Source organism: Hippopotamus amphibius, chromosome 13 (genome assembly GCF_030028045.1).
Source record: "Hippopotamus amphibius kiboko isolate mHipAmp2 chromosome 13, mHipAmp2.hap2, whole genome shotgun sequence".
NCBI classification, from domain to species: Eukaryota; Metazoa; Chordata; class Mammalia; order Artiodactyla; family Hippopotamidae; genus Hippopotamus; species Hippopotamus amphibius.
The window spans coordinates 76,177,072-76,249,160 of record NC_080198.1 but is presented as its reverse complement, the minus strand read 5'-3'; positions in this window follow the sequence as shown (position 1 = coordinate 76,249,160).

The following is a 72,089-nucleotide window of genomic DNA, read 5'->3' as shown; positions in this document are numbered from 1 at the left end:
GGTTTGGGGTGCCGATGGGCAGGCAGGGAGGCTTGGTGTTAAACTGGGAAACCTCTAAATTACAACTGGCAGATTTAGCAAATAAAAATATGGGACATGCAGTTAAGCTTGAATTTTCGTTAAAACAGTTGTTAAAGGAAAAAAACCCCACAGGCCTAATATGGCAGTATTTGTGCTAAAGCTAGTGATACCAAACCTAGATTTAATACCTAACCCAACTGCAGTTTCTACCTTCACCAGAAATGTAATCTTAATCAACCAGTTTGGGATTTTCTGGTCAGCACCAATGTGGTGATCTGTCACATGTGCCCTCTCCATCCCTGAGGAAGAAGGGGCCATCTGCATGATTAAACCCCTGCTGGTCCTTTACCCCCAGTAAAAATGTCCTGGCCTAAAAATAATCCTTTCTTTTCTTTTCCTAATAGCTCCCTTACCCCACACTTCTTCCTATGAAAACCTTCCATTTTGTACAACCCTTTGGAGTGTCCTTCTAGTTGCTAGATGGGATGTTGCCTGATTCTTGAATCGTTAAATAGAGCCAATCAAATTTACTCGGTTGAATTTTGTTTTTTAACACAGTAAATAATTTTTTAGTGTAAGTATTTTATTTACAGCCCTACCCTAAATGTCAGTATGTGAAGGTATCTGCTTAGAGTCAGTTTCTTTGAGAGGAAATTCTTTGCCTGGGGGCAGAAATCTGACTCCTGTATCTATGTGTATATGTGGGCAAGAGGGGTAGAGTTGGGAGGTGATTGCTCTGTATATACAAATTTTCAAGTAATTTACTTATTTTCAGTGCCGTGTCTCACTTTTGCCCTCTGCAGTACCTGACATTTCCAAGTACCATGTGTCACTGTGGTTCTTTGTCCTTGATAGGCTCCCATCTCAACTGGGCCCCTCTTAATGCATCTTATAGGCCAGAGCTTCTGAACCAATGTGCCAGGTGGATTGCACATATTTAGCCACATACAGTAATTATACACTTTTTATCATGACAAAAATTTTAAAGTATTTTTACTCTCCTTTAAAAAATTTACAGCTATTGTTTTTAGTTAACATTTTTGATTTCCTGATTTTAGTAATTGTTTTTTTTTAAGATTTATTTATTACTTATTTATTTACTTATTTATTTTGGGGGCTGCATTGGGTCTTAGTTGCAGCACACAGGATCTTCATTGTGGCATGCAGGATCTTTCATTGTGGCAAGCGGGCTCTTCGTTGTGGTGCGCTGGTTTTATCTTCTCTAGTTGTGGCATGTGGGATCTTAGTTCCCTGACCAGGGATCAAACCCTTGTCCCCTGTATTGGAAAGTGGATTCTTTACCACTGGAGCACCGGGGAAGTCCCAGTAATTGTTATTTTAATGCACAGAACTCTATGCAGAGCACCTATTGTCAGAGAGCAGCAGAATGACCCAGTTTTTCTGTTACTTCTTTGGGGATTTTTTTTTTTTTTGGGTCTTCAGTAATATTCTGTTTTGAGTGTTGAGTATAAAATATTTAGTGCTTCAGCAGAGCACTCTGGTTAGTGTGTTGTACCATGCAGAGCCTCCTGTAAACCAGGCTCAGTTTTTCCCTTCCTCGGTCAGCTGGCCCCAGGGAAATACCTAGGAGTCCATAAGTGGCATTACTGAAGGAAGAAGTGACAGCACAGCAGGAGCTGGCAGGGGCCATATGTTCCTACAGTTTATTTGTGCCTGTAGAGTCTGCTCGTCCAGTCTTGTACATGTCATTTTCACATGCCAACTTTATAGCTTCCTGGATCAGATAACACCCAGTTCATGATGAACAGTCACATCTCCTGTTACTTGGTATCTCAGAGTTAAGTCTCCGTCTCCAACAAGGAGCCCAGCAGCAAGAGAACATCTGTTTTGTAAAAGGAGCATATTTATCTTCTAAAAGTGGGCTGGCACGTCTCCTAAATGCTAGAGGCCTGTCTGTGAATCTTCAATCAGGGCTTGCTGTTGGGTCTTTGCAGCAGTCTGCTTGCTGCAGACCTTTTGATCAACAATAGTTCTTCCAGATCCCCACTTCAATTGCCGGATTATGAAGCTGCTTGTGCTGCAGACTGGGTTAGCTGGAATATCTTATTGTGGTCTGGCTTCTACGTAAGGTTGGCAGCCTTGCAAATTATATATTTAATGAGTTGGTGGAAGAAGCATGTACAGATATTTTCTCCAAAATCCAAAAAGCTCTCTGACATGTTACATCTCTATTTTTGTGATAAGCGAGCGAGGTCCAGTGCCTTGTCTTTCACTTTGTGGGGCGGGGGGGATATTCACATCCTGGTATGTCTTGGACTTTGTACTCCCTAAAACTTCAAAGAGTCGGAAGGACACTGATTTTCCTAGGAATTATCTCTCTGTGTGTCTAGAGCTCCTACTACTACCTGCTCACCCTCTCATGTTCCTGCTCACCAGAGTCTATCAGAATTATGTCATCAATATGGGAGATCAGCATGATGGCCTTTGGAAGGTGAGATGATACAAGTGTTTGCAGACGAAACTATGGCACAAAACCAGGAGCTGAGGAGGAACAATGGTGACCCTAACCTTCTGACCCTGCTGGCTGGAGGAAAGTGTGTGTGTGTGTGTATGTGAGAGAGAGAGAGAGAGAGTGTGAGGGCTCGAGAGAGAGAATTGGAGCATACAGTATCAGAGGCTGTGTTGCTTTGTTCCAGTAAAGAGCCTACCTGTGGATCTACAACCACGATTGAGTCAACACATGATTAGGTTAACAACAATCTAAAGTATTGATTTTTTCTAAAGTCAGTCTGTTTTCTACATGGGCCAAACCGGCCAGTTAAATGGGAATGGAATAAGGTTTATAATCTCAGGATTCTTCACGTGTTCAGCGGGGATATTGATATCTGCAGTCCCCTCAGGAGTACAGAATTGATTTTGACTTACTACTTTGGGAGAAAGGATTTATCCCTGAGACTCTTCATTTTACTGTTTCTGTCGTTATATCCTTTACTTCATAGTTCAGGGTCCCAGTGTTGTGGTTCTGTCAGTAGCTGAGTATATGCCTATTCCAGCTGAGCATTCGGGACTGAGGAAATAACCACAGGCATGTTCTCAGATGCCCCAGGCCTGTGCTGAGATGGAGTTGAGCCAAAGCTCCAGGTATACATCATCCCCTAAGTACATCCTTTCTGACTCTTAGGGAACAGCGGCACTCTGGATCCTCAAGGGTTTATGTCATCTCAGAATCAGTATCCAGTTGTTATTGGAAGGTATGGGTAGTTCCTTTTCTCAACACATAGTAACCTTGTGTGTTAGTCAGGGTTCTCCAGAGAAACAGAACCAATAGGAGATATAGGTATAGATATAGATATATACGAGGAGACATTATGGGAATTGGCCCACATGATTATAGGGTCTGAGATATGCCACAGTCTGCCATCTGCGAGCTGGAGAGCCAGGAAAACCAGTAGTCTATCTCAGTCCATGTCCAGAGGCCAAAGACCCAGGGAGCTGATGGTGTAATGCCCAGTATGAGGCTGAAGGCTTGAGAACCAGGGATACACTGGCATTAAGTCCTGGAGTTTGAAGGCCTGAGAACGAATAGCTCGAATGTCCAAGGGCAGGAGAAGATGGATGTCCCAGCTCCAGAAGAGAGAGGGAGAATTCACCTTGCCTTGGCTTTTTTGTTGTTCTCTTCGGCCTTTCAGCAGACTGGATGATGCCAGCCCTCATTGGTGAGGGCAGATCTTTCTTACTCAGTCTATATGATTCAGATGCTAACCTCTTCTGGAAACATCTTTATGAACACAACTGGAAATAATATTTTACCAGCTATATGGGCATCCCTTAGCCAGTCATGTTTACACATAAAATTAACCAGCACATCCTAACAAATGGCTCTAATCCCTTTGGAGTAGGCTTCTAGGAATCTTCTAAGAAGATTTATATTTGTGTTATTATTGCAAGGTCCCTCCTAAAATATACCTGGTCTCACCTTTATTCAGGGGCTTTGGGAGTGTTTACTGACCCAGGCCTGGAAATTGGATGAGGAGCCTTAAGTCTTTTATGTGGACTCAAGTCAGGCCTCTGTTTACCAGATGTAGGTTTTTATTGATGTTACACAAATCAAGCAGAACCTTAGTAAAACTGCTCATTTATCTCAGTTCTTCATTGACCAGCTCATAGCAAAGATCCTTGCAGGTCAAACCATTTTGATGATCGCTCTGGCTCTGCTGTCTGTTGTGGTCATCTTGCCCATTTTGCTTTTCCTGGTTAAGTGATGCTCTATTGGGTCACTGAAATCCAGGAGACCATTTAAATAGCAGCATCTTTCAATCTAGAAGGACAACCACTACAGAACTACAGAGCTTTTAAGGGAGGGTGGTGCGTCAATCTTCCTCGACTGAATTTTCTTTTTTTTAATATAAATTTATTTATTTATTTTATTGGCTATGTTGGTTTGTTTGTTTTGTTGTTGTTGTTGTTGTTTTTGCTGTGTGCAGGCTTTCTTTTAGTTGCAGTGAGTGGGGGCTACTCTTCGTTGTGGTGCGTGGGCTCCTCATTGCCATGGCTTCTCTTGTTGCGGAGCAAAGGCTCTAGGTCCGTGGGCTTCAGTAGTTGTGCACATGGGCTCAGTAGCTGTGGCTCACGGGCTTAGTTGCTCCGCAACATGTGGGATCTTCCTGGAGCAGGGCTCGAACCTGTGTCCCCTGAATTGGCAGGTGGATTCTTAACCACTGTTCCACCTAGGAAGCCCTCGACTGAATATTGACTAAAGCAATGTGTTTCTAAGTGGTTTGTTATGGGCAGTATACTCTGAGCCCTCTCAGGGGATCTAGTTATGAGATGGTTGTACCTAAGTAGTCTATTCCAACATTTCTCTCTTCTTAAATTTGGGAATTTCTTGCTGAACAGTGTTCTAAGGATTCTTTTTTCTGGCCTACCAAGTTCATCTAGTGAAAGTGTAGCCTTATTTATGAATTCATCCTGGTCTATAATTTTGTTCCTTTCTTTGTGGTCTAGCACTTGTCGACATCCATGGTATTCCCCAGGTTAACCACAATGTAAAATGAAAAAAATTTTTAATTATTTTGTTGTGTAAGCTGTTCACTTTCTGAATTAGACTTTGTACCATCCTCACCATGACATGTTTGGGTTTGATGCTAGCTGACAATCTTGAGGCAATGAAAGATATGAGTGGAACAGGAGAAAACTTGTCATTCTTTTGAAAGGTATCCTGCTCAGATGAAGCCATTAGAGGATCTTAGGTCTGGCAGGTCTCTACTTATCAAACAGGGAAGGAGGAACCACTTCTGCTGACCAGGGTGGCCCCTGGGGACTTAGGGATCTGGGGTACTCAAAGTTATCTGAGTCTACCCAAATATCTCCGTTCAAATTATCAGGCTACAGCTTTCTCCCAAATGATGCCCTAAGTTTTCCAGAAACACTTGATGAGGTTGAGAATTGACATATAGTCACCATAACTTGAGCTCGGAACTTAAAATCCTGCACTGGTTAATTTTCTTTTTTGTTGGCCTCAACAAGGTAGTTAGAAGACATTATTGGCAGTCCCGTGAACGTCACATGCTTATTTTTTTTACCATAATATATTGTAGCAGCTACTCAGTTTGTCAAAGCATTGACTCCAAAATGTGCTTCATTCCAGGTGATCACAGGTGATAATCTAAATAACTATTTTACCAGTGCATATCATGGGTTTCCCTAAGTCCCACCATTTAGTTCTTGTAGGAAACTTTCTCTGCTGAAACCTTTTTAGATCAGATAGCAAATCCTAGATTTCCATCTCTTTGATACTCTGTTGTGGAGATACACAGTTGCAGTGGGCAGAGTGTAGCCTGCTTAATAAAGGGATATACTTATAACATATGGGTTACAGAAGTATTGGAAGGGTTGAAGAAGCAAGTTTCAGGATGAACTTCCAGAAATAATTCCCAAAGCTACAGAATGGAAATGGTTGCCAGTGTAACTGGAGTTCCTGATGAAATGAGGAAGCTGGGAAGCTGTCGCTATGGTTGCTGGCTCCAGAGCCCTCTGCAGCTGGTATGACCCACAGCCGCAGAAGGCATGCTTCACTCTGTAATTCTCTTCGCACTTCCTCAGTTCCGAATTTAAGTTACATGCACACACACACACAGCCTCGATTAGTGGAACGTAAATCATACCGGAACTTCTTTTGCCATTTCATCTAGGAAGTGTAGTTTTATTTTTCCAGTCTCTGTAGTACCCTGGAGGAAGATCCAAGCAGAGGTAGAGAGGGTCAGTCTACTACAATTCTTCAGTGGATTTTTAATTGCTATATACTTTTTTCCCTCCTACTTTTCCTTTTGCTTATTTTGTTCATATCTATATTTAGGTATTAGGTACTCTGGCTATTACTCTGGTTTATACGGGCTGTTTACTAAAGGGAAAGTGTGTGGAGAGAAACAAGGAGCATGATCTAGGGCAGCTGCCGGTATCATCAGTTTGTGAGCGTCGTCTCAACACATTTCTCACGTAGTCTCTGTGTCTTTTCTTAGGGCACTTGTTCTCCTTCACTTGGACAAATAGACAGTGAAGTGCTATATATCTGTGGTTTTCCAAATGGTGAATTTGTCTTTATTTAGTTCTGCTATTAACTGATTCTGGTATCTACTGCAAATATGATTATACTTTTTGCCTCATCCCCACTCTAACTGCTGAGTTTAGGAATCTATGTCTCAGGAAATAAACGTGGCGAATATATAAATGCATTGTCCTTTGGTCGCTTCTATCCTACGATGCTGTGTGGGTAGAAGTGGGCACGTGCAGAACTCACTGAAGCAAGTAAACAATAGTTGCTGAGGCTTCCTGGGCTCTGTCACTTATTTTTTTAGAACCCTGTTACCTGCAGGAACTCTGGAGAGATATAAGTTAGCTTGTGGCATCCTCTCTGGTTTTGACAAATAGCTTTCACAGTTTATGGTTTGGGATTTTGACCATACCTAGTTTTATTAGAGTTTTCTTCTTTTTTGTTGTTTGTTATTTTGTAAGCTTAGCTAGTATAGTGTAGTAAAAACAGCTTTATCATGATATATTTTGCCAGAAATATGGAAATAGGAAAGAGAGTGAAAGGAATATTGTGGATTTTTCTCTCTCTCAAAGTAGTGCAATAACAAAAATGAAGTTCCTTCCTTTTTTTTTTTTTTTTTTTTTTTTTTAATTTTTATTTTGGTCATGCTGCGCGGCTTGTGGGATCTCAGATTGAACCCCGGCCACAGCGATAAAAGTGTGGAATCCTAACCACTAGACCACCAGGGAACTCCCCTCAAGTTCCTTTGTACTCATGTGGCTTTCAACTCCGTTTGCACGTCAGTGGTGCTTAACAGCAACAACATAAAGGGAGTGAATTTGGTAACTCTAAACGGATGATGATCTAGTTTGGGATCTAACTAATGGATAACGCAAATGACAACTTAAACCTCTATGTTGTTTATTAAAGACGTAATAAATATAGTTTTTCCCTGGTATAATTCTCCTGAAGAAACTTCTTATCTGGGGACCCATTGACCATTACCAAATTTTGCCTCTTCTTTGACCAATCTTCCCTTCAAAGCACCCTTGGATGCTTAATAGACTCAACAGTATGTTAAGCATAAATGGCTTCCCCAGGGCTGTGGAGGGAAACGCAAGTATTATGGGTGTTGGGGCCAAAGTAAAGTTAGTAATACCTAAGTCAGAAATGGAAATGTCACTGTGTCCTGGCATGGTTTGCTTTGCATATTTATGATTTTAGTTATTTATACCCTGCTTTGTTTTGAAAAGGATTTCAGGCAACTTACAAAAATATACAAAATAAAAACAAATAAATGGGGAAATTGAGGTAAAGGGAAAATATTTTGGAAAAACAAGATGAAGCAAAGGGTAAAAGAGTTTAACAAATGCTTGCTGCAGGAGTCTGTCTGCTTGCTTAAAGTGGGCCAGCTGTTTGGCTCAGAGCTTTCCAGCAGCCAGTGTGAAGAGGGAAACGTGATTAGTTACAAGATTCACAAACTTTTAAAGATATAAACAAAGTAACTGCTTAGGATACCTGTGTAATATTCCTGGTACTAAAAAACCTGGTTAAAATGTAATGACTTGTTTTCTTAACAACATTTTTAAGGTAAATAAAACAACAAATTTCACAGAGAAAATTTTGTGTAACTTCTTTTAGTAAAATTCATGGCATAACACCAAAAAGTAAAATTTATTCCAGCAGGGGTTAGAATAGAACAGTTCAGGTGCAGCCTCCTACTGGTTTGTAGAATTTGAGTATTCAGATAAATGTATTTCATTGCAAAAATTATGTTTCTTTCAATTTTAATAATTGTTTTAAATTTATATATGATGCATGTGTGTAAAAAATTCAAGTAATATGAATAAACAAATTAAACAAAACAAAACCCACTTCTACTTTCCAGGAGTACTCATTGTTAAAAACTTGAATTTTTTTTAATATATAACAAAATGTATCAATGTACTTGTAGTGTGTACACACACACACCCTTACAGACATATAAGTAGAATTGCATTCTAATGTCCACCACTCATATATCCAGGGCCATCCCTTTTCAGTCATATGCTTTAGTGAAGGGTCTAGCTGCTGGGCTACATGGAGTAATAGAATAATTCCGTTTGGGGAGAGTGCTCTTCATGCTGCCAGGAACAGAAACCAGGGGTAGAAATGTCCTAAAGGGTATCTGCCAGGACAGTTACTCAGGGATGTGCAGTGCAGCAGTCATGCAGGCAGGCTTTGCGTCTCTGCCCACCAACACCCATTGCCTACAACCAGGCAGCAGACATCGCATACCTGCTTCCAGGCCAGAGAAGTATAAGTGAAAACTCAAGTAGAAAAGAAAAGCTATTGTCCTTGGTTGCTGAGAATGCCCTAGTGACAAAGGGCCAGTCAGGTCCAAAAGACCACTGGTCACAGGAAAGAGAGGTTAAAACTCAGCAAAAGGAAATGGACTTAATAGAAATATCAGTTCAGGGAATTAAAATAAATATCACATATGTCCTAAGAGTTATAAAGAAAACTGTCGCAACCAAGAAATATGATTAGGGAATTTATGAAATAAGAGTAGATAGTAACAATAATGTTATATGTCAATTATATCTCAATAAAAAAGACTAGATAGTTATGGCAATAATTAGAGGGCGTGACTGTAAGGACTATGGTATAATTATTAACATTAAAATCTCACTTCACTGCCAGAAGAACACAAAATCAAGTGAAGAAGAAATCAATGAGTTGGAAATGTGAGAAATGACATAAAATGGCACACAACATAAAGGGTTAAAGAAGGGAAAATACACGAGAAAAGTTGAGACATTAAATGATAGCATTAAATATTCCAGCATCTATCAAAATGAATGCCAGGTGGAGAAAATAGAATGGAAATGATTTTGGAAAAGATAGAGAATTTGCAGACAGGATATGGTTACTCAGATAAAGGAAAACCCCAAATCCTGAGCAGGATGTATTCAAAGCACACACACACACAGATACACACACTGTCTCAGCTGTATGATAGAGAGATTTTAGGATGTGAAGAATGAAAAGTCCTAAAACTTTCTGCAAAGAAAATAGATTATTTACAAAGGAATGAGAGTCTGATTGATGTGAGTCTTAGCAACATCAGGTTGTAGAGGTTGATAAAATCAAATGATGAAGAATGGAGATTGGAAACAAAGAAGTTGAAGGTAAAAATAAATAGATATCAAATTCTAAGGGTAAAATATTTTAAAAGGAAACGAAAGAGAAAATAAATGTTAACCAGGTAAACTAGCAGTAACAGTTTACCGAAGGAAGGATAGAAAGGTGGCAATGATTACAGTATACATCACAAGGAAAAGTCAGACCAGAATATCAGCTAAACAATATTGAGGTATGGGAACCAAAACAAAACAAAACTGAATGTTTTCCTGGATAGAAAATATCTTCAGGCAGGAAAGAAAAGGGAAAGGGAAAGAGGGACGGAGAGGACAGACAGACAGATGACTGTAGGGAGCTCATGTCTCAACAAAATCTTGAGGTGGCTCTCCTGTTAGCTCTTCATGGGGAAGGAGCCAAGACGACTGACTCTGATATGATGGCCTTATGCTCTGGCCCTTTACTTTAAACCTGCAGGAAATGAGTCTATACTTAGGCTCTCAATGGTGGTGGTATTTTTAACTTCAAACAGGTGGTAGTTGGGTGTGGTGTTCTTACGTGACCCATGCAGCTGTTAACTTCACCTCTAAACACTTTCCATACAACTTGAGTATCAGCATTTTTTTTTCTTTTGTCCATGCCACAGGGCTTGCAGGATCTTAGTTCCCCTACGAGGGATTGAACCCGGGCCCCTAGCAGTGAGATTGCCGAGTCCTAAGCACTGGATCGCCAGGGAGTTCCCAGTATCAGTGTGTTATAGGAAGTTGAAGAAAACCACAAGTACCCATAGAACTTTGTCCATAATTCAAGACAAAGGGTGTCACTTCACCATTGAGTATAACAGTGTGTTAGCTGGAGTTGTCTCTAAAGCAAACACTAGGGTGATCTGCTTTGAATTTCTCACTTTAAAAATGATTTATCATTTTTTTTTCATATATAGAAAAAAGATAAGAAAGAAGAAAAAGAAAGGAAATGAAGAGAGGAAAGGAAGCTTTGGGAACTATCTCTTTAAGGCTTTGGTTCAAATCTGTACATCTCTATAGATAGTAAATTCCATTTTTTTATCATTGATCTTTATATATGGAGATGACATTCTTGAAGTTATAATATGATGCAAATGCTACTGCAAAATTCAGTAAACAACTGAAACCCCTGTCTATGCTTGCCTCTCTGCTTTCTTTGTCTTAAGAACTGCACAAAATAACGCGAGAGAATACTACACAGAAACCACTCCTTCTTGAGTTGAATGCCATAAAATTAGACAGATAAAACTGTTTTAGTGAAATTTGTCATAAGCTGGCCAAACCTAATTAAATTACATCCCCAATTCAAAATGACACTTGATCATACATGTTTGTGGAGCTCCCACTTGGGTATGCTCATGTTTTATGATCTTTTGTACTTTCAGCAACAAAGAGCTTCAATCTGTCAACATTTCTATCTCGATTTTTTTGCAGTCACTGAAATACACTTGGATTAAAAAGGACGTTTGGTAATCTGTGACTTTCCCATAGCTTTCCCCTCCTGTTAATGGAGTGAGAAATGAAATATGCTTTCTTAACTTCCCTTGGGCTTTAAGTAAGGTTAGACCATGACCAGGCAACTAGCAATGGGAAACAATGAGAAACGAATGGCAAGTTCTTGCAAATCAAGTCCTTTCTTAAGGCCAGATACATACATGCATTGCACTGCACCTAATATAATACAGAAGAAATAAACAAAGACTTGTAACCTTTTTGCCCTTTACTCCTTCCTCTGCTTTCACATCCCAAGCTCTGTATCCCTGGGAGATAGGTGGCTGTCAATGTTAACCTTATTTAGTAGGTGGAAACGTGAAAAGTAATATCAACATAAACTAATTTACTTAACTGTGAGTTCCTTAAGGACAGGGATTGTATCCTATTGGTACTTTGAATCCCCAGACTGAGAACAATGCCTAGCTTATGTTTGTTGCCCAAGAACAACATAATGCCCTTTCTCGTATATTTGTGGCACACACACAGAGTTCTGCCAACCCCTGCTGTGGAAAAGATAAATATAGGGCCATGAATACAGAACGCTGGACCCTCCACAAAACGTATAGCTCTGCCAAGATTGTCTTCTCTCTGGTTGTTCCAGATAGATCTGTTTTAGAAGGTAGATAAGCCCACACTCACTCATCACTGGGGGTGTCGAAACATCTTCATTTTTAAGTAGTACAAGAAACCAGAGAGGTTTGTTTGGGAACAGTTAGTAATATGGGACTAAAAAAGTATCCAATTGGGACATTTTGTTCTTGTTATTTTATCTTTAACATTCTTTATTTTGGGAATTAATGAACCAAGCAAGTTTTTCAATACAATTAATGGTCCATGAGAGGCAATGTAATGAGTGAAAAAAGCTGGAAGTCATCTAATCAACTAATATTTACTGGATTGTCTATTATGTGTCAACTCTTGGCTAAGCTTTGGCTATCCCAGAGTGAGTGAGACAGATACGATCCGTGTTCTCATTGAGTTGACATTTTAGAGGAGGCGATAAACAAAAAACTAACCAACCAACCAAAGAAGCAAGTAAACAATTATGCTTCTTAGGAAAGAAACAAGGTGCTGAGATAGGGCTAGGCATTGGTTTGTGGGGTGCAGGGGTAACTGACCTCAGAGAGGGCGCCAATTAGGCAACATAGGCTGAGGTCAGCAGGAGAGCCCAGACCCGGGAGGGCAATATTCTAGACCAGTAAACCACAGAAGCAAAAGCGTTGAGTTGGGAAAGAATTTGCCTCTTAGATCCAGGTTGAATATAAATGCATTCATCTCTGAGCATAAATGGGCACATTTTTTTTTTCATCTATGACTCTTAGTTTCACAGTTATAAAATCAAAATAATAATGCCCATGCTGAAAGTCAGTGTGAAAGTTAAAGCTCTCATGGCAAAGCGCCGAAGACATTGTAGACCTTAAGAAAATGTTGCTTCCCTTTTCTGCCAGCATTTTATAGCTTTAGATAAATTACTTACAGAAGTCACAGCACCAACAGCAACAACAAAATGTTACCACTTCCCAAGGATAAGTGTCCTTTTGTTCCAAGTACCACTTACTGTAAAAATAAAACTTTCGGAAGCTTTAAACAGGATTCAGCAGTACCCTAACGACTGTGATGGTCACAGATAACCATACCTCCTTTTTAATCCCAGTGTATTTCAGTGACTGCAAAAACATCAAGATTGAAATGTAACAGATTGAAGCTCTTACTTAGTGAGTTTTCAGTAATAGATTAGTGTGTATTTAATCGCCTTTTCAGCATGAGTTAATTTAATCTCCTTTACATTAAACAGACTCTTAAGACTTTGAAAGGCTGCTGTATCACACCAGGATTATTTTACTATCTATAGACATTTTGCATTTTAAGAAGCCCTACAAAAATGTGTCTGTTTAGATGACCTTTCATAACTCATTCCAGTTGGGTTTTGTCAGCCAATTGTAATGCTTGTTTTCTTAACAGGCAAGTAACCTTCCCTTTCTTGGGGCAGGAACGCTTGATATATTAAATGGTTAGAGCACTTTAAGTCCTTAGCAAACTCTGTTCACTAAAATACGTCCCTCTGAGACCATACCACAGCCATAAAATGAGCCACAATTAAATAATCCCAGGGATTAGTATTTTTTTAATAAATGTTTTTAACTTTTTATGGTTTATTTATTATTCATTTTTGGCTGCATTAGGTCTTTGTTGCTGCTTGCGGCTTTCTCTAGTTGTGGCGAGAGGGGGCTACTCTTTGTTGCAGTGTGCAGGGCTTCTCATTGTGGTGGCATCTCCTGTTGTGGAGCATGGGCTCTAGGCACGCGGGCTTCTGTAGTTGCAGCATGTGGGTTCAGTAGCTGTGGCTTATGGGCTCTGGAGCGCAGGTGCTCGGTAGTTGTGACGCACAGGCTTAGTTGCTCCGTGGCATGTGGGATCTTCCCGGACCAGGGCTCGAACCCGTGTCCCCCGCGTTGGCAGGCGGATTCTTAACCATTACGCCACCAGGGAAGTCCCAGGGATTAGCATCTGATCTGTATAACCTCTGTGTTCTGATGAAGAATAAGTGGCTGTACATAAACCCTTTCTGGAACATCCCCCACCTGCACTCCCTTCGGGTAGCATAAACCACAACCTGTGTTGGTGGCTGTCGTGATTGCATAAAGGTCTGAGGATGGAAGCCAGGTTTAAATTCACAGTGGCCTAGATCCTTGGGCATTTACTCTAGGTTATACCAGCTATCTGAGATGTGGGGAAAGACATGCTTTTTCCCAGATATGGTCCGCCTGCCTTGAATGTGAATAGCAGGTGACTTCTTTTGTCCTGCTGCTCCTGAGACCTCTAGTTAGCAAGGTTGAGGTTGCTAGGAAGAGCTAATGGAGGGAGAGGTTTCTATGCATCCCAGGTTTTCAGAGAGGTGGAAAGAGCCATATGGCACTTATGGTGGTGCTGATGAGGGAAAAAGAGAAAACTAAGTTTGCCTGAGGGGGAGGCATGGAAACACAACAGAAAACCAAAGTGCAGCATGGGTGAAAGGAAGCAAAGTAAAATTACTTATTGTAGACAAAGCCAGCGTGAGTCATCTGGGTCAAAAATTAAAAAAAAAAAATTGCCATTTTAAGAGAATGGGAAGAGGATTTTTTAATAGTCTAAATCATTCCCAGGAATTTAGACATTTTTTTCTGAGAATGAGACAGTGAAAGGAGGTTTCTGTGGGTTGAGTTAAAGATAATTTCTTCTACTGGATACCCCTGAGGAATCATAATGACTAACTGAAACGAATCTTACCTTTGCCTTTGCTCAGCCAAATTCATGTCTCCATTGTCTCTTTACCAGTGGCCTAGAATGCCTTCCATCTCTCCATTATTTAAATACCAGTTTCCTTTTAAAATCATATCTTCTCTGTTAAGTTTCTTTTTCTGACCCTGTTCTCAATAAGTGCTCCCTTCTCTGACTTTTCTAAGCCACTCTTTTATTAAGGAGCTGAAAATCCTAGCTGAGCCCAGAAAGGGAAATAGAGTGAGACTGTGGAATTGGCAGATTGATGATCCTTTTGGGATCTATATGCAAGAAATGTTCATCTTCTTTGTGGGGAGGGGCATGGGTAGGAGGAGACAAGTGTTTTGTGGAACTTGGGTAGTGAGGACATGATGCCAGTGTAAGGGATGAGGTTGAATTTTTCCTCTCCTAGCTTTTAGGGTAGATTTTGAGCTCCAGGGGAGGTAAAGGCTGGAGTGGTGAAGGCTGGAGAGGTGGAGGCTGGAGGAATCCTAGTTATAAAAGACTCAGAGAAGCATTGAATAGAAACAGTGTTGCTTTAGGGCCCATGAGAGCACTAGCATAGATTTGGTGAGAGGAACATCCCCAACCCTACCCGCTACCTCCTTCCCCAGCCATAAAGCCCAGTGTTGCATTGTTACCTTAAGATACAGGAAGCCACTGATGTGGAACTGTTGAGCGTGCCAGATTGTGTCCCCACAGGTGGTTCCAGGAGCAGAAGCAATGGCGGGCTACCTAGATGAAGAAGCCAGAAAAGAGGGGCACAAACAGAGTGATCACAGGAAAATGCAAACTCCCAAACAAGACTGTTAGAAATATATAGGGGGATTCTGAGATGGAGAAGAAGGAGATGAGGGAGGGGCTTAATTTCTGCATGAGCAATTGCAGGTCAAGAATCCTAACAATTTGGCACAAATATCAATATGATTTTATTCCTGCTCATAGCCTAGTAGAGTTCCTTCCAGCTCTTTCATTTATAGTGGTCCTAGGTAATACATTTCTTAAAAAGCGACTGGTTATAATCAAAAGTAGCCAGGGTGCATTTCTTTAGAAACATTGTAATAATGCTCAGGTTTTCACCAGAAGTTTATCCAGACTAATTAGTGTATTTGTTTGCCAGGGCTGCCCTTACAAAGTAGCACAAATTGGGTGGCTTAACAGAAACTTACTGTCTCATAGTTCTGGAGGCTCAAAGACCAAGATCAAGGTGTTGGCATGGTTGGTTCCTCCTAAGGGCTGTAAGGAAGACTCTATTCCATGTTTCTCTCTAGCTTCTGGTGGTTTGCTGGCAGTCTTTGGCATACTTTGGTTTGTGGAACTCTGCTCTCATCTTCACATGATGTTCGTGTGTGTGTGTGTGTGTCTGTCTGTCCAAATTTCCCTCTTTATAAGTATACTAGTCATATTGGAGTAGAGACCCACTCTAGTACATTGAGGTGTATAGTCCGTATGCCAGTATGATCTCATCCTAACTAATTACACAGACAGTGACCCAATTTCCAAATAAGGCCTCATACCGAGGGACTGGGAATCAGGACTTCAACATGAGAACTTTGTGGGGGACACAGTTCAATCCATAACAGTTGGACATGTTTAAGACGTATAGATGAATTAGAATTCTTGGTCTGAGAATCTGGGGCTAGTGGTAGGGGTAGTCTTTGAAGGTGAAGTGCTCTAGGACGATTAAGGTATTATCTCTTTATCTCTGCTCTAGGTATTTTTTTAACTAATGATGAGGAGAAAGAGTGATCACGAAGTGAACAGATGCTCCCCGGTTATAGCCACCATTTTTTTTTTTTTTAATGAGAGCACATGGTTTGTAACAGACAAGCTGATGACTGATAACATGTGCAAAACTGGAGCTAATCTGGAGCTTCTGACTATTGAATTTGTGGTAGGCTCTTCAAGCGAAAGGATTGGTTGTGATCCGTGTTATGATTGGTGAGCCACACCCCTGGGTTTGTGAACATGTTATATTTCATGGCAAAAGGGATTTTTCTGATGTAATTAGGATTAGGGACCTTAAAATAGGGAGATTATCCTGCATTATCCAGGTGACCCAGCAGAGAATTTACTGTGGCTGAAAGCAGTAGAGATAAACCAGAGGGTGAGGCCAGAGAAATTCAGATAATGAGAAGGACTCAACTGCTATAGCTGACTTTGAAGATGAAGGGAGCTAAGGAAGGTGGGTGGCCTCTAGACGCTGAAAGGGACCCCCAGCTGGCAGATGGCAAAAACATGAGGCCTCAGTCCTAGACATAGGGCCTAGATCCTGCTAAGAAACCTGATTGAACTTGGAAGGGGACTTTTCCTAGAGCTACCTAGAAACCAGCTAGTCAACACTTTGATTTTGACCTTGTGAAACCAGAACAGAGCCAACCCAGACTTCTGACCTATTATCTGTGAGATAAGATATTTGTGTTGTTTTTAGCTCCTAAATTCATGGTGATTTGTTATAGCAGCAACAGAAAACTAATACACTAGGTGTTAGCTTGGGTTTCTCTGCCTTTAAGGTCAAGATAAGATTGGCTTCAGTCTCCTTTCCAGTGTCCTCACCAAGATTTCTGCAAGGCCTCGGGTCGTGTAGGATAATGTATACTGTCATGATCTTCTCTGGCTCAGACCTCCTGTTTGAGATTCTTGTAAAATTCTTGTGCAGTTGAGTTTTCTCACTTGCCTTCTCCTGTTGTCAGGAAAAGAACATGCTAGTCTGGTCTGCTGGAAAATGAGCGACATTAGTACAATCCAGATGGCCTCAGCTGAGGCAGCCAGGGTCATTCTGTATCAGCCAACAGCTGGCTTCTCCCCAGGTAACTCGTGAGCAAGCCTAGGAAAGGTCGGTAGAACTGCCTCATCGCCCATTTGTGCAAACTGTGACCACTCATTATATGTCACTGAGGTTTTGTGATTATTTGTTACACATTATTATTGTGGTTTTATTAGATAACTCACATTGACTTGAGGGAATTTTTCTCCCTTAATAGTACATCCCTTTTTACTCTTTCTCCTCCTCCTATGCCTGAGCCTCACCATTTTTAGTCTCATTTTAGTATGTTTTATCTCTCCGTTTTTCTATCTGCCATTTATTCCTATTGATATGAATTTCTTAGTTTTAAAATAATAGCTTCTTTCAACAGCCAGTTTATCAGAGGCAAAACGCTTTGTGTGGAAGCATTCTGGGGAGTTAGACAAGAGGACTCTTCCAAAAAGAGTGAATCGTAGCAGGAGGGTAAATTCTGTGGATGTTCTGAGCAATGTCCCTGGGAGTCTGGGTGACCAGAGAATTGTCAGGGTATCAGAACAGTCTCCAAAAAGGGAAGACTCATCTCTCTGGTCATGGTCTCTCAGATTAGAGAACATAATTCAAGTTCAAAGGTATTTAAGGGGCCTTACACTTGTCTTTCTGACATCCAGCCCCAAATTACCTTGTATTGTTATCTTAAATATATATGTCACATATCCTTAAGATTGTTAACCTTTTGAATGTAGGCTTTGTTTTACATATGTTTTTGAAATCATGACATGTTGTTCACTGTGCCCTGCATATAGTGGGCCCTAAGGCAGTGTATATTACTATTGCTGATGAAGAAAAATAAGAGGCTAAAGGAAGAAGAGAGATGATGCGAGGACTATCTCTAATTAGTTTCACCCTCTCTTAATTTTTAAAAATCTTAGTCTGTGAAGATACTTTCTAGATTTAAAAAGGAATAAATTCAAATAAAAATTTTTAAAAATACTTCTTCAAAGAGGGAAAGTAAGTGTGGAATGTACAAGTCAAAATGAATAGTGGATTATAAACTGGAGACTTGGAAATTATCAGAGTCGAGAAGTGCAGATACAACAGCCACCTACTGACTATTAAGTTGGTGAAGGTTATAATTCATCAAAATAAGCACTGTCTCCATATGCCTGAGACAGGAAGCTTATAGACAGGCAGCTGCTGATGTGAGAAATCATTGCTTAATGTTCAATTTGCTTTTAATAACTCCTTGGCAGAATCCTACTAGCAATTATACACAAAGCAAAATATGTTGCAACAACATGTGTGAAAGTATTGAGTCTGAATTTCATTTTATTTAGAACACTCATCCTTTGCCTTATACTTGAAATTTCCATTGATTCCTATATTCATTTAGAATTTATGTCATTTCCACAGACTGTTAGTAAAGATTAGCTATAGATTCAGAGAGTCTTTTAAAAATGACTCTTTTTCTTAATTCAAAAATAATATATACTTACAGTAGTAGTCCACATAGTCTGTTTTAAATTCTTAAATTTGGTGTTTGCCATTTTTAGATGATCAGCATAACACCCTGACCTTAATAAAATGGCAATATAATGGCCTTTCAAACAAACAAACAAACAAAACATTTGATTCAGAGTCCACATAGCTGTTGAGGCGTACATCTGAACCTAAAGATAAAGAAGAGGGATGCACACTTGCCTTTAAACTCTCCATCTTGTCATCTTAACTCCTTGTGCTCATGGATGCTTCCAGGATACCAAGCATGGAAGATTCAGCATGACTGCAAATTGGTTGTAGCTCTTCCCGTTGAGGGGTAGAGTCCAGTTCCTCTCTCCGGGAATTCTGGCTAGCTTTAGGGACTTGCTTAACTGATAGAACATGGTGGAGAACACTTTCTGGGACTTTTGAGGCTAGGTCCTAACAAGCCTTGCAACTTTTATGCAGGCCTCCCAGAGCACTCTCTGGAAGCTCTGCGCTGCCTGCCACCTAAGAAGTCTGCCCAACCTGAGTCTGTCATGCTGCAGAAGTACAGCTGACAGTCCCAGCTAGCCCTGCTTCCAGCCATAGCTTCCAGGATGTCAGACGTGAGTGAAGCTGTCTTGCACTCTCCAAAGCAGTGCGTATTAGCTGGCTGACGTCCACTGACTGGCTTCAGTCGATGCTATAAGGAACAGAACCCTCACGTGGCTTCAGTTGTCTTAAGTTCTTGGTCCATAAAATTGACAGTCATATGGAAGTGTTTGTATTTGTAAGTCACCAAGTTTGGGAAAATGTGTCAGTTATCTATTGCCGAATAGCAAATCATCCCCATACTTAGTGACTTAAAATGATAGCAACCATTATCTTTCAGTGTCTGTCTGGGTCAGGAAGTTGACAGGGCACAGCAGGACTGGCTTTTCTCTGCTCCTCCAAGTCTGAACTGGGAATCCTTGAAAGCTAGGAGTGACTTGATGGCTGAGGGCTTGAGTCATATGGAAACTTCCACTTCTGGGGGTTGATTTTGACTGTTAGCCAGGACCTCAGCTGGTCTATTGACTGGAACGCCATGTAGCTTTGTGGTCTTTCCGTAAGGTTTCTTCACATGGGCTACTTTGAGCTTCCTCAGAGCTTGGTGCCAGGTTCCAAATGAGTTAGGGGAATGCCCTGTTGCCTCTATGACTTAGTTTTGGAAGTCACGTGTGTTCTTTTTGATGTAGCCATAAGCCATCTAGATTAAGGGGAGGGAAGATAAATCTTAGGTGACCAAGCCACCAGGGTATTTTCCCTGGGACTAAGCGGTTTCCTGGGGACACAGGGCTTTCAGTGCTAAAACCAGAAAAGTTCCAGGCAAACCAGGAGGAGTTGGTCACCCTACTGAACCCCCTGTTCTGGAGGAGTGTCAGAGTCACGCTTTATTAAAAGTGGGGGACAGTGTTGGGGCCATCCCTGAAACATAAATTCCCCCACAGGTGTTTTACTTATTCCAGAATGTATAGCTGGAACACCGATTGATGTTGCAAGGGCAGTGAGCAAGTCATAGGAATATAAATTCTGTGAGAATGGAGAGTTTTCTTTTTTTCTTTATCACCGAGTTTCAGGATCTGGAGCAGGGGTTGGCACAGAGTTGTTGATCATAAGTATTTATGGAATGACTGAATGAATAAATGTTAACTCTTATCACATTCCATTACACAAAATCCAGGTAATATCTGAGTTGACCACACTTTTCTTGCTTGCTAGTAACCAGAGGAGGAATTGTTTAAAATGAAATGACAGCTGTCCAGGGCAGTAGAAAGTAGAACGCTAATCCAAACCAATGAACTTAGAGAATATCACTTCACTCTGTGAGACCAACCTCTGCATTCTCTCCTGTAGGTGCACTTCACAGGCAGAATCTTGCATGACTGCAGTAGGGACAGGGAAAAGAGGGTGCTCAGGGCTCCTTGTATTTGCCTGGCATCTAGGGTGTTCCTGTCGTGAGGGTCCTTTTGATTAAAAGTCATACCCCTCCTCTCATTTAAGCAAGTAGTGGTTAGGAATACTCCTTCTGCTTCAGAAAGTCCATAAGGTGGAGAAGGGAGAATAGGGGAAATTCTAAAGCAAGAACCTAAGGCTTTGGTAGAGGAATAAGAGTTAGGAAAAATCAGGGGAGGAGGTCCATGCTTTAATCGGATTCCTTTAAAGGACGTAACATAAACCAATGTAGAGAACGAAGGGGAACAAAATCATTGGGAGACCATTTTGGCGGCTGGCTATACTCTGTGTTCATTTTCTCATCTTTCATATCAGGGAATTTATTAGTACTTTCCAGAGTTTAAACATGGGGTTACATTATTTAACGACTCCAATTTTTAATGATTTTTAAATAGCATGTTTCTAACAGGGAGACATTGATCTTAAAGAATGAAGTCCTTTTATGGGAAAAAAATGGGAAATGAGATGGGTTGATAGGATCAAGACAGAGAATAGAAGAGCTCAAAAGTCAGACCAAAAGAATTTTTTTCCATACTGCAAAAGAGTGACTTTTTCTATTTTTGCTTTGACATGTCAGTGCTTTAAATTGTTTCCGCACGTTCTCCATAATTCCATAAGTTTCTTAATCCTAAAGTTTGTAGAATAGACTTTAAAAGGTAAGAAGCCTACTTCTGTTTAACATTCTTCACACTGATGCTAAAATGAGAGATTAGATATTAATTTGTATTTACAAAATAAGATTAATTTCCATAGAGAAATTCTATAATACATGGCAACATTCCGTAAAAGCCATAAACTTTTACCAAGAGAACTTGTTCTGGTATTGAAAAATTCTGGTATAGGTTATTGACAAATGGCAGAAGAGATTCTACCTTAGTTACCAAAATGAATTAAACACATTTGAAAATAAATCTCTTTAATAGTTTCATGCTATTTAAAAACTATTTAAAATTTGGAGTTATAATGTAGCCTTGTGTTTCAACTTTGGAGAATATTAATAAATTCTATGTTATGAAAGATGAGGAAATGAACACAAGGTGTAGCCAGCTGTCAACATGGCCTCCAATGGTTCTCACCTCCTGGCGTTTGCACCCTTGTGTAGTCCCCCCTGTCACTGAATAAGGGTGACCAGTGTGACTCGTAAAATGTGAGATAATGAATGTTATTTTCAGCACTTGAGTTTTGAGAATTTATTACATAGCAATAGATTACTGATTCACACATACTGAGTCCCACTGTCTCTTTCATCTGTTTCCAAATATTTGCTATTACTAATTTTAATATTAATATTTTAACATCATCAGGATTTATAATCTTGTATTTTATTTTATGACCATAATATCTATTTTTTTTAGTCCTATCTCTATATTTCAGTGGAAATATAAAAATTTCAGAGCTCATGAACAGTCCTTTTACTATGGATTTCTCCCTTCCGAGTACTTAAGTTTTGAATTGTACTTAGTTGGCTGGATTTCATAAAGAATTGTTTTTTTAAATAGGTCATACATATTCTGTTTCTACCTGTAAGTAGCTTGAAGCCAGACTAATATTTTCTAACTTGCTTATGAGTTGCTTTTTTTGTTCAGATAACCATACTTTTTTTTTTTTTAACTTTCAGATATTTTTGTTTTTAATCAAGTCTTTTAATGAATATCAGACTTATGGAGAGGAAGAGAAGGCAAGAAGGCAAAGCTTGGGAGGGCAGATGTTTGAAGTCCTTCTCATTGCCATTTTTTTTTTTTTTTAATTTCATTTATTTATTTATTATTTTTGGGGGGGTACACCAAGTTCCATCATCTGTTTTTATACACATATCCCCGTATTCCCTCCCTCTCTTGACTCCCCCCCCCCACCCTCCCTCGAGTCCCCCCCACCCTCCCCGTCCCAGTCCTCTAAGGCATCTTCCATCCTCGAGTTGAACTCCCTTTGTTATACAACAACTTCCCACTGGCTATCTATTTTACAGTTGATAGTATATATATGTCTGTGTTACTCTCTCACTTCGTCTCAGCTTCCCCTTCACCCCCCGCCCCATACTTTCTTTTTTAATGCATGAAATTTAGTAACTTCACCAAACATATATCAGTGGTAAGCATTATCAGTTTTTCCTTGGACATGGTGTCTCTATTTCTTCTATTATGTGCTTGAATATTTTTCTGTTCCATATTTTCTGTTTCTTCTTCAGGAGTTTAGGGATACTAAATCAGTTTATGTGCAAGGCAACTTAGAAGAGTGTTAAAAGCAGGGCCTCTAGAGTCAGACTAGGGTTCAAACAATAGATTGGCCATTTATTAGCTTGCTGATCTTATATTAATATTTTAACCAGTTTTTGGTGTGTGTATCAGTGTTTAAATCTGAAAATGAAGATACTGATATTAACTATCTTTTGATGATTTTGTAAAGATTACATAGTTAATGCATATTAGGCATTTATAAGAAAGGTAAGCAAGGATATCCTTGTGTTTACTCCATTTGATGTTCATTGCGCATCGAGTATCTATAAATTTCTTTGTTTCATTAAATTTTTGATATTTTCAGCCCTTGTTTATGCAAATATTTTTTTTTATTTCGTCTCTCCTTTTCTTCTGGGATTCCATTTACACATATCTTAGATCATTTAATACTTAACAGGTTCCTGAGTCTCTGTTCTGTCTTGATGATATATTTTCTTACTATTCTTCATATTTGATAATTACTATTGATCTATATTCAAGTTTTTTTTACTGTATCCTCTGTTAGCTCTTTTTTCTAGACTTGGATTAAGTCCCTCCTGTGTAATTTGTAATTCAGATATTGTACATTTCAGTTCTTAAAATTTACAATTTTTTAGCTTTAACTTCTGTGTCTCTGCTGAGATTTCCTATCATTTCATTCACTGTGAGTATATTTTGTTTTAGTGCATTAAGAATAGTTACAATTCAACATCTGTTTCATTTCAGGGTTGATCTTGTTTGATTTTCTTTTCTGTTGAAATGCCTTTCTTCTTTCTTTTTTTCTTTTTCCTTTTTTTTTTTTTTTTTTCTGTCAAGCAATTTTGGATTGTATTCCAGACAGTATAACTATTAAATTGTGGGGATTTGGGATTCTGCTATTTTCTTTTTCCAGTGAATGTTGTTTCTTTTGTTTCATCAGACTATTATCTTAACTGGAATTATATATGCACTCTGTTTCTTTGGTGGAAACTCCAAATTTTTGCCTTTCACAGTTTTTGCCTTTTGTTGATCTACTTTGAATTGGTGCAACACATGCATGGTTCAGGGGCCAGTAAAAGATGGGAGTAGACAGCATTTGGAATCCAATCTCTAAATGGCTCTTTGTGTTCAAGAGTTCTCCCACTTTCTTCAGCGTTCGTGACTGTAGTTCTCTTGTTCCCTGGCCAGGAAAACCTAAACTCTTTCCACTGACACCTGTCCTGTTGTGACATGCCAATACTCCTTAACTTCTTGCTAACAGCCACAAAAATGGGAATTTTCTTGGTATAGCTCTTCTCTTCTCCTTCAGGTGTTTACACAACACAAGAATCTGTCTACTGTTCATTCTCCAGTGCCTTCAGACAATTGCTTGTTGTAGCGTGTCTGGATTTTACAGTTATTTTCTGTAGGAATGGCCTGGTAGGGTCTTTTTCTATCAATGACAGAATCAGAAATTCCTCCTTATTTTAAAAAAATTTGTTCTTCTGTTTTAACTGGGCTTTGAGTCAAATAGTAGTAGATTTAGGTATTTTTTTTGCTCAACCATCTCTAATTAGAAGTTCTTCCAATTTGGTTTCTTTTAGTAAAAGACAAAAACATATCTGGTTTACAGTTCTCTCTTTCTCTTTGTAAATCTCCTTATAGCAAACCCTAGCACTAAAAGACAGGGTTGTTTTTGTTGAATCTGTATTTGAAAGCACAGTCTTTCCATTATCAAGTATTTCAAAGCATATCTCCAGGAACCAGTGAGAAGTTATATAATCAAGGAGAACTAGGTTACTCGTCAACTGGGTGACATTGGGTAAGTTGTTTAATTAAACTGTGTGCCTCAGTTTGTCTGTGAATTTGGGACAAAATATCTATCAAAAGGATGGTGTCGAGGATTAAATGAGGTGGTAAATATAAAATTTCTAGAAAAGAGTAGGTAAGAAAAAATGTTGATTGTTTTTCTTTTGAACTCCTCGTTTCACATTTTGCTCATTCCTAAATTATATCTGGGCCCTCTTAATTAATTATAATATTTCCCTATTTTTTTATGATCTATACCATTTATTTATAATTTTCTATGATTATTTGAGATTTTAGTTTATGTTTCTCATTATGTTTTAAGCTCTTCAAGGGACAGATTTTACTTAGTTGTGTATCTTTGTAGTGCCTTGTATAGACTAGAAATACTCAGTGAGTATTTGCAGAATTTATTTTCTTGAGCTGCCATTTCATCAACATTATAGCAATTTCCTTGTGAGAGTGTAAAAACCCAATGTCTGTTCTTAAAATGCATGAAAAATTCTTAGTTACATTGACTTTCCCATTCTTTTGATTTTTTTTTTCAGTGTTTAAAAATAAACCTAAAGATCTGACTTAAAATTTTCAGATTCAGAAGCACACACAAATCAGTTTTATCCTGAATTCATAATGGCAAATGTCTTTCCATCTTAACTTCAAAAGTTTTGGGAGGCTTATAGTCAAAGACTAAAAATGTCAACAATGCACTCTTTCTTTAATCAAGTATTTTTCAACAGTTGACTAGCTGATATGACATCCATATTGTGTTTTTTTATTTCACAAATATACTTGAATTTATTCAGGTACAAGCATGTTGTCTTTCTCTCCCTTCAATATGTGGTAGCTGTTGTTTCTGTTTGCCCAGCACAAAACATGCTCCACCCTCACATGATAGGAATAATCTCAGCAATGCCAAAATGATTCTTTATTTTAGAAATATGAATCTCTAGTGGATATACATGAGGACAGAAAGCATGTAAAACAGTAGTTTATGACAGTGTGACTCTGATAGAGAGTTCATGAACATCTTCTACTAAGTCCCCCTCTTCCTCTTCTTGAAGTCTGATTGTTGAGCTCCACTTGTGGTACAGTGAGATACTAAGGTTCTTTCTTTCTTTTTTCTTTTCTCTTTTATTTTTTGCTTTTAACTAAAAAAAAAAGGATGGAAAAACTGTTTTCGGAATTGCTTTAAATGTTATACTCTTGAATACAAGAAAATATCATAATTTGAATTTTTCTTTATTCTGTACTTGAAGAAGACTCCTGTTCTTCTTTTCCCATGTTTCATTTCTTGTTCCTGCCAGAGAACTTAAGCCAGTTGCTCAAAGACCATTGTAGAAAAGGCTTTAACTATCACTGCTCTAAAGCAGAAAACCAAGGAAGGAAGAGGACCAGAGAGAAATCACAGTCTGGGTGTCAGGTGATACTGGGAGGTTGGAAGAAAATGTTCAGGTGCTGTGTCAGGAAGCAGAATGCTCAGTGTAGGCCTTCTATGCCTAAATGCTCTGAAAACAGTTGTGACCAAGCACATAATGTGGATTTCTGAAAGCTAAATGATTTGAGGAAAATTCTGCTTGCTTTAGAAGGAATCAATGTGTGGTTTCTTTTGATGATTTGTCAAGCTATTCAGAAGGTATTACTTATCTATTGTGTAAGGAAAGGTGTTTCTATATGGTAGTCTGTCCTTAGAACATTTGTGGATTATGAACAACCTCGAATGCAAAGATCTGCTTGCTCTCCTTGCCTCCTTTTACTGTCCCCCTCCTGTGTTATCTCTGATGTCCTCCTTCATAGTTTATGTGCAAAGTTAGGGCTGTGGAGTCCCCTGAGCGCCTACTTAGTATGTTGTCTTTACTGTTGAAAGCTTTTACACCTTCATAAGGAATGTTTAGTTGCTAGAGCCTCTCCATATTCTAGTTCCTAGCTTCTCGTAGAAGCTTGAGAAATGAATCTCAGGAAAGCTTCCGCTGCTGGAACTATATTGATGCAAACAGAATTGAGACAGTTCAACTGTTAAGGTCCCTTTAGAACACATTGGTAGCTGTCAGAAAGTTTTCGGTGAGGTACAGTTCAGCCACTTCCCCACAACCTCATTACTAAATTATATAATGAATGCAAATATTAAACTAAATAATTGAACAAACATAGATTACCAAGTGTGAACAAAACTATGTGTAGAGCGTTTTCTGAAAGTTTGATTATGTTCCAGCTCTTTTTTGTAGGTGCCCTTTAAGACCATCTTCCATAAAACATTTACTTGAAACAATTGCAACAATGTACTGAAGGCAGGATTTGGTTGATTTTATATCTGGCATAAGGAAAACAGAATATTTTAGGGTCTGGATCCCAGAGCAGTTAAGACCTAAGCCTCAAGTTCTGTGCTCAGAGATTCAGGTAATAGGGCTTCCTAGATTGCTACACTTTCATTCAAGGGCAGGAGTGTCTTAAAACTTTAGGCAACCCTATGTCTGGAATACCACTCATGTTACCATTGAGAACCCATTTTAAAAATTTATCATGCTGACAGACAAGCATTAATTTCACAAAATGAAATCCCATTTTATTACTCATTATTCTAATTACTAAAAATCTAGTATTGATCAGAAATAAAGAAAGCTAAAGCCCTTGGAGTAGCTGTCTCTGAAGTGTGGCCTTTATCATATAATGCTAGGTGACCATCCCTGGAATGTGAAATTACAATTAAGATAATTGATTGAATCTAGGGTGTAAATTAAGCTAAATAACACATACTTAATACACTATTTTTTGAGGTATTTTAATGCAAATTTAAGGTGTGTTTGTTATTCTGAAAATTTCAGAGGAAAAAGTTCAGGGTCAGAAATTCTATGCTTCAAGACTAGTATTAGTTAAATTTTAGCCATATTGATATTTAAGTCTAGCTTTGTATCATAGTTGGAAAGCAAAACTGCTATGAAATAATAGCTCCAGAATTTCTAAATCTATTTGGAAAGAGAGTCTAAAAATGAAGCTGTGTTTGCATAAGAAGGCCACTGTTTTTACTTGGATTATATGTTCATTTGGATGGCTTTGAATGTGAGATTATGGAGGACCCTGCTTGGATATTTTCACTGGGCAGACTTATGAAATATAACTCTTTTAAAAAGTTGAAAGGGCATGTGTTTTGCTGTTAGTGATTCATCTGGAATACATGTAAGGCATTTATGCTCAGATTTTTAAATTTTGAATGTTTGATTATTCTGATCTATAAGAGAGACAGAATTACCTGGTGGATGGGAAGCTTTATTGCAGAGTTTGATTTGAGTTCCACAAATGACAGTAAGATAGTGAAAGTTCCTCTTCTATAACTTTAAGCTATCGTATATACTTTCAGGGTCTAAAGATGGTGGCAGGTCTCCCCCAAAATAGGTTTATAGTCTAATAAAAAAGTACCATTTTATATTCATAATATTTATTTTTTCCTAAGAAATTGGTAAATTGGACTATAACACAACAACAAAACTGTGTTGCCATTATATATGTAGTTTCATGGGCTGATTACAATTTTTAATATGATTCTTGAAAGTTATTCACAAGGCTGCTTTAACTATTATAAAACCTCACTTTTTCACTTATAAAACTATGATTCTCTCTTTGAAAGCAAATTATATTTGTAAATCATCTGATGATGAAAGAATCTGTATAAAACGTGTAAGTTCTTCCTTAGACTGAAAATTATGGTGACATTTTTACACATGGTTTTCAATTAGTATGAGCTTTTTCTTCTGCCCCCAAATCGTATTCTTTTCAAGTCTTTAGAAACTAGAGTCGTTTGTTCTCTGATCTTTAAAGTCTCTAATCTCAAAAGCTAGTCTAAGTTTCAAAACGGCTTAAAGCTATCATGTAGTTCCTCAGCTTAGGCAAAGAATGAATTTTGGGATCACTAACATATGGACAAGAATAAATGAGAGAGAAGGGATAATGAGAAAAGAATAGGGTAGAAGAAAGAGCCCCGAGGAGTGCCAACATTAGGGAAAGTGAAGAAATAAGGGCAAAGGAAAATTTGAATATTATGACATTCCGGATGCTAAGAAAAAAGATGAGTGAGTAGCCAAATGTATCAAACACTGTTTTACACTTCTTGTGAAGTTGTAGGTTGAAAAGACCATTGATTCCACTGTAATGGTGAGAATGGATAAAGTAAAAAATAGGGTTTGTATTTTAAGTCATCAAAAAGTTGTAGAGTCAAATAAGTCTAACTAAATTCCAAACATAGACAAACCTTATCACAGGTCAGTGCCCACTTGCATTTCTGGTGGTAATCTGTGGATTGTAAGCAAATGTAATTGTAAGCTTGTCACAGGCAAAGGAGAATTGTGAGGACAAGGGGAAAACAGCCACACTGGGCTGACGTATTAAATTGGAATCTGAAGGAGACTTAGGTATTCCCCTATCCTCAGTTCTCCCCGTGTGGGAATTTTACTGAATAAGCTCAGCTCATTTTTGCTGTGAACTTAAAACTGCCCTAGAAAAGAAAGTTTATTAATTTAAAAAAAAAAAAAGAAACTTGACATGCAAAATTTATTGGATTGAATTAGCACTGGGGTAACTGAATTAAACAGAAGAAATTATTAGTAACAGGTCAATAGAAATAATTAAAATTAAAGCGTGTATAAAAAGATAATTTAAAAATTACTGAATAGAAAAGCAAATGTCTGAGAGAAAATATCAGATGACTTCGTATGCATGTAATTTCTGTCCCAGGAAAGAAGGAGAATGGGGCAGAAAAACAATATGAAGAGAGACTAATAACCAAGAAGTTTTCAAAGTTGATTAAAGTCTCAAACCACAGAATTAAGACGCCTACTAAACACCAGGCAGGATAAACATAAAGAAAATCCTGCCGAGTTGAATCATAGTCAAGCTGTTGAAAACCAAAGACAAAGTGAAAACAGCCTTGGCTGAGAAAGGTTGATGACTGACTAAATATATAGAAACTAGAGACAATCGAATAACATCTTTTAAATACTAAAAGGAAGTCAACACACAATTCTTTACCCAGTGAATGTATCTACTACAATTAAGGTGAAGTAACAATGACTTCAGACAAATTACAAGGTTATTCTTCACTAGCTGACATGCATGAAGAGTAGGTTAAAGAAGTTTTTTCAGAATGAAGACAAATATGCCCAGATGGAAGGCTGGGTCTTCAAGAAGAAAATGAAGATCACAGGGAAGGATAAATATATGGATAAATACAAAAATATTTTTAAAATTTATTTAAAAGCAAATACAATAACAATGCATTGTGGAATTTAAAATATGTGGTAATAAAATGTATAATAGCACAATAAGAAGAAGGGGGGCATATGTAAGGTTCTTACATTGTGAAATTGTATACTGTTAATTCAAGGTACACTGTAGCAAATTAAGAATGGATACTGTAATCTCTAAGTAACCACTAAAAAATAATACACAATGAAAAGACCAGTAGAATAGATAAAATAGAATACTAAAAGAGAACTCAAATAATATGTAAGAAGCCATGAAATGTGGAGCAAGGGAAAAAGAGATGAGACAAACAAAAATCAATCAGTTAAATGTGAAAGACAAAAGTCAACCATATCAATAATTACATAAATATTGATAGAATGAAAATTACACTTAAAATGCAGAAAATGTTAGCTTGGACTTAAAAATAAGACCCCCCAAAACAGGTTTTATTTGGGTCCTGTTTTATAATCAGCGTGACATTAAGCTATAAGAATAAGGATGCAGAGAGGCTGGGAGAAAAAAACGGATTGAAAAGCCAATCATGAAAAAATAAATTTAGCTATAATTAGTATTAGATAAAGTAGATGTCAAGTCAATGAGTACTACCAAGAATAAAGGAACACAACTAGATTTAAAAACTTTTTCTAAAGTCACAGTAATTGATGAATTGGGAGCTTGGGATTGCCATATATACATTACTAATAAAAAAAATATCAAATTGTACACTCTAAAAAAAAACCCACATATACACATATCCACTCTTTTTTAGATTCCTTTCCCATATAGGCCATTGCAGAGTATTGAGTAGAGTTCCCTGTGCTATACAGCAGGTCCTTATTAGTTATCTATTTTATATATAGTAGTGTGTATATGACAATCCCAGTCTCCCAATTTTTCCCTCTTCCCCTTTCCCCCTGTAACCATAAATTTGTTTGCTACCTCTGTGACACTATTTCTGTTTTTCAAATAAGTTTATTTGTACCACTTTTTTGTTTTAGATTCCACATATATATGCAATACCATATGATATTTGTCTTTGTCTGCCTTACTTCACCTAGTGTGACAAGCTCTAGGTCCATCCATATTGCTGCAAATGGCATTATTTCATTGTTTTTTAAGGCTGAGTAATATCCTATTCTTTATCCACTGCTCTTTTTAGCCTTTATTATCCAGGTGTTAGCGATTTTGGCCTGGTTCTCTAATTTTAACTGTTTTTCCTTGTTTTCATTTCCTTGTCATTTTGTTCCCTTTCTTGGAGATTTTCTCAACTACATTTTCAGCCTTTCTATTGAATTTTCCATTTCTGGATATCTATATTTATTTTGAAGACTTCTTTATTAGTCTCTGAATGGTTTTTTTAAATCCATCTTTTTCTTGTTTCATGGTTGTAATATGTTTTCTTACTTATTAATGATGGATTTTGAAATTTTCTTTTTCTGTAATGTCAGTTTCTTCAAAGTTACTTTGTCTGTTTGAAACCATGTTAAAGATTTTACTCAAATTTCGGGTGTCTTTGGTATTATCTTCATAATTAAAAGTGGGAGACTAAAATGGTAATTGGAAACTCTGAAGCTATAGGTGGAAATTACTGACTTAAGCCTTTCTAGAATGATCTGAATGGGATTTTTTTCTGGAGGACTCCTAAGATTTTCCTAAGACTGTGTGGATTTCTAAGACAGTTTTCTTTCACAGAATATTTTTTGGAATGCAGAGGTCAGTGCTCTGGCAGTTTAGTGGGGAAAACGAGTTATGTGTCTCAGCTTTCAACACTGAATGTGTATCCAGTTAATGTGAGTCATTCAGTCCTTCATTTCTTCAGAAAATAATTCTCCACTCTTCAGCCAGTACTGAGGAAGGGTAGCTATCAGATTACCAAGAGGAAAGTGTGTCTAGGGAAACCTTAATTTATCACGCATCTTTTACCCAATCCTCCTTATTTTAAAGTTTGTTGCTGTTGTCACCTCTCTTATTTTTCTTGTGAATTTTTGTCTTCAAAGTATGCAGTTAGAGGGAGGTTTTTGAGGCAGTGAATTGGGTGTGTTAGTTAAATGTACTCTTTTAACTCAGAAGGTTTTTTTATTGACTTCAGGGGGTAATAGATGGTGTCTTGTCTTACCGTTTGTGAGACTGTTTATTACTATGACAATTTAAGTATGTAAAATTAGAATATATCTAATAAATTTCATGTATCTCTTGATTTACCTTAAGCACTGATTATTTTTATGAATGCAAAATATTTTTATGACAAGCAAATTATCTTTGACAATAAAATTTAAATATATTAATTGACTACTAATTATTCTAGTGTCTTTGGCTATTAGCAATGATTTAGAATTTAGTCACAATAAATTTACACCGTACATATTCCTTTTAAGCATTTTCCAGACTTCTCTTCTCATTGATTATTACCTTCATAAGAAAAATTTCTTTTTCACAACTCTAAACTCTAGAACCTACAATAAGACTGTCCTTGCTGTGGGTCTGATGAGGACACTAACTTTATTTTATATGCATTTAAAAGAGGGAAAACCAGCAGGACTGAAGTACATTATACTCTAATTACTTGTATTTCATAGTTTAACAATTGGGAGGTGGATAATCCAGAGAATCCACTTACATAACATTTTTAAAGCTAGTAAAATTTTATACAACCTTAAAATAACTTATTTTGGTTTTCTTTTATGGAATTCTTATTAGAACAATCCATCTGATTATCATCTGTGCACTTAGGCAAAACAAAAGCTTACTGGCACTGAATATATGACACAGTCAGTTCTGAATTTCAGTTTTTCCAATTGTTGTGCCAGAACTATTTTAAAATGGTACCTGAGCCTAGCATTGCTTAATGTGTTCTTTGGACCTCACTTGGTAAAAGATAAGTTTATGTTTTCAAGACTATCCTGTGATTTCTGTTTTTAGTTCAGTTCAGTATGAATGTGTTAAATTTGCATGATTCTAACAAGAATACAATGTTAAAACCTGAGGGCTTTTGGCTTTACAAATGAAACTAAAATAAATAAAGGAGGAGGAGACTGAGTTTACATTACTCAAGGAGCTTTTTATAATTTTTAGAAAGTAGACGAGATCAGTCAATCTATGTTTGAGAAAATTTTTCAGTTAAAGACAGAATTTTTCAGTTGCAAAGAAAACATTTAACAGTTCTTTTCAAATTAGAATAGATGGGTATTGTAACTGTGAGTATGTTGCAATCCGGTTTGATAATTTTATGGTTTTTTTCTTCATTAGACCTAATTTGTGTTGTTTGAATAAATAACTCCCAAAAGAGTTCCCTAACTCAAAGTGAGGTCTTGCAAATGCATAGCAAGCTACCTGCTTTTCTCACTGTTTTGAAACAAGATTAGTTTGATTTATAAATGCTGGGTTAATCGTTTTATGTAATGTTCGTTGTTCCTCAAAATAGTCTGTCCCTTCTAAAAGAGCAAGTTATTGATTTTTTTCCCAAGAATTGTAGATATGAGTGAGAGGAGAGTATTGTTAATAATGAAAATGAGGTTCATTTGAAAGCAACTAAAATGAGTAATAAGTCCAGGCTAGGTTTCTTCTTTCATTGGCCTGTGAGAGTCAGAGAAAATAAGAGCAGTGAGTAAGAGTAATAAACATTATGAACACTTGCTATGTGGCAGACCCCATTTTTAACTCATCTTCACAACAACGCTAACTGTAGATACAATTATTATCATTCCCATTTCATAGAGGAAGAAACAGAGGCAAGTCATGTGGCTAATAAATTGTAAAGCTGGGCTTTGCATCCAGTCTGGCTCTGGAGTCCATAAGCTTAATCATGAATCTAAATTGCTGCTGCTAAGAGAAAATTCTTCAGAAAAATATGAGATTGCTCCCAGAGAAAAGAAGAAAAAGAAGGGAAAAAAAGAACATAGCCATCCAAATAATTCAAGGTCATGGTGGCTCTGGTTAAGCAAGCTTACTTGGTATCACTACTGCAGTGTCTACTAATCAGTGCTACTGTGAGATCTTAACTTATTTGGCTTATATAGACAAGCAGTGAGATAATTAAATTGATCACATTAAAATCAAAATGAAACACAGGGACTTCCCTGGTGGCACAGTGGTTAAGAATCCACCCGCCAATGCAGGGGACACAGGTTTGATCCCTGGTGTGGAAAGATCCCACATGCCGGGAGCAACTAAGTCAATGAGCCACAACTACTGAGCCCATGTGCTGCAACTACTGGAGCCCGTGCACCTAGAGCCCGTACTCCACCACAAGAGAAGCCCCTGCTTGCCACAGCTAGAGGAAGCCTGCCCACAGCAACAAAGGCCCAATGCAGCCAACAATAAATAAATAAAAAAGGAACACAGTACACCTTGTGAATTAAGTAACTTTTCTTCTCAGTTATTTATTCTACTGATGTTATTGTAATGGCAAATGGAGGGTAGAAGTGGAAGCAGTTTGAGAGTCACATTAACCTGTATATGTGTAACGGAATCACTTTGCTGTACACCTGAAACTAACACAACATTGCTAATCAACTATACGCCAATATAAAATAAAAATAAACTTCCTGAAAAAATTTTTTGTTGAAATGCTTATTAGACACTGCAGTAGCGATACCAAGTAAGCTGTAGGATAAATGTAACTTAAACTGAGAAGAAAAGTCTGGGCTGGAGATAAAAACTGGGGGATTATTGTGACATAATGGTATTTAAAGTCATGCCATTGCCTGGCTTTACCTAGGAAGAGCATAGGGAAAGAGAAGGCAGTCTCATATTAGGGTAAGAGGAGAAGACAATAAAGAGACTGGGAAAGAGCAGACCATAGAATAAGAGGGAATGCAGGAATGTGTGGTGCGAGGAAAGCTGGGACTGTGAGAGTGGTCAAACATGCCCAAGCCTGCTGAGGGTTAGATGATGTGAAAGAAGTTTCGCTGGGCTTGACAATGGGGAAGTCACTGATGAATTTAGCAGAGTAATTTCAGTGGAATGTGGACAAGGAAGCTAGATTGAAGTGGATGATAAAATTAAGAGGAAGTGAGCGTGAGTAGACTAATAAAGAGAGTGGCTTAGTAGACGAATTCTTCTTGTAATTATTCTCACCAAACAAAGCCCAGCTTTAATCACTGCCCTCCTCAACTCTATGGAACCATCATTCATATGATGCTGTCATCTCTTCTCTGTATTTGTTTACCTCTTATTTATCCTTCCACCTCATCTTTCCCTTTAAAAATCCCATCAGTGCATCTTAGGGAATTCACTTTCTGTGGTTAAAAGTCCTCAGCCATTTTTTGGACATTATCTCCACTTCCTTACTTTATCTTTGCCTTGACTGGGTACATTGTTTGTCTCCCCTCACATACCATACAGGCCAGGCGTGGGAGCATTATCTTTGTTCACTGTTGCCATTTGCTGTTGGATGGGGTTTTAGTCACCTTAGAAGTAGCAGGGCTCTCAGAGAGTTTTGGGTATAGGATTCATTTTACTGCATACACTATATTATATAAGAGACTTCAGCATCCTTGGATTTTGGTGCCCACAGCCTGGGGGTACTGAGGTACAACGGTAGCTTTTTCTGTTGCTGATGACATTCAAGGCTCTTACTTGTATTTCTTTTTTCTCTAGAACTGTTGTTTGGGGCCAGAATATAACTCAAAGAAACACTGTTTCAGTTCTATCAGAGAGTAAGGCTTTTGATTATGAAACTTTCAGCTTCACTCCCTCTGGATATTATCTCTGAAAAACAAGAAATGAACATATCTTTTCTAAATATGAAGCACCAAAATAGTCATGTATCGAAGAATAATGTGAAATAATGTGATTATTGAGAAAACTTGGGAGCTAATACAGTGCACAAGAAAGTAGATGAAAACTGTTCTAACGTTTTGATTGTAAAAATATTTCACATGCTTATTTTCATTTTAATTTCTAGATGACAAAATATTTTGGCAAAGCAAGATTTTTCTCTGAATTTGTAATCCAATTTATCTTCATGAAATGTTCATCTCTTTCTAATTCAGCCTTTAACTCTAAGAAACATTAGAGCCTTAGAAAGATTATTATCTCTTTGGTGCAAGAAGTTTTCACTTTAAATGACTCATTATTCAGTTTTGGCTAAATGCATTTGATTAAAAAGATTGAGTGTCCAAGAAGTTGTATAATCTATAATTTTAGATAATCTTTTAATAATCAGTCTTCTTTCATATACCCATAATTAAACCCATGGTTGCCATAATTTCTAAGTCTCATATATTATTCACCCATCATCTCAAATCTCTTAATAAGAATATGTGACACATTTCTTGATAAGAATAAATGATATATTGGATCATGGCCAGTTTCATTATTTAGCATGACAGCTTGGAAATGAACCTACCTTCAGGGTTATTCTTCACCTATGAAAAAACCCCAATGTAGAAAATAAACCTCTGGATAGACCACCAGAGAGAGGTGGTCTCTCAGGGTCCTCCGTGTCACTTCTCAGCCCTGTCTTGTGAAAAAACGTTCTAAGCTAAAACCTTTTCTGCTTCATGAATGTAGTGTGGTTTTTCTTTTAGAAAGTGATCACATACTCCAAGAGACTAATTTAATGTATTTGATTGTCTATTTGACTTCTCTTTTTGAATGTAAGGCAGTTCAAGTCAGAGACTCAGTTCTTTGTCTGGATCTTCTCAAACTAATGCTGCTACCATTAAAACAACAATAATAAGAAATGTGAAATCTATGGGTTAGGTAGAGTGTAAATTTCTCTATTACAAGTAGAAAATGATGTGAAGGTGGATTATTTTCCAAATTTTATAGTAATAGACATTTTTTTTTTTTTGGAAAAACTTGCAGTTGCTGATCCCCAGAAAATAGCATTGTCTCTATTGAAACCATTTGTTTGTATTAAATACACACACTTTGTAGACCTTTATTTTTTTCACATAAGTATTGTGTATTTTCCCCCTCCTTTTTCCTTCTGGTTTAAAACAGAATCATGCAGCTTTTCTTACACTGAATATGAATTCTTTTCCTTTTTTGATTTAAGCAACCACCAAGCAGTATAGATTTGGCAAGAAATAAAGTGATCTCAGACTAAAGTTTCTTCTTTGAATATGAATAGAGAATTTGTAGGTCAGAACTGTTTAAGTATTATGCCTTAGTTTGTGAGTTTAGGCAAGTCATTAAACTTCTAAGGACTTCATTTACCTCATCTGTGAAATGAGAAACTTGGACTAAATTACAAATTCTTACAATGCTAAAATTCAGTTATTATTTGATTGCCATGAATCAGCCTAAGATTGAAAACTGGAAGTTGAACAGTGGCTTTTTATTAATCATGAAAGAGTTATTAAGCACTAAGTTTATGCATGACGCAGTATTTTTATAGAAAATTTTAAACTTGTCTACCTTGAACTAGCTTATATTTTGAAAGGAAAAGTCAAATAGATAACCAGGTCCACTAAAGAAGACATTCTGTGTATCTTGACTTATTTCTTCATCCAATCTATTTACTTACATCTCTTATCTAGACATTGTGCAGAGAGCAGAGGATTCAAAGATGAATAAAACATGGCCTCTAACCTTGAGGAGTTTACAATCTATTTAATATGTTTAAAAGTCACAGCAAAATTATGACCATATAAAACTCAATAGTAAATTTATACATTGGGTTTTTGCTTACTGTTCAGAACTGACATGACCTTCCTTTATTAAGTTAATCAGTGGCTTCCAGTGTAAGTGCTAAACTTGAATTTTGTATTATGGTTTTTCACAATGCCATATTTTTCCTAGTTTATAAGCTTCGTGAAGGCGGGGACATGCCTTTCTTATTTCAAGTTGTAATGCTAGCACATGGTGCAGTGATCAGAATGGAGAAGATGCTTCATATGTTTGCTGAAGTGAATTAAGGGCATAAACATAGGCTATTTCTTATTATGATAGTGTTTTGACTTATTTACTTTGGAGTGTACACAAACAGACTAGTCATGAAATACTGTTGTGCTACTCAATGAATTATGGTAAAGTAGGCACTTGTATAACCACCACAAAAGTCATTAAAAAGATCATTGCCCCCTTTCAACTCCTAATCCCTCCCTTCTTCCAAAAATTGCATTTTGATTACTTGAGCTATCCACAGTGGCCCAAGAGGCTGCCGAAAGCATTACTAGACCTTTCATCACCTCTAGTGGGATTAGGAGACACTAAGTGCGGCTATTCCAGGTTCACCTCTCTGTGTGTCTTATTTTTAAAGCTCTTTATCGGAATATCATTGCTTTACACTCTTGTACCAGGTTTTGAGGTACACCAAAGTGAATCAGCTGTATTTATACATATATCCCCATATCCCCTCCCTCCCGCAACTTCCTCCCGCAACTCCCTCCCACCCTCCCTGTCCTGGCCCATTAAGGCATCACCCATCATCGAGTTGATCTCCCTCTGTTATACAGCAACTTCCCACTAGCTATTTATTTTACATTTGGTAGTGTATCTATGTCCCAGCTTCCCCTTCGCCCCGCACCCCAGCCCGGTGTCCTCAAGTCCATTCTCTACGTCTGCATCTCCACCTTTGCCCTGTCACTGGGTTCATCAGTACCATTTCTTCAGTTTCCATATATATGAGTTAGCATACAGTATTTTTTTTTCTTTTTGGCTTACTTCACTCTGTATGACAGTCTCTAGGTCTATCCACCTAATTACATATAGTTCAATTTCATTCCTTTTCATGACTGAGTAATATTTCATTGTAAATATGTGCCACATCTTCTTTATCCATTTATCTGTTGATGGGCATTTAGGTTGCTTCCATGTCCTGGCTATTGTAAATAGTGCTGCAATAAACATTATGGTACATGCTTCTTTTTGAATTATGGTTTTCTCAGGGTATATGCCCAGTAGTGGGATTTCTGGGTCATACGGTAGTTCCATTTTTAGTTTGTTAAGGAACCTCCAAACTGTTTTCCATAGTGGCCGTACCAGCTTACATTCCCACCAACAGTGCAGGAGGGTTCCCTTTTCTCCACACCCTCTCCAACATTTATTGTTTCTAGATTTTGTAATGATGGCCATTCTGACCGGTGTGAGATGAAACCTCATTGTGGCTTTGACTTGCATTTCTCTAGTGATTAGTGATGTTGAGCGTCTTTTCATGTGTTTGTTGGCCATCTGTATGTCTTCTTTGGAGAAATGTCTATTTAGGTCTTCCACCCATTTGTGGATTGGGTTATTTGCTTTTTTGGTATTAAGCTGCATGAGCTGCTTGTATATTTTGGAGATTAACCCTTTGTCCATTGTTTCGTTTGCAAGTATTTTCTCCCATTCTGAGGGTTGTCTTCTTGTCTTGTTTATGGTTTCTTTTGCTGTGCAAAAGCTTTTGAGTTTCATTAGGTCCCATTTGTTTATTCTTGATTTTATTTCCTTTATTCTAGGAGGTGGGTCCAAAAGGATCTTGCTTTGATGGATGTCATAGAGTGTTCTGCCTATATTTTCCTCTAAGAGTTTTATAGTGTCTGGCCTTACATTTAGTTCTTTAATCCATTTGGAGTTTATTTTTGTGTATGGTGTTAGGAAGTGTTCTAAGTTCATTCTTGTACATGTTGCTGTCTGATTGTCCCAGCACCACTTATTGAAGAGGCTGTCTTTTTTCCATTGTATATTCGTGCCTCCTTTGTCAAAGATAAGCTGCCCATATATGCTTGGGTTTACCTCTGAGTTCTTTATTCTGTTCTATTGATCTCACTTTCTATTTTTGTGCCAGTACCATACTGTCTTGATCATGGTGGCCTTGTAGTATAGTTTGAAGTCAGGAAGCCTGATTCCACCAACTCCGTTTTTCCTTCTCAAGATTGCTTTGGCTCTTCGGGGTCTTTTGTGTTTCCATACAAATCGTAAGATTTCTTGTTCTAGTTCTGTGAAAAATGCCGTTGGTAATTTGATCGGGATTGCGTTGAATCTGTAAATTGTTTTGGGTAAGATAGTCATTTTCACAATATTGATTCTTCCAATCCAAGATCATGGTATGTCCCTCCATCTGTTTGTGTCGTCTTTGATTTCTTTCATCAGTGTCTTATAGTTTTCTGCATACAGATCTTTTGCCTCCTTAGGCAGATTTATTCCTAGGTATTTTCTTCTTTTGGTTGCAATGGTAAATGGGAGAGTTTCCTTAATTTCTCTTTCTGCTCTTTCGTTGTTAGTGTATAGGAATGCAAGAGATTTCTGTGCATTAATTTTGTATCCTGCTACTTTACTAAATTCATCTATCAGTGCTAGCAGTTTTCTGGTAGCATCTTTAGGGTTTTCTATATATAATATCATGTCATCTGCAAAGAGTGACAATTTGACTTCTTCTTTTCCAATTTGGATTCCTTTTATTTCTTTGTCTTCTCTGATTGCTGTGGCTCAAACTTCTAAAACTATGTTGAATCTTCTCCCTTTTTTTCCTGATGAGTCTGGATAATGGTTTATCAATTTTGTTATCTTCTCAAAGAACCAGCTTTTAGTTTTATTGATCTTTGATGTTGTTTCCTTCATTTCTTTTGCATTTATTTCTGATATGATCTTTATGATTTCTTTCCTTCTGCTCACTTTGGGGTTTTTTTGCTCTTTCTGTAATTGTTTTAGGTGTTAAGGTTAGGTTGTTTATTTGATATTTTTCTTGTTTCTTGAGCTAGGACTGTATTGCTATAAACTTCCCTCTTAGAACTGTTTTTGCTGCATCCCATAGATTTTGGGTTGTTGTGTTTTCATTGTCATTTGTTTCTAGGTATTTTTTGATTTCCTCTTTGATTTCTTTAGTGATTTCTTGGTTGTTTAATAGCATATTGTTTAGTCTCCATGTGTTTGTATTTCTTCCAGTTTTTTTCCTGTAATTGATATGTAGTCTCATGTCGTGGTCAGAGAAAATGCTTGATACGATGTCAATTTTTTTGAATTTACTGAGGCTTGATTTGTGACCCAAGATGTGATGTATCCTAGAAAATTGTCCATGTGCACTTGAGAAGAAAGTGTATTCTGTAGTTTTGGGATGGAATGTCCTATAAATATTCATTAAGTCGAGATGGCCTAATGTGTCATGTAAAGGTTGCACGTCCTTATTTATTTTCTGTTTGGATGATCTGTCCATTGATGTAAGTGGGGTGTTCAAGTCTGCTCCTATTATTCTGTTACTGTCGATTTCCCCTTTTATGGCTGTTAGCATTTGCCTTATGTATTGAGGTGCTCCTATGTTGGGTGCATAGATATTTACAGTTGTTCTATGTTCTTCTTGGATGGATCCCTTGATCATTCTGTAGTGTCCTTCCTTGTCTCTTGTAATAGTCTTTACTTTAAAGTCTAATGTGTCTGATATGAGTATTGCTCCTCCAGCTTTCTTTTGACTTCCATTTGCATGGAATATCTTTGTCCATCCCTTTACTTTCAGTCTATATATGTCCCTTTGTCTGAAGTGGGTTTCTTGTAGGCAGCATATGTAAGGGTCTTGTTTTTGTATCCATTCAGCCAGTTTATGTCTTTTGGTTGGAGCATTTAATCCATGTACAATTCATGTGATGATTGACATGTATGTTCCTGTTCCCATTTTGTTCATTGTTTTGGGTTTGTTTTTGTAGATTTGTTCCTTCTCTTGTATTTCCTGCTTCGAAAAGTTCCTTTAGCAATTGTTGTAAGGCTGGTTTGGTGGTGCTGAATTCTCTTAGCTGTTGCTTGTCTGTAAAGCTTTTGATTTCTCCATGGAATCTGAATGAGATTCTTGCTGGGTAGAGTATGCTTGCCTGTAGGTTTTTCTCTCTCAGGACTTTCAATATATCCTGCCACTCCCTTCTGGCCTGCAGAGTTTCTGCAGAAACATAAGCTGTTATCCTTTTGCGTTTTCCCTTATATGTTATTTGTTGCTTTTCTCTTGCTGCTTTTAATATGTTTTCTTTGTGTTTAATTTTCATTAGTTTGATTAATATGTGCCTGAGTGTATTTCTCCTTGGGTTTATTCTAGATGGGACTCTCTGCACTTCTTGGACTTGATGAATTATTTCCTTTCCCATGTTGGGGAAGTTTTTCACTATAACCTCTTCAAATATTTTCTCAGACCCTTTCTTTGTTTTTCTTCTGGGATGCCTATGATTCGAATGTTGGTGGGCTTAATGTTGTCACCAAGGTCTCTGAGACTGTCTTCCATTCTTTTTATTCTTTTTTCTTTTTCCTGCTCTGTGGCAGTTATTTCCCCCTTTCTATCTTTCAACTCACTTATTCATTCTTCTGCCTCAGTTATTCTGCTGTTTGTAGCATCTAGAGTATTTGTAATTTCGGTTATTTTGTTATCTATTACTGTTTGTTTGTTCTTTAGTTCTCCTGAGTCCTTATTAACTGTTTCTTGTATTTTCTCTATTTTGTTATCGAGATTTTGGATCATCTTTACTATCATTACTCTGAATGCTTTTCCAGGCAATTTTCCTATTTCCTCTTCATTTATTTGCTCTTGTGTATTTTTATGTTGTTCCTTCATCTGTGACATATTTTTTTGTCATCTCATTGTTCCCCCACTTTGGATGGGCGGGATTGTGTTCCTCTCCCACTGGGTGTTTGGTCTGAGGTTTCAAGCACTGGAGTTTGTAGGCTGTTGAGTATAGCTGGGTCTTCGTGTTGAGTTGAGAACCTCTGGGAGACCTCACTCAGATGAATATTCCCTGCGAACTGGGTTTCCCTGCTAGTCCAATGTTTTGGACTCACAGTCCCACCTTGGGAGCTCAGACCTGACCCTGGGCTTGTGAATCAAGATCCCACAAGCCATGTGGAGCAGGAAAATGAAAACAATTAAAAAAAAAAGTAGGAGAACAGCAGAACAATAGCAAGATAAAAAATACGATAATAGGAAACTAACAGATGTATTAGAAAAAATTTAAAAAAAAAATGGAGCAACAGCTGGAAGGTAAAACAACTGCAATAGCCTAAGTGAGGAGGTGGAAAGAAAAAAAAAGAAAACAAAAAGCCAGAAAAGGCCTTGGCTGTGGGGGTGGGGCTTAGACAAGGGATGGGGGGGGGAGTTAGGCAGTGGGCAGGGCCTACACTTCGAAAAGGCCTTGGGGGTGGTGGGGAATGGGGCTTAGGCCCAATGAGGCAGAGGGGCCCAGGAATGCCTCTGGTCCTGCAGGCAAAGGAACAGGTCAAGGTACCCAGTGGGCTCCCTGGGCCTGAGTTGGTGGGAGAAATGCTAGGCACCTCCCCTAGTTCTCCAATCTTGGAGGGTTGCTCCCCCTTGGGTTCTCTTCTTCCTCACCCCCTCTCTTCTATTCCCCTAGGACCCTCACAGCTGCAGGGGGCACTGAAAGGCAGGAGACCAGACTCTGATGCCCAACAGGCTTCTCAGGGCCAACTGGGCTAGGGTAACGCCTGCGGCACTTCCCCAGATCTCCCAGTCTTCTAGGGTCCCTGTCTGCCTCTCTTCCTCTCCCCCACCCCCCACTCTCCTAGGTCCCAAGCAGCTGGAGGGGGCCTGGAGTGTGAAAGCCCAGGTCTGTGAGCCTAGCAGGCTTCCCAGAGCTAGTAGGCAGGGGAAATACCTTCTCCGCCTCCCTTGATCCTCCAATCCCAGAAGGCCCCCTCCCCTGCCTGCCTCTCCTCTTCTTCCCTGCTTTCCTTCTACACCCCTAGGACCAGTGAGACCAAGAGGGGCCCCTGGAGGACCGAAGACCAGGCCTGGGGGTGCAACGGGCCTCCCGGTGCCAAGTGGGTAGGGAGATTTCCCGCAGTGTCTACCCCTGATCCTCTGGTCCTGCAAGGTCCCCCCCCACTGCTGTCTGCCTCTCTTCCTATTCTCCTCTCCTCCCTCCCTCCCAGGCTTGTACGACCCACTCAGCCAGAGAGACCGAGGGACCAGACTCAGGAGCCCAGCAGGCTTCTTGGGCCAGTGGGCAGTGGAAATGCCTTCCACTCCTCCCCTGATCCTCTGATCCCAGAGCAACCCTCCCCTCTTCTGTCGCTCTTCTTTTCCCCCCACCGCTTCCCTCCTGTACTTCTAGGATCAACGGCCTGGAGGAGCCTTGGAAGGTGGAGGACCCGCCCAGAAGAAATACCCAGCGGTGCCTCCCCTATTCTTCTGACCTGGAGAGATCCCTTCCCACCCCCACTGTCTGCCTCCCCACCCCCCCACACCCCCAGGATCCTCGTGCCGGAGGGGGGCCTGCAGAGTAAAGGACCAAGCCTGGGAGCCCAGTCGGCCTCCCTGGCCAAGAGGGCAGGCAAAGTGCCCTCTCGCCTCCCCATCCCCCAATCTCAAGGCCCCCACCCCACCTGTCCGCCCCTCCACCTCCTCACCCCTCCTCCCTCCTTCGCACACCCCCAGGACCCAGGCAGCCCAGCGGGGGCCTTGGAGGGTGGAGGACCCTGCTGGGGGGCCCAGCAGGCCCTCCAGCTGGGGAGCTCAGCAGGCCTCCTGGCCTCCTGGGTGGGAGAAACCCAGTTGCAGTTTCCTGATCTCCCCAGCCCTCAACGGTCCCTCCAGACCTCCCCCAGCCACCCCCCAGGGGCGCTGGTCCAGTGTGGCTTCCCCTTCCCCGCCCCCCTGACTTGCCCCAGGTCCTACCTGGTTGCTGCGGGGTTCCCGCAGTCTGCTTGGGTCTCAGGTCCCCCGCTGGTATCTGGCAACTGATCTATTTGTGGGGAGATGTGATCTCTGCGTCTTCCCAGGCTGTCATCTTGACTCCGCCCCCTTCATTAATATGTAAATAAAATATTAATTAACATTATATCATTATGAACTCAGGATCAATGAACAAGTGTAGGATTATGACTTCCTTTATACTTTTACAACATTCCTTGAGGCCTTTATATTTCCTCCTTTTATTTCCCTACCCCTTGTCTTCCCACTCTATTACAGGAGATTGAATATGGTTCCCTGTGTTATACAGTAAGACCTTGTTGTTTATCTATTTCATATATAGTAGTTTGTATCTGCTAATCCCAAACTCCTAATTTATCTCTTCCCCACCCACTTTCCCCTTTGGTAACCACAAATTTTTTTTGTATGTCTATGAGTCTGTCTCTGTTTTGTAAATAGGTTCATTTGTATCCTATTTTAGATTCCACACGTAAGTAACGTCATATGGTGTTTGTCTTCCTCTTCCTGACTTATTTCACTTAGTATAATAATCTCCAGGTCCATCCATGTTGCTTCCAATGGCATTATTTCATTCTTTATCATGGCCCCGTAAGTATTCTATTGTATACATGTAGCACATCTTTATCTGCTCCTCTGTAGATGGACATTAGGTTGCTCGCATGTCTTGGCTACTGTAGATAGTGCTGCTGTGAACATTGGGGTGCATGTATCTTTTCAAATTGCAGTTTTTTCTGGATATAGGCCCCGGACTGGGATTGCTGGATCACATGGCAACTCTATTTTGAGTTTTTTTAAGAAACCTCCATACTGTTTTCTAAAATAGCTGCACCAATTTACATTGCTACCACCAGTGTAGGAGGGTTCCCTTTTCTCCAGGCCCTCTCCAGCATTTCTTATTTGTAGCCTTTTTTTTCTTTATTTTTAAACCTTGAAGAACACCATTTTTAAAATTTATTTATTTATTTATTTATTTATTTATTGGCTGCATTGGGTCTTTGTTGCTGGGCCCGGGCTTTCTCTAGTTGTGATGAGCAGGGGCTGCTCTTCGTTGTGGTGCGCAGGCTTCTCAGTGCAGTGGCTTCTCTTGCTGCGGAGCTCAGGCTCTAGGCTGGCAGGCTTCAGTAGTTGCAGGGTGCGGACTCAGTAGTTGGGGCGCACGGGCTCAGTTGCTCTGCGGCATGTAGGATCTTCCCGGACCAGGGATTGAACCCATGTCCCCTGCATTGGCAGGTGGGTTCTTAACCACTGCGCCACCAGGGAAGCCCTGTCGACTTTTTAATGATGGCCATTCTGACTGTTGTGAGGTGCTACCTCATTGTATTTTTGATTTGCATTTCTCTAATAATTAGTGATATTGAGCATCTTTTCATGTGCCTGTTGGCCATCCGAATATCTCATTTGGAGAAATGTCTATTTAGGTACATGGACACATCTTTATCATCCAGAGTTCATAGTTCACATGAGGGGTTATTCCTGGTAGTACACATTCTGTGTGTTTAGATGAATGTGTAATGATATGTATCCACCATTGTAGTATCATACAGGGTGTTTTCACTACCCTAAAAACCCTCTGTGTTCTGCCTCCCTGCAATACTGTCAACGACTGATTTTTTTATGTCTCCATGGTTTTGCCTTTTCCAGAATTCAGGTGGTTGGGAGGGATCATCCAGTGTGTAGGCAGCCCTTTCAGACTGGCTTCTTTCACTTAGTAGTATGTGTTTAAGTTTCCTCCATGTCTTTTCATGAATTGGTAACTCATTTTTAGCACTGAATAATATTCCATTGTCTGTTTATACCACAGTGTATTTATCCATTCACTTTCTAAAGGACATCTTGAATGCGTCCAAGTTTTGGCAGTTATAAATAAAGTTCCCGTAAGTTTCCATGTTCAGGTTTTCATGTGGACATAGATGTCAGCATTTGAGTACATGCCAAGAACAGTGATTCCTGGATTGTGTGAGATGAGTATGTTTAGTTTTGTAGGAAACTGCCAGACTGTCTTCCAAAGTGGCTGAATCATTTTGCATTCTCACTAGTAGTGTATGAATTTGTGTTGCTTTGCATCCTCTCCAGTATTTGCTGTTGTCAGTGTTTTGGATTTTGGCCATCCTAAAAGGTGTGTGGTGGTATCTCATTGTTTTAATTCTCAATTCCTGGGACTTCCCTGGTGGCACAGTGGTTAAGAGTCTGCCTGCCAATGCAAGGGACATGGGTTTGATCCCTGGTCCAGGAAGATCCCACATGCCACGGGGCAACTAAGCCCATGTGCCACAACCGCTGAGCCTGCACTCTAGAGCCCGCCAGCCACAACTACTGAGCCCATATGCCGCAAGTACTGAAGCACCTAGGGCCAGTGCTCTGCAACAAGAGAAGCCACTGAAATAAGAAGCCTGTGCACCACAACAAAGAGTAGCCCACCCTTGCTACAGCTAGAGAAAGCCCTCGCAGCAACGAAGACCCAATGCAGCCAAGAATAAATAAATAAATAAATAAATTTATAAAAAAATCTCAATTCCCTAATGACATGTGATATTGAACACCTTTTCATATGCTTACTTGCCATGTGTATATCTTCTTTAGTGAGGTGTCTGTTAAGACCTTTTGCCCATTTTTAACAATTATAGTCTCCATTTTCTTATTGCTGTTTTAAGAATTCTTTGTAAATGTTGAATGATAGTCCTTTATCAGATCTGCCTTTTGCAGATATTTTCTCGTAACCTGTGGCTTGTCTTTCCCTTCTCTTGACATTGTCTTTTGCAGAGCAGAAGTTTTGAATTGTCATGAAGTCCAGTTTACCAATTATTTCTTTCCTGGATTGTACTTTGGTGTTGTATTTAAAATATCCTCATCATACTTGTCACCTAGATTTTCTTCTGTGTTATCTTCTGGGAGTTCTGTGGTTTTGCATTTTAGTGTGATCCATTTGAGTTAATGTTTGTGGAAGGTGTAAAGTCTGTGCCTAGATTCATTTTTTTTTCGCGTGTGGATGTCCAATTATTCCAGCATCATTTGTTGGAAAGACTATCCTTGTTCTACTGTCCTTTGCTGCCTTTGTCAAAGATTAATTGTCTATGTTTGTGTAAGTATTTCTAGGCTCTGTATTCTGTTTCATAGATTTATTTTTTTATTCTCTTATGAATATCATCCTGTCTTGATCACTGCAGCTTTATAGTAAGTTTTGAAGTCAGGTGGAGTCAGTCCTCAGACTTGCTTTTCTTTACTTAAAAGTCTGTTGCTAGTTGCTCCAAACCTGTACAACCACTTTATTTCAGTGGGTTCATGCATGTCTATTTTTTAATCCTTCCTGCTCTTACGAAGCCTATCCTGACCACCTTATCAGTCATTTCACTTTCTTTGTTTATTTAATAATTTATATTGAAATTTGTAGCTAGTCATCTTTTCTTTTTTTTTTTAAATTTTATTTATTTATTTATTATTTTTTTGGGGGTACACCAAGTTCAATCATCTGTTTTTATACACATATCCCCGTATTCCCTCCCTCCCTTGACTCCCCCCCACCCTCCCTCGAGTCCCCCCCACCCTCCCTGTCCCAGTCCTCTAAGGCATCTTCCATCCTCGAGTTGAACTCCCTTTGTTATACAACAGCTTCCCACTGGCTATCTACTTTACACTTGGTAGTATATATATGTCTGTGCTACTCTCTTGCTTCGTCTCAGCTTCCCTTTCACCTCCCGGCCCCTCCCAAACCTCGAGTTCTCCAGTCCATTCTCTGCACCTGCGTCCTTGTTCTTGTCCCTGAGATCATCAGTACCATTTTTAGATTCCGTATATGTGAGTTAGCATACAATATTTGTCTTTCTCTTTCTGACTTACTTCACTCTGTATGACAGACTCTAGGTCTATCCACCTCATTACATAGAGCTCCATCTCATCCCTTTTTATAGCTGAGTAATATTCCATTGTATATATATGCCACATCTTCTGTATCCATTCATTTGTTGATGGGCATTTAGGTTGCTTCCATGTCCTGGCTATTGTAAATAGTGCTGCAATAAACATTATGGTACATGTTTCTTTTGGGATTATGGTTTTCTTTGGGTATATGCTCAGTAGTGGGATTACTGGATCATATGGTAGTTCTAGTTGTAGTTTTTTAAGGAAACTCCAAATTGTTTTCCATCTTGGTTGTACCAACTTACAATCCCACCAATAGTGCAGGAGAGTTCCCTTTTCTCCACACCCTCTCCAACATTTGTTGTTTCCAGGTTTTGTGATGATGGCCATTCTGATCGGTGTGCGGTGACACCTCATAGTGGCTTTGACTTGCATTTCTCTAATGATTAGTGATGTTGAGCATCTTTTCATGTGTTTGTTGGCCATCTGTTTGTCTTCTTTGGAGAAATGTCTATTTAGGTCTTCCGCCCATTTATGGATTGGGTTATTTGCTTTTTTGGTATTAAGCTGCATGAGCTGCTTGTATATTTTGGAGGTTAATCCTTTGTCCGTTGTTTCATAGGCAACTATTTTTTCCCATTCTGAGGGTTGCCTTTTAGTCTTGTTTATGGTTTCTTTCGCTGTGCAAAAGTTTTTAAGTTTCATGAGGTCCCATTTGTTTATTCTTGATTTTATTTCCGTGATTCTAGGAGGTGGGTCCAAAAGGATCTTGCTTTGATGGATGTCATAGAGTGTTCTGCCTATATTTTCCTCTAAGAGTTTTATAGTGTCTGGCCTTACATTTAGTTCTTTAATCCATTTGGAGTTTATTTTTGTGTATGGTGTTAGGAAGTGCTCTAATTTCATTCTTTTACATGTTGCTGTCCAATTTTCCCAGCACCACTTATTGAAGAGGCTGTCTTTTTTCCATTGTATATTCGTTCCTCCTTTGTCAAAGATAAGGTGCCCATATGTGTTTGGGCTTACTTCTGAGTTCTCTATTCTATTCCATTGATCTTCCTTTCTCTTTTTATGCCAGTACCATACTGTCTTGATCACTATGGCCTTGTAGTATAGTTTGATGTCAGGAAGCCTGATTCTACCAACTGCGTCTTTCCTTCTCAAGATTGCTTTGGCTATTCGGGGTCTTTTGCGTTTCCATACAAATCGTAAAATTTCTTGTTCTAGTTCTGTGAAAAATGCCGTTGGTAATTTGATGGGGATTGCATTGAATTTGTAAATTGCTTTGGGGAGTACAGTCATTTTCACGATGTTGATTCTTCCAATCCAGGAACATGGTATGTCTCTCCATCTGTTTGTGTCGTCTTTGATTTCTTTCATTAATGTCTTAAAGTTTTCTGCATACAGATCTTTTGCCTCCTTAGGCAGGTTTATTCCTAGGTATTTTATTCTTTTGGTTGCAGTGGTGAATGGGAGAGTTTCCTTAATTTCTCTTTCTGCTCTTTCGTTGTTAGTGTATAGGAATGCAAGAGATTTCTGTGCATTAATTTTGTATCCTGCTACTTTACTAAACTCATCAATTAGTGCTAGCAGTTTTCTGGTAGCATCTTTAGGGTTTTCTATATATAATATCATGTCATCTGCAGAGTGACAATTTGACTTCTTCTTTTCCAATTTGGATTCCTTTGATTTCTTTTTCTTCTCTGATTGCTGTGGCTAACACTTCCAAAACTATGTTGAATAATAGTGGTGAGAGTGGACACCCTTGTCTTGTTCCTGTTCTTAGAGGGAATTCTTCCAGTTTTTCCCCATTGAGAACGATGTTGGCTTTGGGTTTCTGACATATGGCTCTTATTATGTTGAGGTAATTTCCTTCTATGCCCATTTTCTGAAGAGCTTTTATCATAAATGGATGTTGAACTTTGTCAAAAGCTTTTTCTGCATCTGTTGAGATGATCATATGGTTTTTATCCTTCAGTTTGTTGATATGATGTATCACGTTGATTGATTTGCGTATATTGAAGAATCTTTGCATCCCAGAGATAAACTCCACTTGATCATGGTGTATGATTTTTTTAATGTGCTGTTGGAGTCTGTTAGCTAGTATTTTTTTGAGGATTTTTGCATCTATATTCATCAGTGATATCGGTCTATAATTTTCTTTTTTTGTGACGTCTTTGCCTGGTTTTGGTATCAGGGTGATGGTGGCCTCGTAGAATGAGTTTGGGAGTGTTCCGCCTTCTGCAATATTTTGGAAGAGTTTGAGAAGGATAGGTGTTAGCTCTTCTCGAAATGTTTGATAGAATTCGCCCTTGAGCCCATCTGGTCCTGGGCTTTTGTGTGTTGGGAGATTTTTAATCACTGCCTCAATTTCCGTACTTGTGATTGGTCTGTTCATGGTTTCTATTTCTTCCTGGTTCAGTCTTGGAAGACTGTATTTTTCTAAGAATGTATCCATTTCTTCCAGGTTATCCAATTGATTGGCATATAGTTGCTTGTAGTCGTCTCTCATGATCTTTTGTATTTCTGAGGTGTCCGTTGTGACTTCTCCTTTTTCATTTCTAATTCTGTTGATTTGCATCTTCTCCCTTTTTTTCCTGATGAGTGTGGCTAATGGTTTATCAATTTTGTTAATCTTCTCAAAGAGCCAGCTTTTAGTTTTATTAATTTTTGCTATGGCTTCCTTCCTTTCTTTTTCATTTATTTCTGCTCTGATCTTTATGATTTCTTTCCTTCTGCTCACTTTGGGGTTTCTTTGTTCTTCTTTTTCTAATTGTTTTAGGTGTAAGGTTAGGTTGTTCTTTGTTTATTTAATAATTTATATTGATATTTGTCCCTAGTCATCTTTTCTTAAAAAGAAAATTTATATGTGGCAAGGTTCTTCCCTGAATATCTGTCACTCTCATCAGAAATAATTGTTACTGAAAGGAAAATCAACAAGTCTCCACAATAATTGCCTCAAGTTCCCATATGTTCCTGTGGCTTGCACTGTCACGCTTTCCCATCCACTTCATAACATCTTGTCTCTTGTCTCTGCATGTCCTGGATCAAATGTTCTCCTTTCTGCCAGCCCTTGAATTGGCTAATTCCTAGTCAAGACGAAGCTCAGACCTAATTTCTCCTTCTACTTCCAAGCAGGCAGACATCTCCCTAAACGGTTCTCCACCTTTATTCCTTTCTGTCGTATTTCGTTTTCTACACTGAGCTTAAGTGCTGTAATAGATTTCTTAGTTTTCTGAGGAAAAGGACAGTTTCTTATTAATTTTGATACTCACGAACAACTACCCCAGTGGCCACTACATAGCAGTTGCTCCATAATGTATGTGTGTTGAATTCCTGATTAAAACTAGAGCTGCTGAAAGTCGACTGCATCTGGGTGATTTCCTTATGTCTAGGTGTCCCTCAGGTTACTTTCTGGTACTAAAAAAGATAGAGAAGTGGACTGAGCTTTCAATGGCAAACCTGGAGCTTTAGTATAATCTGTCTCATATCTTCCAAGTAAGCACAGGCAAGATGGGACATTTCTTTATTTTTCTTATTTGTTTATGTCTTATCAATTTATTTTGAATTCTTGAGTAACTTGGAAAAAGTAATTTGAAGTGGGCCATAGTTTTCCATCGAGTTTTACACTTTTTACTACCTTTGAACTAAAGGTAAAATAATTATATAATGGAATAATTATATAATGACAATGCAGAGAGCGAAGTAAAGCGATGTTTATTTTGACCACCTGCTATGCCCCAGACTCTGAGCTAGGCACTCTGGTTTCGTTCTCTCATTCAGTTCTCACCATAGCTCTAAGAGAGAGGTACAGTTACCACCATTTTAAGATTTAAAATAAAAATGAAACAAATAGCTGAAGCAAAACTGTGATACTCTTATTGTGAGTGCTCTCCCTTAAAGGAATGTGACCAATGGCAGTGATATGTTTTGCCAATATGGAATTATTTTAGAACAATACAGTAATCTTTTATTTGGGATTTTAGTCATTTTGATAATGGAATTTATTAAAATTTAAACAGTGCAGAAACTGGCATCAGTTTCCTTATTTGTAAATTAAGTGGCTTCAATAGATCCTCTCTGGGGACTTTTCCTACTCAAATATTTTGTGATTTAAAAAATTTTCAGTTTTGTTCACCTTTTGATATAGTTAATTAACAGAGATATGACTAGTTAGTAGAAAAAAAATCAGGAGAATAATCTAGGAATTACCACAATTTACAAACTGGAAAATCAGTCCTTTAGTAGACAACGAACCGTGTAATTTTTTTATGAAGTTATTTCCATTCCTTTGATATTTACATATATTTTAATGGCTTTGTTTTTATATTTCAAAGCAATTGCAATCATATGAAACTTTAGAGGTTTTTTTCAAAGAAGTGTTACAAATTCTTTTAACAAATTCTATGAAAAACTGCTTTCAAAACCCGAATTATTAAAATTAATATTAAATCTCTAAAGATATATTTTTCAGCAGATGGGAGAATACTTAGACTATTAAACCTTATTCATAAATCACCATCTAGAGTCATGAGACTTTAATGTTCTCTTCAGTTTTTCCATTAACTTAAAGTGTCCAGGGCTTCAGATAAGTTATTTTGGTACAATCACTGTGGGACAAATATATATGATTCTGTTGCTATGGAAAACTTACTCCTTAAATATGTGTTTTCCCTTCTGTATTGAGATCTCTAATTCCTTTCTATATTCCCATAATCTAACATATCAAAGACTATAAGTATTCTAAAACTTTTTTATTATGATTATTGATATATAAAATATGTATCAGAGATTATGGTAATATTAAAAATGAAGAATTAAAAGTTGAGCTTTTTTAAGGTAAAAATATTGTCGCTACCAAGAATCAGAGCCCATCATTAATTCTAAAAGCTACTGACTCATTTATGTCATGATCCAGACATGATAACGGCCTGATTTATATAACTTGATGGAAAAATTGGAAATTTGAATTTTAAATGTCGAAGTCAGAGTTCCCAGAAGTGATGTGTCTGAATATTTAGTACCACAAAATGCTCCAAGAAGATAAATTTGAGAAATGCATTCTTAGAGATTCAGCATGTATGTTATATACGTCTTGCAGTTATGAAAGCGGTTTAATCTGGTTTAATACAACACTTTGCTAATGATATTGAAATAGTTATTTTCATAATTAAAGTATTAGTTGATTTTGAAAATTGTTCTACCTAACTAACTCTGAGAAATACTGCAATATGTCAATAATCCAAACTTTTATGATGACATATTTTTGCACTTTACTCCTAAGGATTGTCAATATTTTGATCAAATGTTGAACATACCTTTAAAAGGTGAATAAGTAGAATTATTTCTAGATTTTTAAATTTGCCAATCATATAGTATGATTGGTTTCTAAAAATAAAGCCAGAAGATTGAACATAATATTTTGGAGGATAATTTGACAATAGATGGACTAAGTAATCTGAAAATCCTCCCAATAAAAATACTAAAATATAAAGTAAAATAAGATAAATATATTTTAAAGCATCACCAAATTGCAATAAAGTAAGGAGAATGCTCTTGGGTCACAGATAAAGGTGGCACATGAAGCAGGCTTTTGTGGGTAGGTGAACCCTAGGAGAAAATCTGTGAGCTGATTTTGTTGGAGCCCGGAAAAAGGAGGGCTAAGGGAGAAGTGTGTGTGTGTGTGTGTGTGTGTGTGTGTGTGTGTGTCGGGGGGGTGGGGTAGTTTGGATTTTAATGGTAATCCAGCTACAGTGTCTTCTGATGATGGGCACATGCAATCATATTCTATATATTGGAGGTCTGCACTTCAGTGAAATGGTGGCTTAGAAAAATCTGCTTACTTGGACAATGAGATGATAGGAAGCTTGTTGGGATAGGCATAGGCTCTTAGGCCATTGTATGGAAATAATCTGATCCCCTGAGGATTTGATAGCCAGGATCAGCCCTCACACAAGTTTGGGTTTTGAATATGAACTACCTGTGAGGTCCAGGAAACCCCAAGCTAACGAATTAAATCACGAGTGGTCTCTACATCACACCTATTATGATGGTTATAATCAATAAAGTGGAAAGTATCAAGTGTTAGCCAGGATGTGGAGAAATTGGAACCCTCATACATTATGGTGGGAATGTAAAATGGTGGAGCTGCTGAGATAAACAGTTTGATGGTTCCTCCAAAAGTTAAACACAGATCTACCGTATGACCCAGTAATTCCATTCCTAGGTACATATCTAAACAAATTAAAAGCAAGGACTTAAGTATTTGTACACCAATTTTTATAACACCATTATCAAAACAGCTGAAAGGTAGAAACAACCTTAAGTGTCTATCAACAGATGAATGGATAAACAAAATGTGGTATATACATACAGTGGACTATTATTCAGCCACGAAAAGGAATGAAATCTTAATATATGCTACAACATGCATAGACTCTGAAAGCATTATTTTAAGTGAAATAAGCCAGACAGAGAAGGACAAATATTATATGATTCCGCTTATGTGAGGTACCTAGAATAGGCAAATTCCTAGATACAGAAAATAGAGATTACCTGAGGTTGTGGGAGGGAAAAATGGAAAGTTATTGTTTAATGGATACAAAATTTATGCTGGTGATGAAGAAAAAGTTTTGGGCATAAAAGTGGTTCACACAACACTGTGAATGTATTTAATGTCACTGAACTGTATATTTACAAATGGTTAAAATGATAAATATTTTGCTGTGTATACTTTACCAAAATTAAAAAAAAAATGGTCTGAGACTGGTGGTCACCTTGAAGCACTTGAAGGGAGCATATACAAAACATCCTCAGAGAGACTTCCTCTCTCATTTTGAACTGTGCAGGTATTAGGTCTCAATGAAGATAAACCCACAATTTAAATTGTAGAACATATGAGGAAATATTTACTCCATGAGCAAGAATCAACAGATCAGAAAACATCAAGATTATATCCCTAAGAATTTCAGCCAACACAACTAATTCTCAAACGTAATAAAAGAAATAAAAAGACAATGGAATAATACCTTCAGAATATCAAGAGGATATAACTGTAATCTGGAATTCTACCTCAGTTAAATTTTCACACAAGTGTCAAAATGAATTATTATCATCAATAAGATCTTATTGTTGTCAGTAAGATGTGAGAGTTTCAAATTGTTAAAAGGTGTTTTTGCATTTTTACAAATCTCTTTATTGTCTGACTTGACTGTCTGGCTGGATTTACACATCTGCTTCTGCATTCAACCTCATGCAATATCACGCACTATCTAGCCTCTGGAAAACCACAGTACACTCATGAATGAATGAGAATGACAGAAACAATGTCTTAGTAATAATTAAAAAGAGTTTCTCAGTATGGTATTAATATAAAAACAGACACATAGACCAATGGAACAGAATTGAGAGCCCAAGAAATAATCCCACACATACAGGGCCAATTAATATTTAACAAGGCAGCCAAAAATACTCAATGGGGAAAGGATAGTGGTGATACTTCAATAAATGGTGTTGAAAAAGCTGGATATTCACATGCAAAAGAATGAAATTGGACCCCTATCTTAATGCCATTCACAAAAATTAACTCAAAATGGACTAAGGACTTTTATATATAAGAACTGAAACTATAAAAATCCTAGAAGAAAACATAGGGGAAAATCTGCTTGACATTGGATTGGCAATGGATTTTTTGGGATATGACATCTAAAGCACAAGCAACAAAAGTAAAAATCAACAATTGGGACTACATCAAGTGAAAAAGTTTCTGCACTACAAAAGAAACAATCAAGAAAATGTAAAGGCAACCTGCAGAATGGGGGAAAATATTTGCAAACCATACATCTGATAAGGGATTTATATCCAAAATATAAGGAACTCACACAATTCAATCGCAAGACGCAAAAATCTGATTAAAAAATGGGCAGAGAGCCTGAATAGACATTTTTCCAAAGACATCCAAATGGCCAAGTACATGAAAAAATGCTCAATATCATTATTGAGGAAATGCAAATCCAAACCACAATGAGATATCACCTCACACCTATTAGAATGTCTGTTATCCAAAAGATGAGGTAATACATACGGTGAAGATGTGGAGAAGAGGGAATCTTTGAGCACTGTTGGTGGAAGTGTAAATTATCGGTACAGCCATTATCGAAAGCTGGCAATATGGAGGTTCCTGAAAAACAAACAAACAGCTATGACATGATCCAGCCCTATAGCAGCCCAAATGGACTAAGATATCCACCACCACCAAAGGTTCTTGGGGACCCTCATGGGTTCAGACCGCAATTTGAAAATCATACTTTGAGAATGAGATTATATGATTGCATTAAAAATACAGCTATGTGCTGTTCTTAAGAAAAATATCTTAAACATAAGGATAAGTTGAAAGTACAAGGGTGACAAAAGATAGACCAAAAAACATGCATGTGTATTAGAATCAGGCTTGGCAGACTTTAAGGCAAAATGTATTACTGAAGATAAAGAGGATAACAATATTATGACTAATATTCTTTGAGAGCATCTACTAACCCTAAACTTCTAACGTACCTAATAAATTAGCCCCTAGATATATAAAAAACAAATTTGACAAATTCATAATCTTAGAAAAGTATGTTACCACATAGTGGAATATGTTAACATGTATCTGTGTGTAATTACTAGGTTCTCAGACAAGTGAACAACAAAATAAACCAGCTTGTTCTGATTGACCTACGGATATGCCGGCACTCTTACTAATGCCAGATATTTCATAAAGTGTGTGAATTTAACCTGCATAATGCTGAAGGTTAAAACTGTGGCCCTCACAGCCTTATGTTCCCACTGAGATGCTTCCTAATAAAGATTGAGTTAATTTGGGGGGAAGTAATTTAGGCACCCTAGGATTCTTAATTAACTCTTGAGCTATTGAGATGCTTTATTGCACTCGTTAGGAAATATTGTTTGGATGACTGCTGTAAAGATGTTATACTTATTCAAAATAAATGTAGCTTGCTTCCAATAAAGAATAGCGAGGAACCTTCTCCATGCTTAAGAACGTGGAAGTAAAGAAATACGATTGCCTCTCAGGGATAAATTATTATTTTTTTAATAGTTAATGCCATACTTTTTGAAATTAGTTAATTTATTTATTTATTGGCTGTGTTGCGTCTTTGATGCTGCACACGGGCTTTCTCTAGTTGCTGTGAGCAGGGCTACTCTTCATTGTGGTGCGCGGGCTCCTCATTGCAGTAGCTTCTCTTGTTGCAGAGCACAGGCTCTAGGCACTCGCGCTTCAGTAGTTGTGGCACATAGGCTCAATAGTTGTGGCTCATGGGCTCTAGAGCGCAGGCTCAATAGTTGTGGTGCATGGGCTTAGTTGGCCTGTGGCATGTGGGATCTTCCTGGAGCAGGGATCGAACCTGTATCCCCTGCATTGGCAGGCAGATTCTTAAACACTGCTCCATCTAGGAAGTCCCAGATATAAATTATTACATCAGTTCATACTGGATCAGAAAAGAGATATTCCAAAACAAATATTGTATGCTAACTCATATATACGGAATCTAAAAAAATTTTTTTAAAAATGGTACTGATGAACCCAGTGACAGAACAAGAATAAAGATGCAGACGCAGAGAATGGACTGGAGGACATGGGGTTGGGGGGGTGGGGGGGGAAGGGGAAGCTGGGACGAAGTGAGAGAGTGGCATAGACATATATATACTACCAACTGTAAAATAGATAGCTAGTGGGAAGTTGCTGTATAACAAAGGGAGATCAACTCGATGTTGGGTGATGCTTTAGAGGGCCGGGGGGGGGAGGGTGGGGGGGCATCGCGGGAGGGAGGGGATATGGGGATATGTGTATAAGTACAACTGATTCACTTTGGTGTACCTCATAAGCTGGTACAAGAGTGTAAAGCAATTATATTCCAATAAAGAGCTTAAAAAAATAAGAAAAGAGATATTCAAGAACTCACTTTAAATGAATCAGATAATAATTTACTGGGCATTGTTTTAAATGTTTTACTCATAAACTGCACTGTTAGGCTTACCCATAACCTTTTTGAAAATTTTAATACATTGAAGAAAAGACTATCATACTAAAGAATATCATGCCCCTTTTAGGAAAGGAAAGTTTTTCAGTAATTTTTCCCAGAGTGTCCCTAGCACTAACCAGGAAAAGCTTGCCTTGGCTAACAAATCTGATGATGTGGCCCTTGCTACATACCTAGTGGGGTAGCTGGGTAACTCTGGTCATCCAGGGGAGACAACTTATCTTGCTCTGATTCTTTGCTTTTTCTTTTTCTTTTTTTTGCTTTTTCAAGAGATGTTTTCAACTATAGCTATATTCACCTATAATTTACAAATCATAATTTGAACACAAGACATAATTGTTCTCTGTAAAATGAAAGTAACATCCTTTAAAAAACAATACCAGTTGTTTCTGAATTTGGTTACCATGAATCAATTCCCCAGAGTCTGATTTCCTTACATGTACCAGAAATCAAAATCCCAGACATCCAAAGCTGAACTGGAATGAGATGATGGTCCTGAGGTTCTCCTGACTGCGTGGGCCTGTTGGGAAGCCAACAGATCTCTCCTGAGAGGTAACTGACCTCACTGCCATGTGTTGTATCCTCATTGCAACACTTATTACGCCAAGTATGGACATGCTCTGGCTCATCCTGTGTTTGGTCATTTGATGAGAATAAATCAGTACCTTTCCCCCTACTGTTTTTCATAGATTTGACAACAAATACTTTGGACCCCTAGTACACTGTTAGGACGGCAGAGAGTTAAGGTGAAATAGAAATTCCCAGACTGCCAACATTTTAATACTGTAGAAATGAGTAAACAAGTAACCAATAGTACGAGACTTTTGTAAGTGAGGACTCTACAAGGGATGAAGAAAATGGCTGTGGTGTTCAGAGGAGATAGAAATCACCTCTGCTAGAGGGGAAAGACAATGGGAGAGGTAGTATGTAAAACAACCTTGAAGAATTGTGACTGCTAAAGCAGTGTTTTCAAATCTATTTAAAAATTCTTTCTTCTCCCCAACACATATACTTAAACCCCCTTGGTGGCTTCCTACTGTTCAAGAACAAAAAGGCTAGAGTATTTAGCATGCGTGTTTCTCCAGCTTTAATTGATCCTGCGCCCTCTAGTACTCTGGTCTTCTTTTGGCTCCTGTAGAATGCCGTGCTCCCTCCTGCTGTAACGATTTTGGACATGCCACTCACTCCCTCTGCCTGAAACCCATTCACCCACCATCTCATCTGTATTTCCCAGTTTGCTCTTCTAAAGTCTCTTGATGTCAATTAAAAATTTATCTCATCAAAGTCTACTTGTTATGTTATAAATGAGATCCACTTGTTAAATGCTGTCATGTACCATCTCACTTCTATTCCCAGTGTGTGTGTCGTGCTGTTTGACACTTCTAATTACACGTTCCTGTGTGATTATTTGATTTGTCTGAACCCAGATACTCCAGACTATAAACTCAGAGATGAAACCTTATCTGCTTTTTTTTTTGGATTGGATGCTTACCAGCCTGAATACAGTCACCCATCACCTGACCCCTGGTTGCTATGCAATAAATATTTATTGAATGAATGAGAAATGCAGAAAAGCAGAAGTTGTTCAGATCATGGGCAAAGTGCAAACCAAAATACAGAGGTGGAAAGAGCTGCCCAAGCTTAAGGACATAGGAAATTTTGTTTTGTTTTGTTTTTTTATAAATTTATTTATTGGCTGCGGTGGGTCTTTGTTGCTGCGCACGGGCTTTCAAGTGGGGGCTACTCTTCTTTGCAGTGCACAGGCTTCTCAAGTGCGGTTGCTTCTCTTGTGGAGCACAGGCTTCAGGCCTATAGGCTTCAGTAGTTGTGGCGCACGGGCTTAGTTGCTCCGCGGCATGTGGGATCTTCCCTGACCAGGGCTCGAACCCGTGTTCCGTGCATTGGCAGGTGGATTCTTAACCACTGCGCCCCCAGGAAAGCCCCCAGGAAATTCTGTTTTAATGGCAGAGAGTTATTACTGAACTGCAGGGTATACGGGAAGGAGTTAATGCGGCAGGAAGCAGCTAATCCTCACTAAAAACACTCCTTGCTACTGACCAGATTCTTGACAACAAAAATGGGTTGTTTTTCAAGTGGTAGAAAAGTGTACCAAAGGTTGAATCATTTAGAGAAACAATTAGTAATGTTTCAAATGTATTTGTTAGTGGATCGTATGAAATATGGTCCAGATCAAGTACCAATGCAAAACCAAAGCCTTGACAGAAATGAACAAAGCACCTTGTCTACGCATGCATTGACATTGTTAGGTTTTCAGAAAGAACTGTATTCTTAGAGCAAACCGTGAGTAGATATGGTTTCCTTTTTTAAAAAGGGTATTAATGTAAAATTTACATACAGTGAAATGCACAGATCATAAGAGCATAATTTGAAGAGTTTTGACAAATTCATGTAAATCTAACCCACATCATTTTCAAGATAATAGAAATTTTCCTTCCTCCCAATTTCTTCTTGTCCCTTCCCAGTCAACTCCCTTTGCTATAGGAAACTCCTGCTGTGGACTAAACCCATAAAGTAGTTTTGCCTGTTCTGCATCTTCATATCAATGAATCTGGTTTCTTTCGCTCAGAGTATTTTGGAGATTCATTCCTGTTGTTGCATACAGCAGTGGTTCATTCCTTTGTGTCACTTCACAGTATTCCGTTGTCTGAATATAGCACAGTTTGTTTACTTACTTTCCTTTTGACATACATTTGGATTGTTTCCATTTAGGGCTTACTGTGAATAAATGATATGAATTATAAATATTAACTTCATATCAACTTGTGAATAAATTTGCCATGAACATTCTTGTACACACATTTGTGGACATACATTTACGTTAATTTCAGGTATATATCCAGGGAATTGATGGGACATAGGTAGGAATTTAAGGCTATAAGAAACCTCACAGCTGTCTTCCAAATCTTGTGACATTTTACCCTCTCACTAGCGATGTGTGAGAGTTCTGGTTGTTGCCACCAACACTTGGTATTGTCATTGCTTTTCATTTGAGTCATCCTAGTATGTGTGTAGTGGTATTGCATTTGGGGTTTAATTTTAATTTCCCTGATAAACATGTTAAGCACTTTTCATGTCTTACTTGTCATTTGTATATTTTTCCTTTGTAAAGTATCTGTTCAATCTTTTGCCAGTTTTTTTTCACATGAGGTTGTCTTATTGTTAGTGATTTGTAGGACTTATTTATGTATTCTGGAAACAAGTTCTTTGTCTGATATATATTTTGCAAAGATTTTCTCCTGGTCTGTGGCTTGCTTATTAATGTTCTTAATGGTGTCTCTGGTGAGCAGAAGTTTTTAATTTGAATGAAATCTAGTTTTTTTTCTGTTTTGTTTTTTTTTATTGTTAGCGCTTTCTGTCTTCTAAGAAGTGTTTGCCTAAATCAAGTTGGCAAAGAAATTCTCCTAAAATTTTCCTAGATGTATCAACATTTTAGCTTTTGCTTTTAGGTTCATGATCTTAAGTAAGTGTGGGTTTCTTTCTGCAATTTCTATGCCTTTCCCTTGATCAACTTGTCTGTCCTTATGCCAATACTGCACTAGTTTGATTACTATAAATTTATAGTATTTCTTGAACAAGTACTGTAAATTCTCCAATCTATTTCTCCTTTTTCAAGATTAGTTTTCTAGATATTTTGCATTTCATATACATTTTGGAACCAATTTACCAGTTTCTAAAAGTGAAACAAATGTTAAAAAGCCTGCTGGGATTGTGATTGGGATTGCATTCAATCTACAGATCAATTTGGGAAAAAATAACATTTTAGAAATATTGAGCTTTCCAATTCATAGATGTCTATTTCTCTTTTAGTGCAGGTGTTCTTTAATTTTTTCTCAGCTATGATTAGTAGTTTTTAGTGAGGAGCTCTTGCACATATTTTACTAAGTTTATCTCTGAGTATTGTATTTTTTATATTTTTAATATTATTATATATGATGGTTTTAAATTTCATTTTCTGAGTACTCATTGCTAAAATCTAGAAAAACACTTGATTTTTGTATTTGACCTGTATTGGTATCCTGTAACCTTGCTAAAGGTACATAAGAGTTCTAGAAGTTGTTTTGTAGATTCTTTGGCATTTTCTATATAAACAATTATATGTAAATAAGGGAGAGTTTTAGTTTTTTTTTTCCAATGTTTATACTTTTTTTCCCATATTGTTTCATTGGCTAGAACTTCAAGAAAAATGTTGAATAGAAGTGGTGAGCGTGGACATCTCTTGCTTGTTCCCAATCTTAAAAAGAAAGCCTTCAGTCCTTTACCATCAAATATACTTTTAACTATAGGTTTTCTACAAATATCTCTCATAAGAGTCTATTCCTAAAGTGTTAACTTTTTTTTTTTATCATGAAGAGATGTTGACTTTTTTCTGCATCTATTGAGATGATCATACAATTTTCCATTTTAATGTTTATGTGGTTAACTGTATTAATTGATTTTCTGGTGTTGAACTAACTTTGCCTTCCTGTGAAAAATTTCACTCAGTTGTGGTATATTTTCTCTTTTATACATTGCTAGATTTAATTACTAATATTTTGTTAAGGACTTTTGTGTCTATGTTCATGAGAGATATTGGTCTGTAAATTTTTTTTTTTTTTGTAATGTCATTATCTGGTTTTGGTATCAAGATTATCCGAGCCTCATACAATGAGTTGGAAAGTATTTCTTCTCCTTCTATTTTCTGAAAAAAATTGTTTAGAATTAGTATTATTTCTTCCTTACATGCTAGTAGAATTCACCAGAGACTCCAGATTAGCCTGGAATTTTCCTTGAGGGAAAGCTTCTGATTACAAATTCAAAGCGATGTTGTAGTACTCAGATTTTCTAACTTCTTGTGTCTGTTTTGGCAATTTGTGTCTCCTCCCCTCAGGTTTTTTCTTGCATTTGTCCTGAGTTGTCCAGTTTTGCAGCAAAAAATCTTTAATAATAGTACTTTTTGATATATAATGTATGCAGTTTCCCTAGTGACACCCTCTTTCATTCTTGATGCTAGTATTTTTCCCCCCTTTTATTCTTGGTCAGTCTAGGTATAGGCTTATCAATTTTATTAATCTTTTCAAAGAATCAACTTTTGACTTTGTTGATTATCTCTAGTGTTTGTTTAAATTCTGTTTCATTGATTTCTGCTTCTATATTTATTATGTTCTTCCTTTTGTTTATTTGCATTTAATTTAGTTTTCTTTTTAAAGCTAAAGTTGAACTTACTTCTTCTCTTCTAATATAGAGCTATAAATTTCCCTTTAGCCGTATTGCACAAATTTGTACCTGTTTTGCTTTCATTATCATTTAGTTAAAAGTATTACCTAATTATTCTATGCTTTTTTGGGACCTATGGAAGTATTTAGAAATGTATTGCTTAATTTTCCAATATTTTGATATTTTCAAATATTTGATATCTGATATTTTGTGTTCATTGATTTTTTTAAAATTTTATTTATTTATTTATTTATTATCTATTTTATTGCCTGTGTTGGGTCTTTTTTTTTTTTTGCTGTGCTTGGGCTTTCTTTAGTTGCAGTGAGTGGGGGTTACGCTTCATTGTGGTGCGCGGGCTGCTCATTGCTGTGGCTTCTCTTGTTGTGGAGCACCGGCTCTAGGCACATGGGCTCCAGGAGTTGCAGCACATGAGCTCGATAGTTGTGACTCACAGGCTCTAAAGTGCAGGCTCAATAGTTGTGGCGCACGGGCTTAGTTGCTCCGCGGTATGTGGGACCTTCCTGGAGCAGGGCTCGAACCCGTGCCCCTGCATTGGCAGGCGGATTCTTAACCACTGCATCACCTAGGAAGCCCTGTTCATTGATTTTTAATTTAATTTTATTGTGGTCAGAGAGCATACTTTGCATGATTTTAATCTTATTACATTTTTTGAGACTTCTTTTTTGCTCAGTACAGGATTTTTCTTGGTGAATATTACATGTGCACTTTAAAGGAATATGTATTCTCTAGATGCTAGGTGTAGTATCCATAAATACAATCAGTTAGATTAAATTGGTTGATAATATTGTCTTTTATATTTTTTCTGATTTTTCAGTTTCCTTATTCTGTCAGTGACTGAGAGAGGAATGTTAAAATATCAAACTATAATTGTGGCTTTGTCAGTTCTCCCCTTTCATTTTTTTCATTTTTTTTAAGTATGTGGTTTGAAACTCTGTGCATTGAAAGAGGATTATGGCTTTTTTTTAAGCACTTTATTGGAGTATAATTGCTTTACACTGTTGTACCAGTTTCTGCTGTGCAACAAAGTGAATCAGCTGTATTTATGCATATATCCCCATATCCCCTCCCTCCTACGACTCCCTCCCACACTCCCTATCCCAGCCCTCTAAGTCATCACTCATCATAGAGTTGAGGTCCCTGTGTTATACAGCAGCTTCCCACTATCTATTTTACATTTGGTAGTGTATATATGTCAGTGCTACTCTCTCAGTTTGTCCCAGCTTCCCCTTTGCCCCACCCTCTGTGTCCTCAATCTGTGCTCTATATCTGCCTCTTTATTCTTGCCCTGTCACTTGGTTCATCAGTACCATTCTTTTAGATTCCATATATGCGTTAGCATACAGTATTTGTTTTTCTCTTTCTGGCTTACTTCGCTCTGTATGACAGTCTCTAGGTCCATCCACCTCACTATAAATAACTCAATTTCATTCTTTTTTATGGCTGAGTAACATACCATTGTCTATGTGTGCCACATCTTCTTTATCCATTCATCTGTTGGTGGGTATTTAGGTTACTTCCATGTCCTGGCTATTGTAAATAGTGCCGCAATGAACATTGTGATACATATTTCTTTTTGGATTACGGTTTTCTCAGGGTATGTGCCCAGTAGTGGGATTGCTGGGTCATATGGTAGTTCTATTTTTAGTTTTTTAAGGAACCTCCAAACTGTTTTCCATAGTGGCTGTACCAACTTACATTCCCACCAACAGTGCAGGAGGGTTCCCTTTTCTCCACACCCTCTCCAGCATTTATTGTTTCTAGGTTTTCTGATGATGCCCATTCTGACCAGTGTGAGGTGATACGTCATTGTGGCTTTGACTTGCATTTCTCTAATGATTAGTGTTGTTGAGCATCTTTTCATGTGTTCATTAGCCATCTGTATGTCTTCTTTGGAGAAATGTCTGTTTAGGTCTTCCACCCATTTTTGGATTGGGTTATTTGTTTTTTTTGATATTGAGCTGCATGAGCTGCTTGTATATTTTGGAGGTTAATCCTTTGTCCGTTGCTTTGTTGGCAAATATTTTCTCCCATTCTGAGGATTGTCTTCTTGTCTTGTTTATGATTTTCTTTTGCTGTGCAGAAGCTTTTGTTTCATGAGGTCCCATTTGTTTATTTTTGATTTTATTTCCATTATTCTAGGAGGTGGGTCAGAAAGGATCTTGCTTTGATTTATGTCATAGAGTGTTCTGCCTATGTTTTCCTCTAGGAGTTTGATAGTGTCTGGCCTTCCATGTAGGTCTTTAATCCATTTTGATTTTATTTTTTGTGTATGATGTTAGGAAGTGTTCTAATTTCATTCTTTTACATGTAGCTGTCCAATTTTCCCAGCACCACTTATTGAAGAGGCTGTCTTTTCTCCATTGTATGTTCTTGCCTCCTTTGTCAAAGACAAGGTGCCCATATGTGCGTGGGTTTATCTCTGGGCTCTATTCTGTTCCATTGATCTTCCTTTCTGTTTTTGTGCCAGTACCATACTGTCTTGATCACTGTAGCCTTGTAGTACAGTTTGAAGTCAGGAAGCCTGATTCCTCCAGCTCCATCTTTCCTTCTCAAGATTGCTTTGGCTATTCGGGGTCTTTTGTGTTTCCATACAAATAATAAAATTCCTTGTTTTAGTTCTGTGAAAAATGCCACTGGTAAACTGATAAGGATTGCATTGAATCTGTCAATTGCTTTGGGTAGTATAGTCATTTTCACAATATTGATTCTTCCAATCTAAGAACATGGTATGTCCCTTCATCTGTTTGTATAGGATTTCTTGATAATTTGACTCTTTAGCATCTTGACGTGTACTTTTTTAACCCTTCGTGTGTTTATAAATGGCTGTTTTTAAAGACCTTACTTTCCAATGCCAACATCTGTGTCATCTTTGAGACTGTTTGTTTTGTCTATTGTTTCTCATGGTTACCTATTATACCTTCCTATGTCTTCACACATCTAGTCATTTTTTATAGTCTGCAGGGAATTGTAGATGCTATATTATTGAGAATCTAGATTTTCTTGTTTTCATATAAAGATCATTGAGTTTCATACTTATGGGCAGGTAATGTACTAGAGGGTCAGCTTGATCCTATTGAGGCTTGGTTTAAGACTTTATTTTGTTGTGCTTGGGATGGCCTTAGTGTAACTCCCCTGAAGCAGATCCATTTTGGGCTCTCAACTAAATGCCCAGAATGTTCAGCAAGTTCTCTCCACCGTGGATAGTTGGAATTCCAGTTTTTCCTAGCATCATATTGTCTCCAGAATCATTATTCAACTCACAGCCCCCCAGTAACTGTTCTGTTCTAGTCCTTGTAACATTTTGCCCTGTACATAGTATAAAGTAGTATTTGGCCCAGACTCAGTGGAATCCTGTGAAGATTTCTGTTCCTTTTCTGAACATCTTATTCCTCTCTGGTACCTTTCCAGCAAATTGCAGTTCCCTCAGCATCCCCAAACATTGATTTCTGTTTCCTCCAGTCAGTATGATCACTGTTTTCTTTTTGGACTCAGCTTGCTTCCACTTCATTTTGGAAAGAGGGCTCCCAGGAAAAAATCAGAGTGAATGTGTAGCCTCATGCATTTCTCTTTTCTGAAGGATTATATCCCGTTCTTTCTGTTGTCCAGTGCCTAAAAGCAATAGCTTGACATGGTTTTTCCAGTTCTGTAGTTTTTTCTGGCTGTATTCTATCATGGCCAGAACTCAAAGTCCACATAGATGTTAAAATATTGTCCCCAGTACATCTTGTCTTTATAAAAAAAATGTGGAGGTAATAATATAATAAAATGTTTGGAAGTGATTTATCAAAATAATATACATCTACTAACTTTCCTATATACATATTACCTGTGCAATGTTCTAGTTTAAAAAGAAAGCAACAAATAACAGAAATCTAACATGTGCATAATTTGCTTTAGGTTTTTCTCAACTGCTTCTCCTCCTCCTCCTCATCTTTCTCACCCATAATTTTTAACTTATCATTCTTCCACCTTTCAAGGTTTGTCCAGTTTGTTTCTGTCCACACTTACTCAGGGACATTAACCCTCTAGGGATGTGTGTCATTAGGAGCTCTTTGTTATTACTCTTTGCAAATAGTCTAACTTGATTTTAAATGTTCTGGGTCTAAACAGTTTTTACAATCTTCCAGAGACAACAAGTTTGAGGGCTTTTCTATCATCTCTCCTTGTTTCTGTCTCTTTTCTTTGCCATGAAGGAGGAATTCCCATGTAAAGGATGCTCTTGGTATCAACTGGGTGCCTTCCAGCTGCTTCTAGAGTATTGGTTGAGCTCTCTACTGCTGTTGAACGACTCCTTTAATTTTACTTTAAGCGATACACAAATAAAATGTAGATTATCTTTGTCAAAAGGTTTTTCACAGCTGCATCAATAGACTGGGAGCGTGGAAATCAGCATTAAGACGTCCAAAATGCTTATTTAAAGACTTGCAAAGTGTTGAGATAATGTGGTATTTCCAGACTGATGTCTAATGTTATAAATGTACGCAATGTACCTTGCTTTCGCAAACTACTGGTTTCTGTATTCCCTTACATCTCAAGAATAGACTTATAAATATTTATTTAGCTCATGCTCTGTGTCTGGCACTGGGCTGGGACAGAGTAACTTCTTTTAGATAATTGGCCAGAAGAAAATAGTCCCAGTAGGTTGCAAAAAGGTGATTCCTTTAGTATTTGATATTTATTTATTTATTTATTTATTTATTTATTTATTTATTTGCTGCATTGGGTCTTCATTGTGGTACACAGGCTTCTCATTGTGATGGCTTCTCTTGTTGCAGAGCACGCGCTCTAGGGTGTGCAGGCTTCAGTAGTTGCGGTGCAAGGGCTCAGTAGTTGTGACTCATGGGCTCTAGAGCACAGGCTCAGTAGTTGTGGCTCAGGGGTTTAGTTGCTCCACAGCATGTGGGATCTTCCTGGACCAGGAATCAAACTCGTGTTCTATGCATTGGCAGGTGAATTCTTAACTGCTGCACCACCAGGGAAGTCCATTTGATAATTATTTTAGTTGGCTGATGTGAATTTGAGGGGGGCCTAAAGGACACATGCAAGAGGGAAAAAACCTCTCCTAGCTGCATAGCAGAAGTCATAGAGAACAGGGAAAATGACACATGCCAATTTGTACCCAGTGATTTGATCTTGAAATCACCTTGTGCCTGTTCTTAATCTTCATTTGCTCTGCAATAGTAAGTTTGTGTATTATATCCAAAGTGAGCATAAGTGTTTGGAAAATTAAATTACTGCTCCATTGACTCTAAAAAGAGTCAATCTAAGACAATTAAATTTTATGTCACTATGGAAAAAAATGACTTTTTTCCAAAAGTTTATATTTAGAATTGGTAGGTTGTATTAAATAGTATTATAGTAGATTTATCCTAGACCAATGTGGAAATCCTCAATTAATTATGTGCAAGGATTCACAGTAAATATTAAAAGTGAAAATAAACAACAGAAACTTAAATTGACAGTAAAAACCACACACAGCAAAACTACAAAATTTGAATGGAGAAATTTGGATTTGATAGATTTATGTCTGCAAAAGAACACTTGAAAAGGCAAAAGCTACAAAGTATAAAAGTGGATAGGACTTCCCTGCTGGCGCAGTGGTTAAGAATCTGCCTGCCAATGCAGGGGACACGGCTTTGAGCCCTGGTCCAGGAAGATCCCACATGCTGTGGAGCAACTAAGCCCGTGTGCCATAACTACTGAGTCCATGTGCCGCATTTACTGAAGCCCGAGAGCCTAGAGCCTGTGGTCCGCAACCAAGAGAAGCCACCGCACTGAGAAGCCTGTGCACCACAACAAAGGGTAGCCCCTGCTTGCCACAACTAGAGAAAGCCCGCAGGCAGCAACAAATAACCAATGCAGCCAAAAATAAATAAATAAGTAAAATAATACATTTAAAAAAAAGAGTGGATTTATGAGGGAATTCCCTTGTGGTCCAGGGGTTAGGACTCCATGCTTCCACTGCAGAGGGCACAGTTTCAATCCCTGGTTGGGGAACTAAGATCCCATGTGCCATGGCATGGCCAAAAAATAAAAAGTGGATATGGAAAACAAACTGATTAATCAAAGGAAAGCTTAATGTAAAATGTTATAGAAAGTAATTGATACCTGGTGAATATTTTCAAATAAAATTCCAATGAAGACAAAATTTTTATTTAAATATTTACATTTATAAAGAAATATCGAAGCATTCTCAGGATTAAAACAGTGGGATCAATAAAATGGGGACAGGTTAAACATCTGCATGTGCAAAATACATCTAAAACAAGTTACATTGTTTATACAAAAGTGTAACAATTTTTCTAACATTTTTATTACAATATTTGCTCAGTCTTCTTAGTGAGAGTTAAAATCATAGCTATTAAGATAGATGCTGTTAAATCTGAAAAAGTTGAAACCCAGTGTACAAATGTTCTGATAGTTATATCAAAGTGTATTGCATCCCTTGCTTTAAAAATCCTTCCGTATCTGGTGTAACTCTTCATTTTATGGAGTCATTCACATTTGCAAATATTCACTTGCAAAATGTATTTGAATTGAAATCAAACTTACCTGTCACGTCCTCAGCAGAGAATATCTAGGTCCCTTAAATGCAAGTGGGACTTGGTAAGTTCCCAAGATGCTTTGGTAAATTCCAAGGTGCCAGATAAGCTCAAATCCATTTTGGAAAAGGTGTTTTTCACATGTCCTGTCCCCTTCCCTACTCCATTAGAGAGACTGTTAAATAATCTTGTTTTCTACAAAATTAAAGTTATATGAATACAAAGTACTAACATTCTGAAGTTCAGGGTAAAAATTAACCTCATGTAAGCTGTTTAGTGGGAGAGGTATGACATGAGTGGGAAAGTAATGACGAAAATGAGTAAGTATATGCATGTCTTATATTTAAGCTAAGAAGAGAAACCACACTCAGCACATTTTTAACGACAGGGCCATGAAACTGGAAAGACTTTGAAGGATATGATGTACAGTTCTTCTTAATGTGTATGTTGAAAATGGAATGCACTTCTCTGCCTTTAATTTAGTTCTTCTCCCGCAAAGCTAAGCACCAGCGAGAGGTTTATTTAAAAATGCATTTGTCATTGTACAATCCACAGATCACCCCATTTGAGTGTTTAAGTGACTCTTAGTCCCGTGTAACAGAAGAGAAATAAAACCACACCAGTATATCAAAGAAAGTATGTTTAATCTTCTAAACTTTATGTGCCAACTCCGTCATAAAGAAATGAAATAAAAATTTTACTTAAAAGTTATTTAAAACAGTAGCACACTTTTTCTTAAAAGATCAAATCATTCTAATGTTACACTGACCTGAAGAAACTATTGACAGAGAAAAATAAGCAAAATGTATATATGAAACTTCCTGCCTATCAACAAAAAAGGGGGGAAAAGATACGAAGAGTGTGCAGAGGTCTTTTTTACAAATGGGAACATATAAGCTAGCCAAAAGTCTTTATACAATATTAACTTTGACGAGTGTAGATAAAAGAAAGTGGAACATATCATTTTGCTCAGTCCATTTACCACTTCACAGTATGGGCTAACCCATTTGTTTATACATGCTGTTAGTATTTTAAATTTGTGTACTTTTTTTTTGTACTTTTTAAGTGTTTGGTTTTCCTTTTCTTTCACTCATAATTATTTCTCCAAGTGTGAAACTTTTTATATATTTTTTTTTGTATCACTGCTTCCATCAGTATAGAGCCTGATTTTGATTATCTAGTTTATTTACGCTCCATGCAGGAGGAAAATTACCCCCATATATTAAGACCTCTGTAGATTTAGTAGAAAAAGCATCCCCAGCAGCTCTTGAGACATAGCAGCTGTGAGATCCTAAGAGTAAATTGAGTGAAATTAAAGCACAGGTAGGTCATTTGGCACAAGTAGGCATCTGTCACGTTAGCTTTTACTTTCTTAGGTAATGGAATTGGTTACATAATGCTTTATAATTCCAAGAGAAGTACTGTTTGGTCTTCTGAAATCTAAACTTCTAAGATTTAAGACAGTGATGAAAGGCAAATGGCAACTTGGCTGACTTCTTAGCTGTTTAATGTGGTGTGTGGTATTTTGTGATGAGAACACGCTAATAAAGAACTGTTATCAAGATTGGCTCTGGCAGTGCAGTGGAGGATGTGAGATGGAGAGATGAGAGCCCAAGCCTCACGTTCAGTGACACTCAGGATCCTTTAGTGTCTGTGGGATTAGGATGTTCTGGGAAAAGCAGAGTACCATTTATTTTAATTTCAAAGCTTATACAAGTCTACTTGCCTTGGCCTCTGTTTTTATGTCGTAAAAATTTCAACAATTGCTATTAAATATGATAAAATAAAACTTAAAGCAAATAAAATCAGGAAATTACTATTGTTATGGCTGTTACTACTAAAATCTGAAACAGTGGCGAGTCAGTCCCTTGTGGAGGCTGAACATCCTTGCACACGGCCCATCCTTAGAGTAGGAGCAGGGTACGTATAAAGGATAATATTATGCAGGCCCAAAGATCTGCATCCCCAAAAGCAAGCATTCATTTTGGGCTGCACCCAACACGTTTCTCAGACTCTTGAGCAGAGTCTGACCCACTGGTC